Source organism: Lactuca saligna, chromosome 2, assembly GCF_052625555.1.
Source record: "Lactuca saligna cultivar CGN05327 chromosome 2, ASM5262555v1, whole genome shotgun sequence".
NCBI lineage: Eukaryota > Viridiplantae > Streptophyta > Magnoliopsida > Asterales > Asteraceae > Lactuca > Lactuca saligna.
The window spans coordinates 184,058,107-184,130,195 of NC_136418.1; the positions used below are offsets into that span (position 1 = coordinate 184,058,107).

General features: G+C 35.1%; 2 protein-coding genes, 1 non-coding gene and 1 pseudogene across 3 annotated transcripts; 2 read left to right on the forward strand and 2 right to left on the reverse strand.

Moving 5' to 3' along the window:
* Positions 1-14,323: 14,323 nt before the first annotated feature.
* On the reverse strand, positions 14,324-16,647 carry LOC145028488 (pectinesterase 2-like). The gene is made up of 2 exons (XM_078977183.1): positions 15,659-16,647; positions 14,324-15,272 (listed from the first exon to the last, which is right to left on the reverse strand). Exons 1-2 carry the CDS (start codon positions 16,569-16,571, stop codon positions 14,578-14,580), a joined length of 1,608 nt encoding a protein of 535 aa, XP_078833309.1. The 5' UTR covers positions 16,572-16,647; the 3' UTR covers positions 14,324-14,577.
* Positions 16,648-42,656: 26,009 nt separating this feature from the next.
* Positions 42,657-42,729, reverse strand: TRNAK-UUU (transfer RNA lysine (anticodon UUU)). The gene has a single exon. It is a non-coding gene; the product is annotated as a tRNA-Lys (tRNA).
* A 912-nt stretch (positions 42,730-43,641) lies between these two features.
* Positions 43,642-44,471, forward strand: LOC145028491 (pectinesterase inhibitor 7 pseudogene; annotated as a pseudogene).
* A 12,418-nt stretch (positions 44,472-56,889) lies between these two features.
* Positions 56,890-57,692, forward strand: LOC145028494 (pectinesterase inhibitor 4-like). Its single transcript, XM_078977189.1, has one exon. It carries the CDS (start codon positions 56,922-56,924, stop codon positions 57,495-57,497), a length of 576 nt encoding a protein of 191 aa, XP_078833315.1. The 5' UTR covers positions 56,890-56,921; the 3' UTR covers positions 57,498-57,692.
* Positions 57,693-72,089: the final 14,397 nt, after the last annotated feature.

Consider the following 72,089-nt stretch of genomic DNA (forward strand, 5'->3'; position numbering starts at 1 on the left):
TCACCATAAATCGTATGGAGATGTGCAAGTAGTCATTTTAAAGCTAAAAACTTGAACTATTTGCACCTTGTACAATTTTGAAAACAAAAATGTTTAAGATGCCCAAAACAGTCCGTGAATGGAGTTGAACTTTTTTGATGAAGGCCGTTAGAAAATTTTAGTTATGTTCTTGGTGTTTTAACTTGTATTCCCCCCCCCCCCCCCTGAAAACTTGAGAAAACATGAAAATGTAGGGGTATGAACTCACCTTGAGTGATTTCAGTGGATGGATGATGGAGAGAAGGGGTGCTCAACTCAAGAACACTTGAAGAATCACTTGAAGATTCGAAGCTCTAACGCTAATATGATGGAGTTTGTGTAAGATATTCATGATTTGAGTAGAATGAAGTGAAATAATTATAAGGAGGATTATACTTACTTAGAGTGGAACAACACTTGAAAATCAGCCTTGAATCTCGAAATTGGAGTGGAAAAAGTTTGAGAGAAAAGTGGTGTTTGATACTTAGTGAAATGAGGGCAAATGAGAGAAATGAGGAGAGAGGATGTTTGTTCCAGCTCTAAAAACGTGGGAATGAGTGTAAATTGAGTGTAAGGGACATTGAAGTGACCTAGGTAAGGTGGGGAGGTGTGGTTAGTCAAAGAGTGGGTGTGGGGTGGTTGCTTGTGACATTGGATAAGGCAAAGTCAACACTCCACCTTTAATAATTCACCCATTTGATTTTTATTATTTAGATAATGATTTTCATCAAAATATGTTTAAATTATGAATATTTAGAGTTTATTATGTTAAAATATAATTTCTGGAGAAAATCCCGCTTTAAAATCACGAAAAACGAGCTTAAAATGTTAAAAATATCAAAAATGGGCTAAAAGTGACCAAATTCCGAATTCTGGCCGAGGTTCGGCCTTCTGATGCTGAAACCGAGAGGAGGGAGGGTAGAAACCGAGAGGGGAGAAGAGAGAGAGCAGAGACCGAGAGGTGGGAAGAGAGAACAAAGAGGCGCGAGAAGACAGAGAGGAGAGAAAGAGACAGAAGCCGAGAGGTGAGAAGGCCGAGAGGCGAACAGAAGCAGAGAGGCGGGTAGAGAGACAGAGACCGAGAGTAGGCGAGGAGACAGAGAGGGAAGCAAGGGAACCGAGAGGCGGAGCAGGGAACTGAGAGGGGAGACCCAGAGCAGAGGCTCGGTCCTCGCGTGCCTCAGCCAACAGAGGCTCGGTTCTGGTCCTAAGAGGCCTCTCTTCTTGGTTTCGATTCCTAAAGCCTATTTTTCTCGTTTTCGCCCCGATTTGAGCCGTTTTTGACCCGGTTAAGGGTCGGAATTGTTGGGTTTTAGCCATAAGAACTTTCCTATGTGCGCATGCAAAACCCTATTGCTTGGATCTAGGCTTTCTAATAAACATGCTTGTGAATCCAAGACTTCTAATGGCTAATTAGGTTAAACAACAACATTAATACAGATCTAGAATCATACCTTTGAGTTCCTTGTTGATCTTCTTGTCTTGGAGCTTCTAGAGTCACAATTGTCACTCCTCTAATGGTTTACAAACACCAATAGCAAGCAAGATGATTTAGGAGAGAGGAGAGGTTGTACACGAATTCCACATCCCAAGGGCCTATTTATACCTTTAGACTCCTTAAGGGTTTCACCCTAAACCCTAATTGGATAATCTTCACTTAAGGCTATCCAAATCCATTCCATAGATACCCTTATGGACTATTTTGAGCTATCCTAAAGCTCTTAGAAACCGTCCAAAGTCCATCCTAATGGATTTATAGTCCAAAGTCTAACTATCAAACAATTGACAGTTTATACCCTCTTATTTAATTAATCTCTTTAAGTCACCAAATTAATACCAATTAATTTATGACTTATATTAATCAAATAGCTAAATATTATTCCTTATAATATTTACTCTCTCTTAACAAATCATCCTTCAAGTTGCTATGGTGAAGGCAACCCAAAAGGACCATGCACCACCGAATATAGTTATAGCCTTAGACACTATTCCAACAGTCTCCCACTTGGATAAGTCTAGTAACTATACAAGTATAATACGGTTTGCAATCGTATCTCTCAAAGACGCTGTCAACTCTGATCTAATCAATCTTGTCCTTTAGATAAGGGATCGTACAGCCCTCTGTTAGATATCATGCTGACAATCCTATGGAATGGTTAGTCTAGCATTTAGATTTCTCGATCTTCGATTTATTTGACATAGAACTTAATCGAACACATCAATTCAGTTCTGACCGGGCCCGGCACATAAGTCAAATCAAATCATCGAGTGGCCAAGATATCTCTTCTACCCTCTTAGGATAAAATTTACAGATAAACTTCGACTTATATGCATTTACTTATTCATTAACCAACTATACACAACAATGCATTTTATAACATCAAGTTACTGATGCGTTTTCGCATTATCAATGCACAATCAATTAACAAATAATAAACCATATATCTAGGTTTTAAGACCATATGATATTATCGTCTTGCGATCACCTTTTATATCGTATTCCATAAGGTGATTCCAGCAAGCGCGGGTTTATTCCAATGCTCAAAACCAGTTCGTAAGCACTCATGAACGTTGCAGCAACTCTTGCTATGTCTAACACCATTTAGACACACTACACACCAATTCACGACAATCTTCATTCATATCTACTCCCAACATATGAACGATTGTGGACCATTTGAATAATTCGATTATTCCTAATAAACTCAATTATTCTGGAACTCAAAACATGCAAAATGAAACAATAGTTAAACAACTAACATGTGATAGTAACTTTACTCATAAATAAAACTTCTTTATTTAATCATCAAATGTTAATTACATTTATCTATTATACGTTTCTAATACAATCTAATATATGCTAATATCATCCTTCAGCCCAATACTCCTAGCATGCTGTAAGTGCTTAACCCTACTCAGTCCCTTCGTAAGCGGATCTGCTGGGTTATCTTCTGATGATATCCTCTTCACTACGAGTTGTCCTTCTTCTACACGATGTCTAATGAAGTGATATTTTCTGTCGATATGTCGAGATCTACCATGATCCCTCGGTTCCTTGGTCAAGGCAACCGCACCTTCGTTATCACAGAAAATCTCCATAGGCTCCTTTATGGCCGGCACAACTCCAAGATCACCGATGAAGTTCTTCAGCCATATTGCCTCCTTCGATGCTTCGCTCGCTGCGATGTACTCTGATTCGCACGTTGAATCAGCTACGGTTTCCTGCTTGGAACTTTTCCATGTCACTGCTCCTCCATTTAGGGTAAAGACCCAGCCCGACTGCGAACGATAGTTGTCCCTGTCGGTTTGAAAGCTGGCGTCACTATACCCTCGCACCTTCAAGTCATCACTCCCTCCAAGGACTAAGAACCATTCTTTCGTTCTCCGAAGGTACTTAAGGATGTTCTTCACCGCAATCCAATGTGCTGTGCTAGGATTCCCTTGATATCTGCTAACCATGCTCAAAGCGAAGGCTACATCAGGGCGAGTACAAGTCATAGCGTACATGATTGAGCCAACTGCGGAAGCGTATGGTACTCGGCTCATTTCTGCTATCTCGGCTTCGGTACTCGGACTTTGAGTCTTACTCAACTTGGCATTTCCTTGTATCGGTAGTTCTCCCTTCTTTGAGTTTTCCATACTAAAACGTTTTAGTACCTTCTCCAAGTAAGTATTCTGACTAAGTCCAATTAGTCTCTTACTTCTATCTCTTACTATCCTTATTCCCAAAATGTAAGAAGCCTCTCCGAGGTCCTTCATAGCGAAGCACTTCCCGAGCCAGGACTTAACCTCCTGCAGAGTCGGGATGTCGTTTCCTATGAGTAATATGTCATCGACATATAGAACGAGGAAGCTTACTACACTCCCACTGGCTTTGGCATATACACAAGATTCGTCTTCGCTTCGTACAAATCCAAACTCTTTGACTTTCTCATCGAAGCAAAGATTCCATCTGCGAGACGCTTGCTTAAGTCCATAAATGGACTTCTCAAGCTTACACACTCTATTCGGATGCTTCGGATCCACAAACCCCTCTGGCTGAGCCATGTAAACATCCTCAGCCAACTTTCCGTTAAGGAAAGCGGTCTTGACATCCATTTGCCAAATCTCATAATCATGAAATGCGGCAATTGCTAGCATCACTCTAATAGATTTAATCTTCGCAACTGGCGAGAAGGTCTCATCATAGTCAACTCCGGGAGTTTGAGTAAAGCCCTTCGCAACCAATCGCGCTTTGTATGTGTGTACGTTCCCATCCACGTCGGTCTTCTTCTTGAAGATCCACTTGCACCCTACGGTCTTACGTTCGGGCACGTAATCAACCAAATTCCAAACTTGGTTATCGTACATGGATTGGATCTCGCTATCCATCGCCTCTTTCCATTTCGCAGACTCCGGGCCTGCCATGGCTTCCTTATAGCTATTAGGTTCATCAAGATTTACTAGTGTACCATCACTAATATACGTGTCCCCTTCGGTAGTAATATGAAAACCATAAAACTGGGGTTGAACTCTAAATCTATCGGAACATCTAAGAGGTAAGGATTCGTCAATCGGTTCAACCGGAGTTTCCTCCTCGGGTTGAACGCCAGCGGTAGAGGTTCCTTCATCTATCGATTCTTGAATCTCTTCAAGTTCGATTTGCCTCCCACTGTCTCCTTGGCTTATGAGTTCTCGCTCTCGGAAAACTCCTCTCCTCGCAACAAAGATAACATTATCTTTCGGTCTATAGAAGAGATATCCAAAGGAAGTTTGCGGGTAGCCGATGAAAATACATCGCTCACTTCGAGGTTCAAGCTTGTCGTGAGTATCTCGTCTTACGAAAGCCTCGCAACCCCAAACCTTGATATGTGCCAACGAGGGAACTTTCCCCGTCCACATCTCGTGAGGTGTTTTGGCAACCTTCTTGGTAGGGACTCGGTTAAGGATATGGGCGGCAGTCTCTAAGGCATACCCCCAAAAGAAGATAGGTAGTGAAGCACGACTCATCATAGAGCGAACCATATCCAATAAGGTTCGATTACGCCTTTCTGCCACACCATTTAATTGCGGTGTCCTAGGAGGCGTCAATTGCGAAACTATTCCACACTCCTTGAGATAATCGTGGAATTCAAGACTTAGGTACTCTCCTCCTCGATCGGATCGAAGCATCTTGATTTTCCTGCCCAATTGATTCTCCACTTCATTCTTGAACTCTTTGAACTTTTCAAAGGTTTCTGACTTTTGCTTGATTAAATAGATATACCCATATCTACTATAATCATCGGTAAAGGTCACATAGAAGCGGTTCCCATCCTTCGTGGTTGATCTAAAAGGTCCACATACATCGGTATGTATTAGGTCTAATAGTCCCTCACCCCTTTCACAAGTACTCGTGAAGGGTGACTTAGTCATCTTTCCAAGTAAACAAGATTCACATGTGTCATCTTCCCTAAGGTCGAATGACTCCAACACTCCATCCTTTTGGAGTTGGGCTATGCGTTTCTTGTTGACATGTCCAAGACGACAATGCCACAAAGATGCTTTATCCATACTAGTGGAAGAATCAATATTCAAAACATCATTTCCTAAGTTATCAACAATCATAACAGTTTCATATATTCCATTACATGGTATAGCTTCAAAATAAAAGACACCATTTAGATAAGCCAAAATAGAACCATTCTCATTATTAAAAGAAAATCTAAAACCTTGTCTATATAAACCATGAAATGAAATGATGTTTCTAGCCATTTCTGGCGAATAGCAACAATTGTTCAAATTTAAAACTAAACTATTCTTAAGCACCAAAGAATACACTCCAATCTTGGTCACAGGCGACGATCTTCTGTTCCCCATGATTAGATTGATCCTTCCTTGCTCCACATCCCTACTTCCTTTTAGTCCCTGCACATTAGAACAAATGTGATAACCACAACCGGTGTCAAGAACCCAAGAAATAGCATGATTAGAATCGTTAGTTTTTATTGCATATATACCTGCGAAAGATGGCTTGATCTTTCCTTCCTTGATGGCTTGCAGGTAATCCGGGCAGCTTCTCTTCCAATGTCCTATCTTGTGGCAGTGGTGGCACTCTGCCTCCTTCGGGTTAGAGCAGGGCTTAGAGGGATCAACTTTTGTCCCACTAGAAGAGGAACCATCTCGGGCTTTCACCTTTCGATAGTTATTTGAAGAAGCTTTCCTCTTCTTTCCCTTCCCTTGACCAATAGCCAAGACAGGAGCAGCAGACGGATTGGGAGTTGGTGCAACAGACTTGTCCTTGAAATTGCTCTCAGCAACCCTCAAGAGACCTTGGAGCTTACTTAGAGTGACCTCCTCTTTGTTCATGTGGTAGGTCATCCTAAATTGATTATACATCGGAGGCAAAGAGTGAAGCACCATGTCGATCGCCAAGTCTTCGCCGAAGTCAACGTTTAACTTGCGAAGGCGGTCGACATACCTTTGCATCTTTTGCAAGTGCACGGTAAGAGATTCTCCATGACCCATCTTAGCGGAAATCATGTTGGTGAAGATCTCGTAACGCTCTTTTCTCGCGTTTTGGTGGTACCTCTCCAACAAGTCTTGATGCATCTCGTATGGATACATGTCCTCGTAGGACTTTTGGAACTCGGAGTTCATGGTGGCGATCATGATGCAATGTACTTTCGTCGCATCTCGCTCATGGGTTTCAAAGGCGGTGATTTCAGCGGGAGTAGCAATTTCAGGGTTGATTTTCTCGAGCTTCTCGTCGAGGACATACTCTTTATCCTCATAGCGAGCAATGGTGCGAATGTATCTTATCCATTCGCCAAAGTTCGTTCCATCGAAGGTGACCTTTTGGCAAAGGCTCATCAACGTGAAAGAACTAGCAGCAGCGTTGTTTGCGTTTGACATCTATAGAAAGGACAAAGATAGATTAGAACAAGAATCCCTAATTATCACCCAATAAGAAAAACTAGGGCTAGGATCCAACAATAACATTTACATACTAGAAAAGGGATGTCGTAATCCAACATGCAAATAAATTGAAGGTAAGTGAATGACGATTCACTAATTCTCCATCACAAAACTTAAACTTTTAGTCCTAAGTGGTTTTTGAGAATTCCTAGGTTCGGATGAGATTCATTGAACTATTCAATGGCATGTTTAAATCTCGATATGCCCCTCTTGTTTGTGACTGGGATGCCGAGGATCACAAAGCGGGTGTGAATTACCATGCAAATTTACATGGTGCCTTCATTGTTACGATCACCTATTCGATGTGCCGGTAAACCACACACGCTCCACCGAACTATGATAAACAATGAATCACCCTTTGCCACCTTCGCTTAGAACCAATTAGTGTGCCGGTAAACCACACACGCTCCACTAACATCTTAGCAAGGTGCAAAGTGTAATTTCATGGAATTGCATTAATTCACTTTTCCTAAAGTAACTAAGATTGGGAAATTTGAAAAAGATTTAGTTACTTCGTATTTCTTATTATACTTTTAATGAGAGGATGAGGTTGCCCTATCCTACCCGTTCGGCTAACGACCCTCCACCAATCAAGCAAGCGGTGGGTGTGAGTGTACACCCATTAAGCGCCATTTTATAGGCCGCAACCTTATACCCACCTTATAGATCGGCTTCGTGAATGAGGCCTACTAGCGGTAAGACTAGCATTTAGTTATATATATATATATTATTCTAATAACATCATATAAGTATAGGGTTGTATTTTAAACTTTTCAAAATCTAGGGTTTGAAATTTAAGTTGTCTAAATTAAAGCTTTTAATCACAAATTTAAATTTCAAAACTATAGGGTAGGTTTTAAACATTTAAAAACATGGAGGATCAAATAACAAATAATTTCAATTAACAATTAATATCTTAATTATCTTTATTTGATTTATCTTTGATTTCTTTGAGGATAATTACCAAAAACAATTAATTATTATCACATAAGTAAATTAAATATTTAATTAGTTGATAATTACCTTTAACTAGATCAAGATAACACTTATATTTATCAAGAAATCGGATTCATATTGATCTAATTAGTATATGGAAAGTTTGGATAAGATAAACACAAAGAAATCCCGAATCTGGTCTTTCCTGACGCTTGGACTCGCCGAGTACACAAATGGACTCGCCGAGTCAGGCCTACTCGCCGAGTCCACTTTGGAACTCGACGAGTCAGTGACTCAAAACCCAAAAAATCGAATTTTGCAGGTTTGTTTCAGTTATTCAAGCAACAATTTGTAGAAAACCAATCTAGGCTCTGATACCACTGTTGGGTTTTAGCCATAAGAACTTTCCTATGTGCGCATGCAAAACCCTATTGCTTGGATCTAGGCTTTCTAATAAACATGCTTGTGAATCCAAGACTTCTAATGGCTAATTAGGTTAAACAACAACATTAATACATATCTAGAATCATACCTTTGAGTTCCTTGTTGATCTTCTTGTCTTGGAGCTTCTAGAGTCACAATTGTCACTCCTCTAATGGTTTACAAACACCAATAGCAAGCAAGATGATTTAGGAGAGAGGAGAGGTTGTACACGAATTCCACATCCCAAGGGCCTATTTATACCTTTAGACTCCTTAAGGGTTTCACCCTAAACCCTAATTGGATAATCTTCACTTAAGGCTATCCAAATCCATTCCATAGATATCCTTATGGACTATTTTGAGCTATCCTAAAGCTCTTAGAAACCGTCCAAAGTCCATCCTAATGGATTTATAGTCCAAAGTCTAACTATCAAACAATTGACAGTTTATACCCTCTTATTTAATTAATCTCTTTAAGTCACCAAATTAATACCAATTAATTTATGACTTATATTAATCAAATAGCTAAATATTATTCCTTATAATATTTACTCTCTCTTAACAAATCATCCTTCAAGTTGCTATGGTGAAGGCAACCCAAAAGGACCATGCACCACCGAATATAGTTATAGCCTTAGACACTATTCCAACAAGAATGACCCGAATGATCCCAAAAAGTTACAAGAACTTTTGAGAGAGATTTGGGAGAGATTTCTCACACTTGGAGAGATTTGGGAGAGATTTGACATTCTTGGAGAGATTTCTCATACAAAGAGATATTTGCGAGAGTTTTCACATACTTAGAGGGATTTGGGAGAGATTTGACATTCTTGGAGATATTTCTAATACAGAGAGATATTTGAGAGAGATTTCGCATACTTGGAGAGATTTGGGAGAGATTTGACATTCTTGGAGAGATTTCTCATACAGAGAGTTATTAGAGAGAGATTTCACATACTTAGAGGGATTTGGGAGAGATTTGACATAGAGAGTAATAGAGTGAAAACGATTGAGAGAGGTTGCATGTGGGACAGTTGTGAGTGTCCGGCATCGCAATGCATGGTTCGTAAACCCTGTTAAGCCTTGTTTAAGGATCTTACACACTCCCGATGAGTATGCATCATTGTTTTATCGGTTTGGCTTGCCACTTACCGCAGTTTTTAGGTTAAAGAGATCTAGTTGTACGTACTTTTCGATTTATGATTTCTTATCAGAATAGCGAGTTGTTTAGTAAATACTGAACGTAAGTTCTAGTACACAAGGGTTAGTTGAGTTGACTTTTTGACTTTATTTGACTTTGAATTGACCAGAATTTGACGGTTGTCACAGATTCGGGTACAACTGTGATGCGTACTGTTGGCGTACCATCCTGGTAAGCGCAGCATACTGGAGTCTTGGGACTACGCGCAACGTACATTGGGTTACGCCCAGCGTACTACCAGATTAAGCACTTTCTCCATTAAGTGCATAATGCTAGTTTCCTTTATGTCCAAAAGCCAGATCTAAGTCTGTTAAGACGTCCTAAGGCACAAAGTTGGCAACTTTATGCCTTTGCATGCCTCATATACACCCAACACCTCCATTAAGACCTTTCCAAGGTCTTTAACCCAGGCATGAGGCCAAAACTCCCATCACGACTCCATTTTATGATACTACAGGACCAAGGGACCTCATATCTACCATTCCCATCTTCTAGAGTTGCTTAACTCACAAACGGAGGTCCAAAATCAACAAAAGGAACAAAACTAGAAACCCTAGCTAGATCTAGAGATTTAAGTGGAAAGGTGCAAGCTTTTTATCTCCAAAAGCTTTGCAAGATGACCAAGATGCAGATTCTTGAAGCACCAAACCATCCTAAGCTTGTTTGACCACGTCCTCTTCTTGAAAGAACTCTAAAATGGCCACAAAAAACCCACTCCTTAAGCTCAAAACCCTCGCACACAAAATCTTAGTTGAAGGTAGACGAAAATAGGCCAAAAAGGCTAATAGGGTTTGGTCCAAGAGGCTAAAAGATGTTTAAATAGGGGACAAGTCCGAGATTTAGGGTTTTAGCCCTCTGTTGCATACGCCCGGTGTACCCTTATGTACGCCTTGTGTACGTAAGGCTCCTCCGCGATCCTTCATGCAGAGTACGCTAAGCGTACTTATAAGTACGCTCAGCGTACTCAAGGGACCAATTATGACAAAATAGGAATTCTTTGAGGGTTTCAAGCCATACCTGATTTGGGGCGTTACACCTTAAAATGAAATTTTTACCTTCGTATTTTAGGATGTTACAATAATCTCACAATTCTTTTGTAGTTTCAACATTTTGATAGATATCAAACAGAGAATCAAACATACAATTGAGAATATGATCATTACAGATGTAGTCATCATTGTCCTACTTTGATCTTCTTGTTGTTGCCTCCAAAGTTTCATCTTCAGCAAATTCTGGCATGGGTATACTCAAGACATATACCACTTTGGCAGTAGTAATGAGAAAATGCATCTTCTTTTTCCATCTACAAAAAACGCGCCCTTCAAACTTGTTCAATTTGTCAAACTTGGATATCATGTCCTTCACATAATTGCCACTTTCCATGATCACAAGAATACTTCGATTTTTGTTCGAGATTTGGGTTTAAAAAGCACTTGGAAATTTCGAGATCGTGTTTTACACTTTCAAATAAAAGTATTTGGATGGTACTCCCAAATCCTCAATTGGATAATACTCAAAAGTTTAAGAGCAAGAAAAGGGAATGAAAGGGTATGTTTTTCGTCCGTACCCTTATTTTAACCAAAACACGCTTAAATATGTCTCATGTCTAAAACTATCACAAGACAGTTTCAACATTCATAACTGGCACAAAAAACTAGGCTTTTAACCACTGGATAAAAGTATAACCGAAAGGTGTCCCAAACCTGTCACAAACAGTCAAACCTGCTACAAAACGGTCGTTTTAACCATTAGATAAAACACAGAACCGATGGGTAAAACACCAAATTGCGTTTGTTCCAGTGTAAGCTTGTTCCTACACGTTCCAATCATCACAACTCATTGAAATCAATAGTGTCGTTCTAACATGTTCCGATTCCTCGGAAGTAAACAGTACCATTTCAATGAGTTCTAATTCATCAGAGCTTATCAGAGCTATTTCTATTACGAAATTCGAAAGTCAACTCCATTTTGAAATCCGTTTCAGTTCCGAAATCATATTCAATTCTGATATCATTTTCAGTTCCGAAATCATATTCAAATCCAAAATCATTTTTCTCTTACTTTAATTTTTGTATAAACTTAAACAAGTGTGCACTTCATACATTTCTTACTTGTATAATGTTCATCAATATTGATTTTAGTCAACGACTTAATCCATTACACTTAAATAGTGAAACAATTCACCAACAAATTGTATTAAACTAATGTCATTTATATAGTCGGACAATACAAAAATAATATAAAATTAATAGATGTTATTGAAATTTAATATCATTTTCGTAAAAAAGTTAAGAAAAATCATTTCAATTTCAATGCATATAATTAGAGATAAGGAAACGCTGAGAAAAGAACCATCGAGAGATGCTTGCCTAAATGACTGACGCTCGAAGGATCGAGTGGATGCCAGGATGAGAACAACCAATAAAGGGTCACAAAAATGTACATTAGGTTAGGATTAACGAAATATTTTGTTTTTTAACTATTAAAAGGTGGAAAAATCAATATAGTGCATTTAAAACTCCAAATATTTTATAGGGATAATGACTTGAAAGGGTAATGAACTTTCGACTTTTGTCACATTTAGTCACTAAACTTTTTTTCGTTATCTATTTGCCATTGAACTATTGAAATTGTTCACATTTTACCCTTATGACCGGCTGTTGCCGGTCATAAGGATAAAATGTGAACAATTTCAATAGTTCAATGGCAAATAGATAACGAAAAAAAGTTTAGTGACTAAATATGAACAAAATCGAAAATTCATTTCCTTCTAAAAAGTTCAATGACTAAATGTAAACAAACCCCCTCTTGTATTATGTATTTTTGTTTAATTGTAGCAACATTTGTTGATGAAGAAATCTATGAAATAAAAAAACAAAATGTAACATCCGGATTTCCAGGTATCATCATTTAAGTATTTTTCTTTTGAGTTAGGGATAATGACTTGAAAGGGTAATGAACTTTCGACTTTTGTCACATTTAGTCACTAAACTTTTTTTCGTTATCTATTTGCCATTGAACTATTGAAATTGTTCACATTTTACCCTTATAACCGGCTGCCGTTCATAAGGATAAAATGTGAACAATTTCAATAGTTCAATGGCAAATAGATAACGAAAAAAAGTTTAGTGACTAAATATGAACAAAATCGAAAATTCATTTCCTTCTAAAAAGTTCAATGACTAAATGTAAACAAACCCCCTCTTGTATTATGTATTTTTGTTTAATTGTAGCAACATTTGTTGATGAAGAAATCTATAAAATAAAAAAACAAAATGTAACATCCGGATTTCCAGGTATCATCATTTAAGTATTTTTCTTTTGAGTTAAGAAGAGAGACTCGACGAGTTGACGCCTCAACTCATCAAGTAAGGTCGCGACTGATGACTCGGATTAATGAATGGACTCGACGAGTCGGTGAGGCGACTCGACGAGTCCGTTCTGTTGGCAGAAACCCTAAATCTTTGGGCCCGAGCCATATTTAAAGGCACTTATGGCCTTCAATTGCGACTACTTTTCCCATAAGTGAGAACCCTAGAGAGCTTGAGTGTGTAGAGTGAGAGGAAGAGCTATCTTGAGCTTTTTGGTGTGATAGATTTGGACCCTTCGAGGTTCAGAGAGCCGAGAATATGAAGCTTTAGTATAGTAAACCTTAGGGTTCGAAGTTAGGAAGCATTTATGGGATTTTTATGGTATATATAGTTACTTTCATCTTATACATAGATATGGAGTATTTTATATAAATTACGTGTTATGTGTGCATATTATTTGAATACTTGTTTTCTATGGTGGATGAACGATTTTATACATGTTTTAAAAGATTTAAACGGTATATTTATTTTATATCTACAAATATGTTGCGGATGAAACATGGGTAGATGAAATAGTTGGTGCGTGATGAAATAAAATGATGAGAGATAGGTGATGATAGAAAGGTGGTGATAATTAGGTAAATAGATGATGATGAATATGTGATGTAGGATGAAAGGAGATACCATAACCTTAACCAGCAATGTGGTGATGTAGTCATCTACCAGAGTATAGATGGCGACTACGGACTATTCTAGACAACCCAGTGGAAACACCAGCAGACACATAACCTGTAGGTGATGAATTACGAGTTCAGGCGATGTTGTAACTACGTATTCATGCGATGATACTCGAACCCCTTATTATGAATTACGAGTTCAGATAATGTTGTAACTACATATTCATGGGATGTCACAAATTTCGCATGCCAAACCAATGGTCATAATTCATATCAGTGAGAATGGTTCAATTTTTTGTAAAACCAAAATCAGATTGGAAATTTTGATTTTTTATTTTGGAAAATGTCAAACCATTAGTTTTTTATTTCGGTTTTGGTTTTTTGTTTTTTTTTTCAAATATATTTTCAGGGTTTTGTTTTTTTTATTATTTTTTTTATTTCATAGATTTCTTCATCAACAAATGTTGCTACAATTTAACAAAAATAAATAATTTGCTAAAACATAATACAAGAGGAGGTTTGTTCACATTTAGTCATTGAACTTTTTAGAAGGAAATGAACTTTCAATTTTGCTCATATTTAGTTACTAAACTTTTTTTCGTTATCTATTTGCCATTGAACTATTGAAATTGTTCACATTTTACTCTTATGACCGGCAACAACCGGTAATAAGGGTAAAATGTGAACAATTTCAATAGTTCAATGGCAAATAGATAACGAAAAAAAGTTTAGTAACTAAATGTGACAAAAATCGAAAGTTCGTTTCCCTTTCAAGTCATTATCCCTATTTTATATGCCTAATTTTGCTAATTTCAAACGGACTAAAACTATTAAAACTGTTTATTACCAAATACATCATGAATCGGGACTCTAAAAATTGCGCCCGGCCCCAAAAGATATTACAACATACAAAGCCCATTAAAACCATTTGGGCTTAGACTAGCCAGCTAAAACACTTAAATGAAAAAGAAAATCAGCAAATTTATGGATAAATACGAGTTGTATCAATTCCAATATCAATCCAAAAAATGTACACAAATAATTAATAAATAATAACACAACGAAACCGATTTTTCTCATAATCCTGGAGTGAAGGGTACACCGGTTGCCGGCAGCCATGACCGGCCGGCAATAAGCCTCTCCACCGTGTACTGCGATGCAACACTCGCACTTGTTATAACAGAGTATCCACGCCATTTCACACGGTTTCTTGTGGAAGAACCCGGGCCAAAACATTGATATTCACCATAAACCAATGTACTCTGCGCGAAATTAGTCTTATCCCATGGCGACCACCCTACTGGATCGATATGACTATCAAGGAAAGTTTTCATATAAACTGTCCTCGAATATTCTTGCCATGGGCGACCCAGATATGTCTTGACTGTGCGCACCACAGGCTTTAAGTCTGGAGCAGCCATAATACGAGAATTATGAATCGAAATTCCTGTGTTTTGGAAGGGATCACCACGACCTTGGGCTGTTATAATGTTTGCTTGTCCTTTCAGTGGTCTTCTTGCTAATATCATACAGTTTTGGAAGACCACAGCAGCGTTTCCAAATATGAAATCAATGGTGCCATAAATGTAGCAAGTCTTGTAGAACTGTCTTTGTGCAAGGACAAACAGAGTGTCTTGATAACCTTCGAAGCTGCAAGCGTAGTATACAGACAGATCAGACGATGATCGGAGTGCCACCGCCTGGCTTTTTGCAGGGCCGGCTGTGTTCCTAAATGTTATGCCACGGGCAATGAATCCGGTGCCATCCACTCCTGAATTTCAAATCCGAATTATAAATACATAAGTGAAATCGATCAAATTAACCACATATACTATAAATGGCTTCTATCTCACACCTCTAGAATGTGTTATGTGTGTGTGTGTGTGTGAAAGCTAGCTAGCAGTATATCAGTATCTTCTTACGTACACATGGTATTGATGATAAGTAAACTGCATGATGAAGAGATTGCATGCAGTAACGTACTTACGTACGCTGCATATTTTATATGCTTTCACACATAAATCGTCTACTTTACTTAACTTAGATCATAGCATTACGTGTAAACGTAGATAACTTGTGTTGACTATAACGTATATATAACAAGAAAGATTTATGATTGAGTAAATGACCGGAAAAGAGAAGAAGAATTGATCTTACCGACGGTTGCAGAGCTATAAGTTGTGAAACCGCCGCCGACACTCCGAGAACCAGTGATAATGGTGTATCTAGCTCCATCACCAAGGAACATGATATTATTTAGATCGTTTCCAATCTCGATGTTCTCCTTATAAACTCCTCTCCTTATGTAGATGATATATCTTTTGTTCCGACGATTATAACCTGCTGCATATTTAAGAGCTGATTGAATGGTTCGGAACTTACTCCCACGGGCTTGAGACACGACTAAATTAGCCTTTGTGCGAAGTGAACCTGTCTGTAACAATTTTCGGTCGCCGGGTGTAACCCAAGTCGGAAAATCATTATCAAGCTCCCGATCATCATCGCTCGCTGACTTTTGCTTCAAGAAAAACTGGTTTATTGCCAAACTATTGCTTATCATCTCAGTAAGGTTATGCGATTTGAGTGGGGAGACAAAGTTTGTCAAATTGAAGTCTTGAGAACCCGAAAAACAAGTTTCGAGATTCGTGAGGGCAGCACTGAGCCATGTTTGAGCATCAAAGTCTGAGCTCTGGTTATGTTTGAAGCTAATTAGGGTTTGATTGAGTTGGAGAATGGTTTGATTAACAAGCTTGTTGCAATCGAGCCACACCGCCTTCTTTCTTTTGCTCTTGCATTTATTCCTGAGGTCGTTACTGCAACTTTGAGCTTCTTGAGCTTTCTGCAAAGCGACCTCCAAAACCAACATCCTGAAGTCTTTCCTGTGCCTTGGGGTATGATGAGTCCCAGTGCTCAAAAAATACTTACATTGTTGTGGATGAGGAGTTGTGTCGCACCAATAGTTAATATCGCTATCCAACTCTCCGTCTTCTTGTAAACACCAAGAAACCGAAGTACAGACGAAAAGTACATACAAGATAAATGGCAAAAAGAGTTTACTAATTTTGGCCATTATAGATGACGGTTAATTAGCTAGGGTTTTGTGTATGTAAAACGAGAAATGGGTTATCTGATCTGAAGGGTTTCAAAACGACGTGATGGAGTTTGGATTTATATTGTGATGATGATGATTATAAAATATGTGGAAAAGTGTGATGAAAGTTTAGTGAAAGTTGACATTGAGAAACCCTAGAAATGTGTTGAGTTTATTATGAGATCCTTGTTATACGGATCGAGGTGCCATTTTTCGTCGAGAGAGAATCGTGGGTTTATATCATTAATGGTGTTAAGTCATTAAATATGTCATCATTGTAACATGTAACTTCCGATGCATGGTTGTCGTCCTCGTCTTCGTCGGTGACGATTAAAATTTGAAAAAAAATTTAATAAGAATTTGGAAAGTATCATGTTTAAATTTTAATATTAATTTTGAAAGTTCAAGCTAAAAATAATTCAAGTAAAAGACGCCCACCAAAGTGTGTTTGTTATGTTTACTTTTTTGTAAATTCATTTAATTCCGAAAATATTGGTATTAATGTATTAAAATAAAGTTTTTAACATATTTAACACATTAATTAACTTTTAATTTTAGTATGTAGTATCTAAAAAATTGGATAAACCTGATTTGACGTATGAAGGTACATGTGGAAATTATCCGGCGCCCGTTCATGTAAAACTGAAGGAACGACAACGGTGGTCGATGGCAGCTACCGTACAGAAGATGGTTTCTTGTAGTTACGGATATAAATTCTCTAAAACCATAATTCACCCTTAATTTCGTAATTTCCAAGCAACTTAACTAATTAATTAATCCTCTTTTTCAAACACCATATTATCAGGAATATCCACCTCTTCCTACCATGTGATTTTTTCACTTTTTTCTTTATTACTTCCTTTAAACAAATTAATTATCTGCTCAAGTTGACACGATGTCCTGATTTTAATCTACTAATATTAAATAATTTCCCAAAAGAAAAACATTTGTAATTTCATTTTTGTGATGATTTTTTTTATGAAAAATTGCATAAAATCGATGTCTTTATATTTTTTTACGATTTTGACACCTTATCATTTCAATTAATTCATTATCTTTTTATTTTTTTTCAATTAAGAATGGTTACCTCCCCATAACCCTTTATGGGGAAAGCCTTAACCAAGTCAACAACTCTCATAAAATTCTTTTCAAATCATCATCATTCAATTAAACAGGTTCCCCACACCTCTAACGTGGAAAAAATGAACATAGTTAGGATTTGTTTATTGGTTATGGCCTATGGTAGATTCAAGAAAGATTCAATCTTAGGGTAGATACAACATTCAACCTTTGGTGGTAATGGAGAAAGGAACACCATTAGATGAAAACCCTCATAGAGGAAGCAAGAGAGTCAAATGATATGTCCGATAGGTCTCATTTTATGCATTTTTTAGGTAGTTTTTATTAGCATTTAGTATTATATTTTATATATTTGTATGTCATTAGTTTAAATAATGTTCATCTTATGTTATTCGTTAGAATTATCACACTGCTCATGTTTTTATGTTGTTTTTCAGATAATTCGCGTGGAGCAGTATTTTAGGAGCAGCTTTAGATGCATTTAATGGTGCATTGGAGTTAATTGGAGCCTAGAAATGAAGAAGGATGTTGAGAAATGCTTGGAAGCTATTTTGATCAAGAAAAAGTTGACAGAATTGATTCTATCAAGATAGATTGCCACATTCTAAATTCTAACGAATGTTATAGGCAGCTTGACCTCGTGTCAGTATTAATTTTGACCATATCTCATGACTCGTAGCTACGATTGACGAGATTCAAAGTATTATGGAAACTAGACAAAATTTCGGACCACTTTCATTTTTGTGAAAAAAAAGAAACTCAAAAATGTGGTTCTGGAACCCAAAAATACAATCGTATTTTCACTTCGAAGTTGTAGAAAGTTCAAAAATAGAAGTGACATTTCTGAAAAGTTTGGCAAAAATGCAATCATATTTTTACATAATGCTGATTGTACTTTTGCAATAATGCGATCGCATTTTTGCAATAATGTGATTGCATTTTTCGTGATTCTCCTCCGGAAGTTTCTAACTTTCATATAAATATCACCCCTTTGATTATATTGAACCCCAACAAATTCCTGAAGCTTCAGACGACGAAAAAGACGATTTATGAAGCGATTTCTCTCTGATTTTAGTGATTTCTAAGGATCCAAAGACTGTTGATCGTGTTCTACATTTAGTTTAGCAAGATTAATCAAATTGTATGTCTTTTTATTAGTTTTAATCAGATTTTAAACATATCTGGCTAAAACCCTAGTCTTCAGTTCTATATAGACTAATACTTTTCATGTGATCAGTTGTCAGATTTGGTTTTCATTGTGTGTTTCTATCTTGTTAGCTTGATCACCTAGATAGGGTTTAATCATTCTAGTTAATTAGTTAATAGAATTTGTAATTGTTATTGTCAATTGGTAATAAGTAACAAGTATTTGACTGGTTCCGTGTTAGGATGTAAACTCTGATATAAACTGAAATTTCATATGTTTACGCTTCCAAGATTGTGAGAAGTATTGGCTATTGATGACAATTTTACATAGATCTTAATGTAACTTTTCTGATCTTAATCAATAGCTTGTTTAATTAGACAGTAAAATTTAGGGTTAACTAAAGAGATTGTTTTGGTTAATTTAACTAGGTAAAAGGGATTATACTAGAGCTTGTTTGTTTTTCTTAGTACCAACTTAGATAGAACGCATTTTGAATAACTAGATCTAAGCTAATTGTATGAATAAAAAAATCACAGCAGAAATGAATTCATTTTTATTAATGATTTCGTTTAGTTTATTTCAATGCAAATTTAGTTTAGTTTTAAATTAAAATCCCTCTTTTTATTATTTATTATTAAATGACTAGTATGTGCCTTACGCAAAGAGACATTGACCCTTAGGTTGTGTCTCTGAGGATTCGACCCTGCTTTCATGTGCTATCCTTTAGTGCAACCACGTAATGAAAATATTATCTGGTTAAATCGTGTGCGACAACAGTTTTAACAATGTCCATGGATGGAAGGTATGTTTGTCATTACTTGACCTGTTTTTGAAATTGGTTACTGGTATGTTTGTATTAACTTACTTCATTGTGATGATTTGTATTTGATTTGGTTTATGGATGTAGGCATGATTTTGATTTTTTAGACAGTGAGTGAGAAAAGCAAACCATTCGTGAAGGTTACCCCATGATGTTTTTCTTTATGTTTTCTGCCATATCCTTGTACCTAAAAACCCACAAAATGTTGATGACGAATAATTAAGGATGATAGATTATCATATTATGAAAGGGATATAGATGATGAAATTGTTGAAGGTGATACTCAATTTGGTTTACATGACCCTATAGTTTCTTGGAAGAACCTGAAACCATATCTTATGGAAAGGTATGGTAGTAAAGATGAATTATGTTTATATCTCATAAGTTTCCACTGGTTTTCCAATTAAGGTGGTAAATTCATGTGTTGACAGGCTTCAAACCAAATATGGTTTGTAACGACCCAAAAATCAAAGGTAAAATTTCATTTTTCATTATAGTCAAAACACATATATCTTTTAAATCCAAGCTTTCTAAAAACATTGCTAATTAAAAACATTTATCAGAGTTCATCCAAAAACCAAATATTGCTGAAAACACGAGTGTGTGCGTCGCGATCAAGTCGGGCCCTACTTTTCCAAACCGTTGATACCTGAAACCATAAACAAAATTGTAAGCATGAAGCTTAGTGAGTTCCCCAGAGCATACCCCACACAATCACATAAACCATATCAATTGCATAACCATGCATATACACATAAAAGGATGCCATGGAACCCCCCCCCCCCCCCCCCCAACGTCTTATACACATAATCACATAAATAATATCAACTACACAAGCCATGTATGTAAACATATAGGGAAGCTGTGGAAACCCTCCAAGGTCTTACTCTGGGTGCCATAGGAACCCCCTCATGGTCTTAGCCCCCTGCCTTGGGAACCCCCACATGGTCTTCACCAACAACCAATCAAACCATACATTCAAACATATAAGCTAAACATGCAAACATATAAGGATGCCCTGGAAACCCTCCAGGTCTTACACTGGGTGCCACTGGAACCCCCACATGGTCATAACCCATACCATGGGACCCCCACCTGGTCTTAACTACCTATCATGGGTGTTGGATTAGTGTCTAAATCCATAACTGTTTTGGTATGTACTTGACCCGATTATGAGCATGGTCCTTTTGGGTTGCCTTCACCATAGCAATATGTAGGATGTTTTAAGGAGAGAAAGGTTTAAATATGATTTATTAATATATTATGAGAATAATATATTAAAGGAGAAATCATATTGTTTAATTAATATTGGTCAAGAATTAATTAAGAATTAATTTTGTGGTTAAAAGAGATTAATTAAACTTAGGGGACTGAAGTTGTAATTACAAGATAATTATAATTGGGCTATGGATCACCTAATAATATATAGGTTGAACGAATTCTATGGGAAGCCCATTAGAAATCATCCAAGGGATATGTTTAAGGAGTCCATGGGCTGCTTAGGGCCTAAGCAGTCAGATTAGGGTTTCCTAGTTGTAAACCCTAATAGCCTACATGTATAAAAGGGACCCTTAAGCCCCAAAAACGTGAACAACACTTCCATTAGGGTTTCCAGCCGTTTTTGGTGCCTCTTTTTCCTTCTCCTCTTCATCCAAGTTGCATATGGTGTTTGTGACTCCATTAGAGGTACTACACTTGTGGTACTTGCTTTCAAGAGCTAAGGAAATTCAAGGAACTAGTTGTTATTGCTATATAACAACAAAAGGTATGTATTCTAGCTTTATATATGAATTTCGAAAATTATAGTAGCATGCCAGGTTTCTTTTTGTGTTCATAAAGTTGTATAACTAATAGTGAAAACATAGATCCAATACTAGGGTTGCATGCACACATAGGATTGTTTGTATAAGACCCATCAGTGGTATCAGAGCCATTGGTTTTTGTTTTCAATTAGCTTTTATTCAAATTTGTGAACTTGACATATTAGGGTTTATGGCTAATAAACCCTAAAGGCTAGGTAATTTTTGCAATTAGGGTTGCAAAACCCTAGATGGCGATTTTTGCTAGGGTTTCCCAAATCCTTTCCTTAGCCTCCAAGATTTTGAAATCTAGGGTTATCCAACCCTTGGATTTCGAAATTACCTCCTTCCCCAAGGTTAGATCCTAATTTTTAGGGATTTGGATAATCCCATATCTTGTAATTATCTTTTAATTGTTAAATATGGTAATTAAAGATCTTGAATTATCCCATCCCTTATTTTCGAGATTTAGAGAGGGATTCAAGGGATTAGGATATCTTTGATGTATAATTGGTAATTATCCTCATGATCTAGATAATCCCTTGTGATTTAATAATTTAAATTAATTGTTTAATTTATGGTAATTATTAAATCAAGAGTTTTAATATTTAAAATTTTAATTTAAATGTCTTAAATTCGAAAATTTTAAGTGAGATTAAAACCTAATTGTTTTGAAGAGTTTCAAAACTTGCCCTCAAGTTTTGGAATTTAAATTGTTGATTAAAAGTTAATTTTGAAAGTCTAAATTTCAAAACCCTGATTTTGAAAAGTTCAAATTAAACCCTTATGGTTTTATTAAATTAATTAAGTGTATAATTAAAAGAGATTTAATAAATCCATAATGATTTTGGTTAGTTAAAAGTATAATTTAAACCACCTAGTATTTTAAAAGTGTAAAATACACCCTTATACTATATATAACATTAAAAGTTTAATATTATATATGTATAACTAAAAATTCAGTCTTACCGTTAGTAGGCCTCATTCACGAAACTAGTCTATAAGGGGTGTTTAAGGAAATTGCCTATAAAATGGCGATTGAATGGGTATCCACTCTTACCCACCGCACTCTTGACTAGTGGAGGGTCGTTAGTCGAACGGGTAGGATAGGATAGAAACCTTCCATTATAAGTATAATGAAGTACAAAGTAACTAAATGCTTTTTCAAATTCCCAAATCATAGTTACTTTAGACAAAATGTGAAATTGTATGCTAACCCATGGAATTACACTTCGTACCCTTGTCAAACGTTAGTGGAGCGTGTGTGGTTAACCGGCACACTAATTTGGGGATGACATTGGTGGCAAAGGGTGGCTCGATGCTTATCATAGATCAATGGAGCATGTGTGGCTGACCGGCACATTGATTAGGTGATAGTAGCATTGGGTGCACCACGTGATTCGTATGGTTATTTACACCTTGTTTGTGATCCTCGGCATCCCAGTCACGAATAGTAGGGCATAATCGAGATTAAACATGCCATTGAAGAGTTCAATGAGTCTCAAAAGATCTAGGAGTTTCAATTCATTTAAAACTTAAACTTCTTTTTCATTTTTCATGGTGGAAATTGGTAAATCATCATTTACCTACCTTCAAATATTCTGCAACTAGATTACGGCATCCCTCTTCTAGGTTGTAGAGTATTGTGTTGGATCCTAGCTTGATGTTTCATTTGGGTGTTGCATCAAGAATTCTAATCAACTTAACTTGAATTTTCTCCCATTTTGTAGATGTCTGAATCTTACAATGGTCTTCCCAAATCCTTTGGAACAAGCTTTCCAAATGAAGATGACGTTCCGAGATACAATCAAGGAAATGAGAGTCATGCTTCACTTCCTCCACCTCCTCCAATTATTCTCCCTGACCCACAAGTTTAAAGGCTTGAAAAGTTCAAGCTCACTCAAGCCCTTTTGGCAAGTAAACACGAAGATGGGAAACCTGTGTGTGCGCACGTCTTAGAGATGAAGTCATACATTGATAGGTTAAACATGTTGGGTGTCGAGATTTCAAGTGAGTTGGCTGTTGACTGGGTTCTTCAGTCACTTCCTGAATCATATAGTGAGTTCGTTAGAGAGTACTATATGATGGACCACGACGTGACCCTAATTGATCTCACCTATTTGCTTATAGCTGCTGAATCAGCAATGATTTGGCGTGCTGGTCAAGCAAATTTGTCTAGTGAATCAAACTCCCAAACTTCAATGGACACTGGCAACATTGGAAGTCCAGAAAGAACTAAGTCTGTGATTGTCCGATGTGTTGTGCCAAAGGAGTCTATTTGCTTTTATTGCCAAGAGAAGGGGTATTAGAGACGAAGCTGCCCTAATTACCTGAGAGATCTAAGAGATGAGAGAGTCAAGACCTATGACTCTGCTTCAGGTAAAATACATTAACTAACTCTTTTAAGTTCCTATTCTAGATTCTTAATACATGATGTGATAATATTACATTTTGATGTTTTGTAGGATCGAAGAAAAAAGAGGAAGCTTGAGAAAAGAAGTGAGCTGAATCTGATCATGAAGAAATGGATTTCGATCGCATTACTTGAAGAATGGATTCTTGAGCTACAACTTGGAGTTAGAATAGATTGTTAACATAGTTTTTCAGTTGAATTGCATTGTAAGGACAAGTTTTTTCCGCAATAAAATAAATTTTGATTATGTCTTATTTATTTATCCTTACAATGAAATATATGAAAAATTGATGTTCATGTACTTCTATTATTAGCAAAATGGATTTGATTCTTAATTATGGAAATGTCAAAAGTGTACCAAATAGGGAGACTTTCTCATCGCCCAAGTTTCAATTGGACAGAAACTTGGAATCATGCAATGTGTATTGTATGATGAATGGAAAACTTTCACATTTGGGAAACTTAGACTAATTCTTTGGCAAAGTGTCAGTTGAAGGACTAGGAGATCAAGTACACTAGGTTGTGCGTTGATCAAGTCCACCACAAGAGTGACAAAGATATTCGTCATGATTTACTAAAGTTTAGTAAATGTGATTATACTTATAAGATTAAGTGTAATTCTGAGATTGATTGAAAGAGTTTCAATGAATAGTAGAACGAATAAAGAAGAATCGAGTAGGCAGAAAGATAAAAGTTTCTCTTTTCTAGGAAGAAGGGAGAGTACCTTTTATTGTGTTTTATGATAAGTCTTAAAGATTAAGAACCATGTCTCAATAGATCCTCTAAGTGAGTCTTAGTGCAATTGCATGTCTAAGAAGAGGAATCAAGTATTGTAGAAATGGTTAAATCAAGAAGTCAATCACACTTCGTTCCAATATCAAGTCTTAAAGTCAAGATTGTGACATTGAGTGAAAAGTTTTAAGTAGGTTTATAACACTCATCAAATATGGAACTTGGAAAAGTTTTCTTATTCTTGTACATTTGAGATTGGTAAGTTGTGATGTCTTGGATAAGACAAAGACCAACTAGGACCAACTTGTGAAGTGTTCTTGTCTTGATAATAACTGCACTGACTCTTGAATATTTGATTATCAAGAAATGTTTCTTGACAAAGAGAATCATATATGTCAAGAGGTCAGTGGGAGTTTTAATGTTTTGAAAAAGTTTCAAGAACAAATCAAATAAACCTTATCGATCATCACTAGCGCACGAGTTGAGGTTTACAACCTATCGTGTTGACACTATTTTGATTATGTGCCAATCCAATCGAGTTAATTATGCATGTGAGTTCTATGAATTCTCATTTGAATGCATAAAAAGCAAGGACCTTGATCAATGAAAGTACATTGATAAGAAAGGGTGAGCTGCTTAACTACTTGGAAGACGTGGTGGGCAGCTGTGCTACCATAAGGCAAGAAATCAAGATTAAGAAAGGTCAGTCCATATGAGTTTGAATTTGTCATAAACTTTGGTTTTAACAAATTCACATGGATAGGAACAAATACACCATTTAAATCTAAGTGTCATAAGATTTCCTCCTTCATGAAAATGATTGTGAGGAAATGCTTTCACTGAGAAAGATTTTAAGAAGATAGTGATTGTAAAATTGCATTCTCGAATTCGATCATGGTTACGGTATCCCTTTCCATAATTTGAATTGTGAGGTTTGGCAATTAGTCTTAATTGTTAAGACACATATGAACTATCTAAGGCAAAGGTGTATAAGTTCAAGAAGCCTTGATAAAAGATTATCAAAGCGCTAAGTATTAGAAACATGGACTTAAGAAATTCAATAGTTATTGTCTTTCTGAAAGTTAAGATGTTTATGAATACATGTCGAAGCTAGTGGGAGCATAAGTGTTATGTTTTATAGTAATCATCATGATAGTGGGAGCATAAAAGTTATGATTGTATGATTATTATGGAAAGTATTGCAAGTTAGCAATATTAATTATAGAAAAACAAAGATTCAATTTGCAAAGTTGCATGGGTTGAAAAGTTGTTTTGCTATAATTAAGGGAGAGAATATTATACTCCGTTTCAAAATCTAAAGCTTAGATTAAGAAATTTTAATATTTTCAGTCAAAGGATACATTGTGTGTTCTTAAAACGATTATGATTACGGCATCCCTCTTCATAGTTCGAATTATGAGAACATGACACATAAAATATTATGGCAAAAGATTGGTAAAGTATCATATCTTTATGTAAGACATTATGCATCGTGTCCCATACGCTTTGGGTATAGGATCGATTGCAAATGCTATAGTATTTTACCATTCTAAAATTTTCCAAATGTCTAGCGCATTTAGAGGGAAAAAGGGACTAGAATTGGTTTTGACTAAAATAATTAAACAACTATCAAAGGACAATCCAAAGTTCGACGAGAATTGGTCGCTTGTGAGTAGTTGGAAGTATAGTATTGGAAAATATGGAAATGTTTCCATATTGGATGGACCATATCGACATCATTACAAATAGAAAAGATTCTATTAAGAATGGGTTGTCATGAGGAAAATATGGAAGCGTGTTCATATTAGGAAGTAAATATTGAAAATCTTTGTCTAGATTAGAAACTTTTATGCAAAAGGATGTTCAAAGGAATGTACTTTGAGTGAGAGACATCATATCTAAGGACTTGTCTTGTAACAATCTCCGATAGAAGACTTTGTAATATCATTGGCAATAGTGCAGTGACATTATGAAGGGATCGTTGCATAAAGTGTTAAGATCTAGCATATTCTATAAGTAACGAGAATTTGATATTCTTACACTTATGAAAATGGATTTGGAGTTGTGAAATGAGAATGATTGGAAATGTGTTCAATTGATCTATTTCACAAAGCATGGACCATAGGAAACACGGTGTGCATGCTTAGAGCATGGGACAATTGTTGTTGTAATTCAAGCAATGAGTTGATTATCCGAAACATAAAATGATAAATAATGAGTAATCAATATGGTGGATAAATAGAAGGGTTTTATTTACTCTCACAAGTTTGGGGCCATATAGGATTAAGTATTGTTGTTATGTTTCAATTTGCATGTTTTGACTTCCAGAATAACTAGGTTATTCAAACATTCACAGTTGGTCATACGTTGGGAGTAGGTATGAATAAAGACTGTCATGAATTTGTCTGTAGATTGTCTGAAGTGTTTAGACATGGCACAAGTTTGCTGCAGAGTTCATGAGTGCTTTGATAAGATTAAAGTATTGGATTAAACCCACGCTCACTTGGATCACTTCACGGTTTTATCACGAGTGATTAGTGAGACGATAATATTGTATATTCTTGAAACCGAGACGTGTGAGTTGTTATTTGTTGGTCAGTTACACATTGATAATAAGTAAACGCACCAGTAACTTGGTGTTATAAAACTTATTGTTGTGTGTGATTCGATCAGTAAATGCAAGCGAGCATTTGAGTCGAAGTTTATCCATTCCTTTTACCCAAAGTGGGATAAAAGCGATATATGTGGGCCTCTCGATGATTTAGTGATGACACCTAAGCGCTTGGCCAAGCCGGGACTAAGTTGATGTGTTCAATTGTAGTCTGTTATCAGTCGTCATGAATCGGAAGTCGGGAAATAGTATAGAGAGAATGATTGAAATTCATGTCTTTTGTCTATACGATATCTTGAGAATGGAGGAATATATAATCCCTTATCTAGAGGACACGCTATCTGATAAGATCAGAGTTGATAGCGGCTTTTGAAAGCTACAATTGCTGATCAGGTTCTGAAGTCATACGGAAAATAGTTATTAGACTTATCCAAGTGGGAGACTGTTGGATTAGTGTCTAAGTCCATAACTGTTTTGGTATGTACTTGACCCGATTATGAGCATGGTCCTTTTGGGTTGCCTTCACCATAGCAATATGTAGGATGATTTAAGGAGAGAAAGGTTTAAATATGATTTATTAATATATTATGAGAATAATATATTAAAGGAGAAATCATATTGTTTGATTAATATTGGTCAAGAATTAATTAAGAATTAATTTTGTGGTTAAAAGAGATTAATTAAACTTAGGGGACTGAAGTTGTAATTATAAGATAATTATAATTGGGCTATGGATCACCTAATAATATATAGGTTGAACGAATTCTATGGGAAGCCCAATAGAAATCGTCCAAGGGATATGTTTAAGGAGTCCATGGGCTGCTTAGGGCCTAAGCAGTCAGATTAGGGTTTCCTAGTTGTAAACCCTAATAGCCTACATGTATAAAAGGGACCCTTAAGCCCCAAAAACGTGAACAACACTTCCATTAGGGTTTCCAGCCGTTTTTGGTGCCTCTTTTTCCTTCTCCTCTTCATCCAAGTTGCATATGGTGTTTGTGACTCCATTAGAGGTACTACACTTGTGGTACTTGCTTTCAAGAGCTAAGGAAATTCAAGGAACTAGTTGTTATTGCTATATAACAACAAAAGGTATGTATTCTAGCTTGATATATGAATTTCGAAAATTATAGTAGCATGCCAGGTTTCTTTTTGTATTCATAAAGTTGTATAACTAATAGTGAAAACATAGATCCAATACTAGGGTTGCATGCACACATAGGATTGTTTGTATAAGACCCATCAATGGGAACCCCCACATGGTCTTCAATAACTGTCATAGGAACCCCCGCATGGTCTCAAATAATCAACAGAAATGTCATACAAACCATATAAGCCATACATACAACTTATAAATGTGTAATGGAAACCCTCCATGGTCTTACATCGGATGCCATGGGAACCCCCTCATGGTCTTAGCTCACTGTCATGGGAAACCCCACATGATCTTAGCCTGGAATGCCATGCGAAACCCTACATGGCCTTATATCCAACTGCTTTGGGAACCACAGGGGGTCTTCCATGCAAGTATCACAAAGATAAATAGCATACCAAATACCACACAATCAACTAGCATACCACAAATAACTAATTCTCATGGGAACCCCCGCATGATCTTCATATAATACACAATGTATCCATAACACAACCGCAATAATCATCACAACTAGATAAATGGGACGACCTTGGTGCCTTCGACCCATTGGTATGGTGAGGAGACTCACCTCACACTACTGAAGTCCTATGGATAAAACTCTAGTTGTTGGTTGACAGATTCCCGAATTGTCGACATCAAAACGACACCAAATTAATAATTGGGTTCCAATACATAACCATAAGTCCATTCTTAGGGTAAAAGACTACTTTACCCCAACCTAGCTTGATCCACAGCTCAAACTCACACTCCAAAGCCTACAAGTCAAACAATGGACCAAAGCCCAACATATGGCCTAATTTTTCAAATTGGGTCCAAACCTCTACAGGGTCCTACCTTAAGGCCCAACCATTTATTCTACGCCAAACACTTGGCATTTCAATGGCCCAATATCTCATAATCATCAAGTCCTAATTATGGGCCTATTTTCCAAATTAGGCCCAAACCCCTTACATGGGTCTTACCCTAAAGTCTATCCAAATATTGATGGCTTTTTAGCACTACAACAATCCTATGGTGTACATGCAATCCTAATTGCTTTGGATCTAGGTTTTTCTCTATTGAACATGCAAATAAAAACTCCAAAGTAATAACCCTAAGACTTGCATACAATTTCATTATTGACACATAAATTAGGGTTTAGATGTTACCTCTCTTGTTATGTAGCAATAACAAGTTCACCTTGAATATCCTTAACATTTGAAATCTTAGTGCCCCAAGTGTTCCACCTCTAATGGCGTCATAAACACTCTTGCAAAGGATGTCGTAGACAGGTAAGGAAATTTCGTCTAAGGTATACTAAGGAAGCATAGATTTGAACTCCTATGTATAGGGTATATTTATAGCTGTGGTTGTTAGGGTTTTTAGGTGGAAACCCTAATACCTTGCTTAGGCACCAAGCAACCCATGATCTCCTACTCTAGAGGCCTTAGACGAAATTCTATAGGGCTTCCTATAGATTTCATCCACCCTATCTAAAAGGAGTCCATTAGCCCAGTTTTGCAACTATCAATGATTTACAAAACTATTCCCTCAATTATTAATCGGTTCCTTTAATCCCAAAATCAATACTAGATTAATTTCTTATTAACTACTAATTAATAATATGATTTCCAAATAATATATTAATAAAAGCATTCTAAGTAGCAATTTATTATTCATATAATAAATCATACTCTCTCACACTCACTTTCTCTCTCTCTCTCTCTCTCTCTCTCTCTCTCTCCTTGTCATCCTATCAAGTTGCATGAGTGAAGGCAACCCAAAAGGACCATGCTCATAATCAAATCAAGTACATACCAAATATAGTTATGGGCTTAGACACCTAATCCAACAGTCTCCCACTTGATAAGTCTAATAACGATAATTGCAAGAACGACTTCAGAATCTGATCAGCAATCATAGCTTTCAAAAACCGTTGTCAAACTTTAATCTTATCAGTAACGTGTCCTTTAGATAAGGGATCAAATATTCTCCCATTCTACAAGATATCGTATGGACATGAGGCATGGATTATAATCATTCTCTCTTGGACACCAGAAGTGCAAAGGAAATATGAAATTGAAATCATAGTTGTTCATGAAAACCAAATTCGGTATCGGAATTTCAAGGCAATCGGAATTGGAACTCTAAATCAAAAACTTGTCTTCAGAATTTATCAAGGAAATCGCAATCGGAATTGGATCAAATTAACTCGTTCAGTTTGGAAACTAAAACTAGAAGTTTTAATCGGAATTGGCAAATTGGAATTGTGATCCAATGCTTCAAATATCATAACTTCAATCTTGATCGGAATTGATTCAGTCTTAAAAAGTGCTTCTATCATCGGAATTTTGGCCATTACAAATTAAAATCGGAATTTCTATTTAATCACCATCTGATTTTGACTTTAAGAAGTCAAAGTCGCGTGTTCTTCATATCAAAAGAAGAAGAAGGGTTAAATTTTCAACTCAGATCCCTATACTTTCAAAATTTAGCAGTTTATACCCCACATCCCAATATTTCACAATTTCTTAGATTTTACCACTTTTACCCCTTCTTACCAAAATATTTTCATTTCTTATTCTTTTCTTTGGTCTTATTCTTTTCAAATCCCTTCTAATAAATTGTTTCTTACTCTATTCTTTTTCTTTAAAATTTTAAAAACTGAAAATTACCAAATAATTTTTTCTATTTTTTTTGTTTTTATTTTCTGAAAATTCTGAAAATTCAAAAAGAATTTATTTCATCATTTGTTCAAATTTGACGGGTTTTGAAGATCTTTTTTTGGCAAACTCGCTCCTTATGACAGAGTAGGTTATAAAACTTGCTCTATGAGATAACGTAGGTTGTTGGTGATTCTTCTTAACTTTCCGAATTCTCTCCATTGTATTTGTTGAAGATTCAAAGCGGAGTGTTGATTACTCAACTGGGAGTTCAAATTTGGAAGATGATATTTATTTCTCTCACTTTGAAGACCCCCTGTACTGACGAGTCTTAAAATTTAGGGGAGAAATGCCAAGAAGATTGGAAATCGTGATCTTCATTAGTTTCAACATCTAGGGGGAGGTTGTTTAGTATTTGAGATATTGAAACCGATTTTGCATTTTTGGTTATTTACGGAAGCCTTTTTAGGGATTATATTTTTGGTAAATGTTTTATGTTCCCTATAAATAATCATTAGGTTAGCTTTTGATGTAAGCTTTTTCATGAAAAGGGTTTTTTATTGTACGTTCATATCCATATCAATATACACAAAACCTTTGACATATTACTTGCATATTATGGTGATTGTTTCATGATTGTTCTTCAGATTCCGCATTTGTCATCTCGTCTTTATTCTCAACAATAACTTACGCACATGTCTTCATTCATTAAGATCTGAGCTCAATTTCTTGTATCTAACACTTAACCAAATTAGGGTTCTTAAACATCATCTGTAAATCCAATCAATTATACATAGATTAGACATATAAAGCTTGAAATCATGTTTATAATCCTCACTACGCCATTATACTAAGAATTCATGTTGTAAATATTAAGTTTCTAACATTTCCTCCAAATTCCACCATGGAAGTTCAAACAAGCTTGATAAAAGGAAGAATATGATACATTGGTTCATGTTGTAATCTTTAATTATTGTGTCTCCTTGACACTCCTTTGAGTTTGGCCTTAACATCATGTTTGAAGCACTCCGCAATTGTCGTCTAGAGCTCTAAAAAAAGCGAGGAAGTGAAATGAGTAGTATTAGACTAACTCGAGTTGTCATGATTTCTTCGTCCGAACTCCAAATGAGTTCATTCATTTTTCTAATGCTTCCTTTATGTCATAAGTTCATACAATGGCCAATAAACCTTTATTCTAAGCATTTGAATTACACTTTCCACACTCAAGAATCTTATTATATAAGTTGAATATATATATATATATATATATATATATAAGTTGAATATATATATATATATATATGTGTGTGTGTGTGTGTGTATGTTTTAAATTTGTGTTCCCAATACCATTATATGTTTAGGACTATACACAAACAATATTGTATTATGTAACTCATACATCATGGTTCATTTAAAATTTTATTTCAACTTCATCATATTTTGCACACTACTACAACTTACTTTGTTTCTTTTGTCAAATATAGCAACTTACTTTGCAACTTCTTTACATTCATAGAGATGTAACAAACTTTTCGCACCAATTCACTTATTGTAAATATTATAACATATATCAATATAGTTTCAACCATAATATAACGTATAATGCATACCCAATCCTAATTCTCACTTTTTGTCCCACTTTGAGCAACTATAAGCACATAGATTGTCCTTTTCATCGTTTTTTTTTTTGTATAAGTATGGTTGTAAACATACAAATTTCATAATAAGTTATACTCTAGATTGTTTAAACAAAAATAACACTTTACATCGTCATTAACTCATTTATGGTAAAACCATGGTTTTGTCCTTATTTTACACATCATAAGTGCCTTGCTCTTCCAATTAGCACAAACACTTGTCATCTATTACATTAACATATGTTAACATCCTAAACTAAAATTTTAGGATGTTACAATCACGGTGAAAATGGAGCCTCGGTCCACAGAACCACCTACTAAATATAACCTTCATTACTTTGCTTACACTTAGACAATCTACAGTCGGATTCATGACAATCTTACCTCATTACTTACTTCCAACGTATTATTGATTGTGGATGTTTGAATAACCTAGTTATTCGTGAAGTAAAACATGCGAAGTGAAACACAAGAATAACCTAATCCAGTATGGTCTGAAACTTTTGAATATAAATAAAACACTTATTATTTAATCACCATATTAGTTAGACCTTACTCAATGTATACTATTTCAATCAATCAACTCAATACTTGAATTAAAACAATAGTCATCCATGCTCCAAGCATGCATACTATGTTTATCTATGGTCCTTCCTTTGTGAAATAGATCAATTGAAAACATTTCCAAGTATGCTCATTTCACAATTTCCTAATACTTATTATAAGTGTAAGAATACCAAATTCTTGCCACCACTGGAATCTTTTAGATCTATACTTACATGTAATGATACTTTTGTAATGTCAAGGCACCAAAGTCACAGAGACTTTGCTAACGATATCACAAAACATTCCATTGGAGATTTCTTACAAAACAATTCCATGAAGCGAAGTGTCAAATTCAAAGTGCAATCCTTTGAACATCCTTCTTGCATAAAAGTTTCTAATCCTACACATAGATTATTAATATCTAACTCCCATTATGGAAACATTTCCATAATTTCCATATGACAATGTAGTTTTTTAATAGATTCCTATCTATTCATAATCATGTCAATATTGTCCATCCATTACTATACTTCCAAATGTCTACAAGCAACCAATCTTCGATAAACCTTAGATTGTCCTTGACAGTCGTTTAATAACTTTAGTCATATCAAGTTCTGGTCCTTTTTCCCTCTTAATGCACTAGGCATTTGGAAAAATCAAAACAGGCGAATATTATAGCATATGCAATCGATCATTTACCTTAAGCATATGGCATACGATTCATAATGTCTTACATAAATACATGATACTAGACTAGTTTCTTGCTATAATATTTCCATATATAGAATTTATTATGTTGAAACATTTCAACATGACATTCATATATGTTCATGACTAAGTTTTAAAATTTCAATCTAAACTTGTAGATTCGAAATGAAGTATAAATGCCCTCTTCCTTAAGTCTTACCATAGCGACATAATTTCCAAATTTTGCAACTTTGCAAATTGTAACTTGTTTCCTATAAATAGCATTGCTAAGTTGCAACACTTAACATAATAATTACGCTCCCACTAGTATAACAATTATGTTCTTCCCCGCATAACAATCATGCCCCCACTAGCTTTGACATGTACACAGAAATCAGTTGGACATCTAGAAATCAATACCTATTTAATTTCTTACCAAAGTTCATATTTCTGATACGTGTCGCTTCAATAAGACTTTATCTAAGCTTCTCCAGCTCATACACAATTCATTAGATAGCTCACATGTGTGTCGAAATTCGTCGAGAACTTATAGCAATAAGTCATGAGTGTTCAAACTATTTACCATTTCTCACAATTTGAACTATGAAAAGGGATGATGTAATCATACTTGAATTTGAGAACGCAATCATCACAATGGCTAACTATAATTCTTTAAAATATACTAGTGAAAGCGTTTCTTCACAGTCATTTTCATGAAGTAGAGAGAAGCCTCTTACCACTTAGATTTTATGATGTATGCGTTCCTATCCATATGAACTGGTCATTTCCAACCACTATCATAAGACAAGGTTCATGAAAAAATTCAAACTCATATGGACTGAACTTACTTATTCTCAATTTCCTGCCATCTGGTAGCGCAAGGGCCTACTATTGCTTCCAAGTTATTTAGCAGCTTAGCTACACTGATCAATATACTTTCACTAATCAAGGTGCTTTGCCTTATGCAATCAAATGAGAACTTATAGAACTTACATGCATAGTCAACTTAAATGGAATGGCACAGAAACAAGAATATGTCAACACAATAGGTAATCAACCTCAAGTCGTGTGCTAGTGATTACTAATAGGTTTATTCTTGATTAGCTCTTGAAACTATTCAAGATCATTAAGACTCCCACTGACTTCTTGACATACAAGATTCTTTGTCAAGCAACATTCCTTGACAAACAAATATTCAAGAGTTAATGTGGGTTCTTGGTCTTTATCTTATCTAAGACGTCACAACTACCAATTTCAAATGTGCAAGAGCAAGAAAACAATTTTCTACTCCATGTTTCATAAGGCATTATAAACCTACTTAAGATATGTCACTTAAGGCACAATCTTGGAGTATAACTCTAAGACTCGATTTTGGAACAAAGTATAACTCATCTTCTTGATTTAACCATTTCAACAATTCTCGATTCCTCTTCTTAGCCATACAAATGCACTAAGGTGTCCTTAGAGGATCAATTGGGATCTGGTTCGATAATCATTAAGATTATCATAAAACATGATACCAGAGTACTCTCCTTTCCTTTTGGATTGGAGAAACTTTTATCTTTCTGCCTAATTAATTCTTCTTATTCGTTCTGCTATACATTGAAACATTTTCAATGTATTAGAATTACACTTAAACTTGTAAGCATAACCATATTTACTGAACTTACAGTAAATCATGACGATTAGACTTTATCAACCTTTGTGGTGGATCTGACCAGTCCACATCTATATGTACTAGATCCTTTAGTCTTTCACTTGACTCACATACGTATGTAAACAAGCAATTTGGTCATAATTTCCCAAAGATCAAGATTCTGATATACAATACAAGTCACATGATTCCAAGTTTCTATCCAACTGAAACATGGGTGATGAGGATCCTTCCTAATTTAGTAAATTTTGACACTACCACACACGATATAACAAAGAATCAAATTCATTTCCAACATTACTAGTAATATATAAACACCAATTTTCTCTAATGCCATTGCAAGGATATCATAAAATAAAACAAAATCAAAATTTTTCTTTATTTATAAAAATGTGGAAAACTTGTCCTTACAATGCAAATTCATATGAAAACTATGTTTCTAAATATTCCTATGAAATCTATCATAACTCCTAAGCAACAGCTCAAAAATCTGATCATCAAACCAAGCACTCAAAATCCATCTCTTCGCGACCAGACTCAACTCACTCTTCATTTAAGCCTCCTTTCTTTTCTTTGATCCTACAAAACATCAAAATGAAATCTTATCACATCATGCATTAAGAATCTATAAATAAGAACTTAATATAGTTATATAATGGACTTACATGAAGTAGAGTCATACATATTAACTTTACCATCCTTACGATCCTTCAGGTAGATACGACAGTTTCGCATCCAATGCCCCTTCTATTGGAAACATAAACAAACAGACTCTTCTGGAATGGTACATGGGACTATCTTAGACTCAGCCTTTCTCTTTACCATTTGGTCAAATGGTTTGACCATGGCCAATCCCTTTCTATTGGGAAGAGAAAACCCTTTTGGACTTCCAATGTCGCCATTATCAATGTCCATGGAAGTTTGGGAGGTAGATCATCCATTTAAATTTGCTTTACCAGTGTGCCAAATCATTGATGACTCAGCAACAATTAGCAAATATACCAGATCAATAAGGGTCATGTGGTGATCTGCCATATAGTAGTCTTTAACAAACTAACTATACGACCCGAGAAGTGATTGAAGAACCAAGTCAACAACCAACTTCCTCATGAAAACGACACCCAACATCCCTATTCTATCAATGTGTGACTTCATCTCCAATATGTGTGCACACACAGACCTTCCATCTTGGTGTTTTCTTGCCATTAGGGCTTGAGTGACCTTGAACTTTTCAAGTGGATGAAATTATGTGTTAGGGAGAATTACTGGAGGATGTGGAGGAAGAGAAGTATGATTTCCAATTCCACCTTTGCACGAAGAAAGGGTTGATCTTCCACCTTGATCGACATGTGGAACATCATCTTCGAATGGAAAGTTTTTTCCAAAAGGATGAGGAAGACCATAGTTGTCAAAACTAGACATCTACAAAAGGGGAGAAATTCAAGTTAGTTGATTAAGTCCTTAATATAACACCCAAATGAAATATTAAGGCTAGGACATAACACAATAATTCACAATTTGGAAGAGGGATGCCGTAATCCAATTGCAAATTATTTAAAGGCAGGTAAATGACGATTTACCAATTCCACCACGAAAACAAAATTTTAAACGAATTAAATTTTTAAATGAGATTCCTAGATATTTTGAGATTTATTGAACTTTTCAATGCATTGTTTAATCTTGATTATGCCCTTCAAGTTCGTGACTAGGATACCGAGGATCACAAACAACGTGTGAATAACCATGAAAATTAGTTTGGTGCTATCGATGTCATTTATAATCTAATCAATGTGTCGGTTAACCACACACGCTCCATTAATCAATGATAATTTACAAGCTACCCATTGTCATCCTTCATTAGTCCCATATTAGTGTGCCGGTTAACCATACACGCTCCACTAATGACCAATAAGGTGCAATGTGAAATTTCATGGGTTAGCATCAAATTTATATTTTTTTGAAGTAACTAAGATTGAGAATTTATAAAAGGTTTAGTTACTTCATAATTCATTATACTTTTAATGAGTGTTTGTATCCTATCCTACCCGTTCGTCTAACGACCCTCCACTAGTCAAGAGTGCGGTGGGTAAGAGTGGATACCCAATGGCGGTCATTTTACAGTCCGCTTTCTTAAACATCCCTTATAGATCAGCTTCGTGAATAAGGCCTATTAACGGTAAGACTGACCTTTTTACGTATACATATATAATATATTAGACTTTTAATTTTATATAGTGTAAGGGTGTATTTTAAACTTTTAAAATACTAAGTGGTTTAATCATTTAAATAAATTAAACTTTTAATTTAATTAAACTTAAACCTATCTAAGGAATTATTAATTGTTCTTTAATCAGTGTTTTTTTATTTAATTTTTATTTTGAATATAAAATAATTTATGTTAATTGTCATCGTACAATGAGTGAGATGGAAAACGGGCAACAAGCAGTGCCGAAACCGGTATCGGAATTTCAGGGCAATCGGAATCGGAACTCGAAATCGAAAACTTGTCTTCAGAATTTATCAAGGAAATCATAATCAGAAATAGATCAAATCATCTCATTCGGTTCAGAAACTAAAAACAAAAGTTTCAATCGGAATTGGAAAATTGGAATTATGATCCAACACTTCAAATATCGGAACTTCAATCTTGATCGGGATTGGTTCAGTCTTCAGAAGTGCTTCTATCATCGGAATTTTGGCCATTACAAATCAAAATCGAAGTTTCTTTATAATCTCCATCTGATTTTGACTTTAAGAAGTCAAAGTTGCGTGTTCTTCAGATCAAATGAAGAAGAAGGGTTAAATTTTCAACTCATGTCCCTATACTTTTAGAATTTAGCAGTTTCTACCCCACATCCCAATATTTCACAATTTCTTGGATTTTACCACTTTTACCCCTTCTTACCAAAATATTTTCATTTCTTATTCTTTTCTTTAGTCTTATTCTTTTCAAATCCCTTCTAATAAATTGTTTCTTACTCTATTCTTTCTGTCTAAAAATTTAAAAATCAAAAAATACAAAATAATTTTTGTTATTTTTTTGTTTCTATTTTCTGCAAATTATGAAAATCCAAAAAGAATTTATTTCATCATTTGTTCAAATCTTACGGGTTTTGAATAACTATTTTTGCAAACTCGCTCATTATGACAGAGTAGGTTATAAGCAGACTTGCTCTATGAGATAGTGTAGGTTGTTGGCGATTCTTCTTAACTTTCCAGATTCTCTCCATGGTATTTGTTGAAGATTCAAATGACAGTGTTGATTATTCAAGGGGGAGTTTTTATTTGGAAGATGATATTTATTTCTCTCACTTTGAAGACCCACTGTACTGATGAGTCTCACAATTTAGGGGGAGAAATGCCAAGAAGATTGGAAATCGTGATCTTCATTATTTTCAACATCTTGGGGGAGATTTTTGAGTATTTGAGATATTGAAATCGATTTGACATTTTTGGTTATCTAGGGAAGCCTTTTTAGGGTTTTATATTTTTGGCAAATGTTTTATATTCCCTATAAATAATCATTGGGTTAGATTTTGATGTAATTTTTTTCCTGAAAAGGGTTTTTCTTGTACGTTCATATCCATATCAATATACACAAAACCTTTGACATATTACTTGCATATTATGGTGATTGTTTCATGATTGTTCTTCAGATTCCGCATTCGTCATCTCGTCTTTATTCTCAACAATAACTTATGCACATGTCTTCATTCATTAAGATCTGAGCTCAATTTCTTGTATCTAACACTTCACCAAATTAGGGTTCTTAAACATCATCTGTAAATCCAATCAATTATACATAGATTAGACATATAAAGCTTGAAATCATGTTTATAATCCTCACTACGCCATTATACTAAGAATTCATGCTGTAAATATTAAGTTTCTAACATTTCCTCCAAATTCCACCATGGAAGTTCAAACAAGCTTGATAAAAGGAAGAATATGATACATTGGTTCATGTTGTAATCTTTAATTATTGTTTCTCCTTGACACTCCTTTGAGTTTGGCCTTAACGTCATGTTTGAAGCACTCCGTAATTGTCGTCTAGAGCTCTAAAAAAAGTGAGGAAGTGAAATGAGTAGTATTAGACTGACTAGAGTATTTTATCCTAGGTTTCTTAGAAATCGGCCATGGGACAAAGCATGGTACAACTTCCTTTCACAACATTTAAGTGATATACCATTTTCGAGTTGTCATGATTTCTTCGTCCGAACTCCAAATGAGTTCATTCATTTTTCTAATGCTTCTTTTTTGTCAATATTTCATACAATGGTCAATAAACCTTTATTCTATGCATTAGAATCGGACTTTCCATGGTAACACTCAAGAATCTTATTATATAAGTTGAATACAAGTGTGTGTGTACACACACACACACACACACACACATATATATATATATATATATGTTTTAAATTTTTGTTCCCAATACCATTATATGTATTGGGCTATACATAAACAATATTGTATTATGTAACTCATACATTATGGTTCGTTTATAATTTTATTTCAACTTCATCATATTTTGCACACTACTACAACTTACTTTGTTTCTTTTGTCAAATATAGCAACTTACTTTGCTACTCCTTTACATTCATACCGATGTAACAAACTTTTCGCACCAATTCACTTATAGTAAATATTGTAACAGATATCAATATAGTTTAAACCATAATATTACGTATAATGCATACCCTACACCAGTTCTCACTTTTTGTCCCACTTTGAGCAACTATAAGCACATACATTTTCCTTTTCATCGTTTTTTTTTTTTTTTTTGTATAAGTATGTTGTAAACATAAATATTTCATAATTAGTTATACTCTGACTTGTCTAAACACAAATAACACTTTACATCGCATTAACTCATTTCTGGTAAAACCATGGTTTTGTCCTTATTTTACACATCATAGGTGCCTTGGTCTTCCAATTAGCACAAACACTTGTCATCTATTACATTAACATATCTTAACATCCTAAGCTAAAATTTTAGGATGTTACAATGACACTGAAAATGGAGCCCCAGTCCACAGAACCACCTACTAAACAGAACATTCATTACTTTGCTTACAACATTCCAGGATTATGAACCACTTGAGCCTTTGGAAGTCATTCCACTATTGTGTGTTTCTCCGATAAGATTAGAAGAACAAGAAGAAGAAGAGTGATTGAATCTTAACATTTAGGTTAGGTTATACCTAATTGTGGGCCAACGTAAATTACATTTGGAAACCACATACCCATTTTTCCAAGTCAACAAACGAGAAACCATGTGACTTGAAGCAAACTAATTAAGTGCTCGTGCTTGCAAAAAATTGAAAAGATGATGACTTAATTGAAACAAAAAATGCGATATATATATATATATATATATATATATATATATATATATATATATATATATATATATATATATATATATATAACTTTGTGCAATTTGTCATTTCTTAACTTCACATGCATGGTGCATATGGCGTATTGGTTACATACCCTAATTGACATTCAATAAATCTTTGCACTATGAGATGTATTTGTAGCACATTACCCATATGCATGGTACATTTATGTTACATTATTATGTGTTTTAGATGTTTATACTTATAGTGTAATATTTGGGGTTTATCATTTATGTAACATTTTCAAGAAAAGGGTTTTTATTTTATATAATACATATTTGTACAATTATATTATGATTGTCTAACCAATTTGTTATTTCATCAAACTTTCTAGTTGTACTTATTATTTTGGCGCGTCTCATGTGGTGGATCTTAGAGCATGCTAAGTAGAGGTGTTGGGGAGATTTGAAATTGCTTTGAGATTAGACACTTTAGTCTTCATTATGCCTACTATTTTATTTTATGTTTTTTACTTATAGTTTCACACGAGAGTTGGGTTGTATTTAACATGCTACAATTAGCTGATAAGCTAGTTTATTTTTCGATATTTTTAAAGTTGTCATGTTTAACAAGCAAAAAAGTAACTTATTAGCTAGCTTATAAGTTATCTTTTTAAAAATCTACTTAGACTATTTTTTAGGAGCTTTTTAAATTTTTTCCAAATATACCCCTTAGTTAATAATAAAAACACATTGTTTTAAATGTCCTTTTATGTCATTTTATATATTTCTATTAGTTTTTCCAAATGTTATTTTTTATCAGGTAGCAAGTAGTTTTTTGTTTAATAGCTAGTTTTTTAGCTATCAGCTAGCTTTTCCGCTAATAGATAGCTTAAATAGTATGTCAAACATAGCATTGATATCTCATTGAGTTTTAAATAACATCTATTATTGAGAAGTTTCAAAAATCTCGGAATTTTCCGTTATACAGTTTGAATATCTGTTGAATATAAAACATACATGTTTTTTAAAAACCAAATTTGAAGACGTCAATGAATGCTATAATTTTAATCATCCAGCTTAGCAACAATAGTTGTGATGATCATCCGATAACAATAAGGTTCGAATACATCCAACTGAGTATCATACTAATAAGAAAGAAGTATAACCGACAAAAACATCAAATTAACATGTATTTTCAGTTTTTTGGGACTTACGCCAAAAAAAATCCGTATCTTTTATGAAAATATAGGTAAAACCTATGGAATTTTATACCAAATTCATATTATTTAACCATGTTAACTTTTGACCTACATACATGCTAGATCCATAATTATGATATGTTGAGGTGTTGCGAGGTATGATATAATAATGATATCAGACATATAAATTGGATTATATAAAAAAAATACACTCTACACTAAATTTACCTTGGTTATACGTACAACATTCATACTTTTATTTATATAACAATTTGTAAAAAAGATCTACATGTAAAAGAATACAGTTAACATTTTACAACCAAATATGAAGATATATGATGGCCTGGGCTTGTTTCTACATTTAATTCGGATTGGTCCAGACTTCAGAGTCCAGAGTATTGTCCTTTGATTTGTTTGGGGCTGTAATAATTGAAAACCAGATTGATATGTATCGGGCTCTTCTAAACTAATTTAGATCGGATGAACTGGGCTTGTTTACCTTGTAAAATTAGTTGATTTTTTTACTTCCATTTTTCTCATCGTATCTATCTAATTTTAGTTTTTCAATTAAAAAAAATGATGAAAACGCAATAAATAAACGCCATCCGTGGGACTCGAACCCACGACCACGTGGTTAAAAGCCACGCGCTCTACCAACTGAGCTAGAACGGCAATACATTTTCACTTACTGAAACATCATATATTTACTGATACTATTGATATATATTTTTATTTTCAGTTCATTTATTTTATAGCATGACTTTCACAACCCTCGTAATTAAATTAAAAATCACATAAAGTAAATGATTAAAGTATCTCTATGCATTTTACAAAAACTCGGTCAAGCTAATCTAAATGTGAAAAAATCGACGACCAAATAAGCAATTGACAATTTTACAATGTAAGTACTATAATTAAGTACCCGATTATTTCATTACATTTGGATCCTCTAAAGAGTCATGGATGTTGTTACAACACTTTCTTGCAATCAGTACTCTTCCAGTCTTAATCATCTTGATCACTTAAGTCTCAACTTTGCAGATTATTATTTAGAAAAATCGACCCCCAAATGGCATGCTTTTATCTTTTATTATCGTTTGTGTGAACAATAGAAGGAAAATTATACGTGACTGTCTTTATTCAATGCATATATGCTGTAAGGTACACTGTCTTTCTCGCAAAAAATAAATAAATAAATAGAAATCTCCGTGGTATGGTAGGTCCTAAAAGTGCAAACTGTGATCCTGACCATAATGAAGAAATTCCATTTCCATTTCATTTACATTTGTTTTCAAGTAAATTACTGTATTGTGCTTGAGTTGTGCATTTATATAAGGTTTATAGAAATTTGGTAATCATTATTTTCGAAGATGATCTTTATTTTCCCAAGTTTGTTCTATTCGATTTTTATGTTGTTTTCCCTTAGTACAAAGATAAACGAACCACAGAATGACAAGAGGATGCGTAATCCCCATTCCATTGATAAGGTATTTTATCATCTCCTGTTGTCTTTACCAATTATTTTTGACAACCAGTTCACGTGTAGAACAGTAGTACCCTTTTTAACTTTATATACACTCTCTTATAGTTATAGCTCCACACACACACACACACACTGCACAAAGAAACCACACCCACAGAAAAAAATGCAACCTTTCACATGTTTCATGGCATCCCTTTTAGTTTTAGCCACCGTCTCCGCGACTCCAAGACTCAGATTAGAAACCGATTCCGACACCGATTTCATCAAGGCGTCATGTGAAGCCACAAGGTACGCCGACTTGTGCTTCAAAACCCTGTCCCCGTTTGCGACCACTGTCCAATCGAGCCAAATGCAACTGGCGAATCTGGCGCTGAGTGTGAGCTTGAAGAGTGCTAAATCGACGTCGAAAGCCGTGAAGGAGCTGTTGAAAGGGCGGGATGTGAGTATGCAGGACGGGATGGCGGTGGAGGACTGTTTGGAGAATATGAGTGATTCGGTGGATGAGATGCGGAAATCGGTGGCGGAAATGAAGGGATTGGATGGGCCGGATTTTGAAGAGAAAATGGGGAACGTGAAGACGTGGGTAAGTGCTGCGTTGACAGATGAAAATACATGTATGGATGGATTTGAAGAAAATGTTGGGAAGATGAAGGAGACGATTAGAGGGTATATAGTAAATGTTGCAGAGTTAACAAGCAATGCTTTGGCTCTCATTAGTAATATTTCTTAGATCTTTATTGTAAAAGAAGAGAGTGGCACTGCTTTGTTGTAAAATATTTATTTTATTTATTAGGTTATAGTGAACTCTTTGTCAATTAAGCAGGATGACTGGGTGTGGTTTTACTTGAGTGAAAAAAAAAAAAAAAAAAAAATTGTTTTAAAGAGTGTTGAATGTTGATGTTATCAATAACAAAGGGGTTATTAGCCTTTATGGTATTGGGTCCTACCATCTCTAGAATTGATGTTGTCAGGTACTGTTTGGTACTTTTTGGTGGTAAAGTTTAAAATCATCTTAATACAGTATTAGTTTTGCAACAGTTGTGTAACATGTTTAAGTAAGCTACAATCTAAATATTTCAGTGAAAAGACCATATTGTATTGTAATGTAACAATCTGTCTCACAATCACATGTTCAAATAACAAATAAACAAGAATAAACACAAGTAAGAATCTAGATTAGTATTGTGATCTAATACAATATAAAACATATAGAACTTAGATGAGTATTGTGATCTAATACAATATAAAAGATACACAACACATATTAGAATATAAGACAAGTTTAATCACGAACTCGACAAAATGCAAAGGTCAAAGGGGCTGCGCCATGTTGCAGGGTAAAGGGGTAGAGCCTTGTCGTTGGTTCGTTCATATTAGTAGAAAAAATAATGGAAAACCATGTTTTGGAACATATCAGTAGAGAACGTGATAAATTTACTAAGGTTGATACCACAACCAAGTTGATTTCACAACAAAGTTGATTCCTTGCACTTATGATTTTGAAAATCCAATAAAACAAAGTTCCAAAAACTGATCTTTATCATAATACACATTGTGTAATTTAAAGAAACAATCTTCGGACTCTTAGTTCGTTTGGTTTTCTATTTCTGCATAAAACTTGAAAGTAATTTAATTGATTGTCTTTGATTTAATTTCATAACTCAGGTATAAAGTATTGAAATATTAATACGAAAAAAGACTTTATATAATCGGTCAAAAATCCATATTCAAATAAACATCAAAACTCCATATTCAAATTAACATATGCATTTTTAGGGAAAATACCAGTAATAGTAAAAAAATAGGGGGCATTTTCAAAATAGTCACAAAAAATTGGATTTCCGGGTATAGATATGGATTCTGCATAGCTCCGCGGAATCTACTATAGCTCCCCAGAATGGCAAAATCGTAAATAAATCATTAAATTTAAAAAAAAATAATAAATAAATAATAATAATAATAATAATAATAATAATAATAAACTAAAAATCCATTTCGCAGAGCTACCTCCGAAGAATAAACTCATTCTGCGGAGGTAGCTCCGAGGAATGGATCTTCAGATCTTTTTTTCCACATCGATTCTTCGGGGTTTATATTCATTCTCCAACTAATTATTTTCAAGAAAAGATTATCATACTATCATATTTTGTCATTCCGCAGAGCTACAGTAGATTCCACTGAGTTACCTCCGCAGAATCCATATCTATACCTAAAATTGTCCATTTTCATATAAATTTTGAAAATACCAATAGACTATTGCCGGTATTTAAGAGCATTTTTATTACTTCCAACATAGTCCTTTTAACTCCTTATCAAAACAAAGTTATAAAACTGAAGTACTGAACTAATTGTTTGGAAGATGGGCTTCAAAACAAGTACAACTCATAACAATCGATCCCACAAACCCAATAGTAAATGGGGACCAATTCTGATATAATACTTATATTTTGTATGGAGAGATAATCGATATATGTAATATTTATATTTTGTATGGATAATTAAACAAATGTAGAGAAGTATAAACGAAAAACACAATTTATCGGTATATATAGGTTCAGGTTCATTTAAAATAATTTTAATTTTGTGAGACCGTAAAACCAAATCTAAAAATAATTTTAAAATGGAATATTACACTGTATCGAATTCTAAAAAAATTATTTTGAATAACAAAAATAAATAAAAAAATCCAGTTTTTTTATTAAAAATACGTGAAATATTCTAATAGAATATCACACTGTACGAATTCTAAAAAAATAATTTTAAAATGCAAAATAAATGGAAAAATCTAAAAAAAAAATTAAATATTATTTTTGGAACTTGAAATAATTAAAAAAAAATAAAAAAAAAATCCCATTTTTTTTTAAATACGTGAAATAATCTAATAGAATATTATACTGTACATATTTTTAAAAATAATTTTAAAATGCAAAATAAATGGAAAAATCCAAAAAAAAAATTAATATTATTTTCGGAACTTGAATTAACTAAAAAAAATTAAAATAAAATAAAATAAAATAAAAAAATGTGTCTCACGGTCTCACAAAATTAGGTCGTCTCACACGAACCTAACCTTATATATATATATATATATATATATATATATATATATATATATATATATATATATATATATATATATATATATATATATATATAACCAATGATTCCCGAATGGTCGTTTCATAACGTATTATTTTTCGGGTGGTCAGACCCATCTCATTAGATCCGAAATGCTTATTCCAGAGCAGCCGTATATGTTCTGGATCGGGATTTTGAAATTCAAAATCTGGAATATAATTTGAGACGACAACTTCATTTCGGAAAGACGCATTCGGATTCCGACGTTCTGACGTGCAACACCCATCTCCGACACGCATCGACACCTATCTCCGACATTGAAGACAAGCACTACGACCCCGTTATTTTACGGGTATGCTCTTCGTTCTATTTGTTTGTTTAAGGTTCCTATTTTTCTACTGTTACTTAGGTGTTGTTTGTTTTTCTATAAAAACCTCTTCAACCCACTTATTGTTGCGTGGCGCAGCACACACGCAGCACTTTCCCTCTCGCAGCAGTTTGTTTTTTGAAAGACTTCAGACTACAAAACCTCTGCGCGTGTGCTGCGTGGCGCAACACTTGACTTGTCTCTTCTAACCTCTTCAGCTTTCATTTTTTCTAAGTGTTTTTTTAAGAATTTTTGTATAACTTTTTTTTTTAATTTCTTTTTTTTTTAAACTTTGATTTTCTTAAATTTTTATTTACGGATGTGATACAATTTATTTTTATAATTTCCACAATTTTTTTAATTTGTTTTTTTTTTTAATTTTTTTACCGTCTTATTAATAATATTTTCAATTTCAGTTACATTTTTTTTAACGTGTGTAATTTTTTACGAACTTTGTAGACAACATTTGCAATATTTTCTTAAATTTTTTATTATTTTCTTTTTTAATGCTTTTTTTAAATTAGTTTTTTTTTTCTAGAATAAAACTATTAGCTTCTTTTATATTTTTTTATGTTTTTTTTTAAAAAAAGTTTTATATTTTTGTTTTTTACATGTTATTGTTATTATTATTTCAATGTTTTAAGACTAGAATTATTAAATTTCAATGTTGAGAATTATTTCAGTTTATAAAATTAGTTTATTTAAATTTTAGTTTACCGCAGCAGTCTGCAGATGTTAAAAACCAAACATGCTTCTTATTATAGGCTGCAGCCGTTTGTTCCACCTCTTCTGCTACAGAGGATTGCAGAGGTGGTTTGCAGACTTCATGAATTTTCGTTTCGAAAAAACAAACAGCACATTACTATTGTGGATGTAGTAGACCACCTCCGGAATGAATTGAAAGCATTCCGGAGTTTAAATTAAAGATGTCATTGTTATAGGACCAACTGAAAAGTAGTTTAAATGTTTAGTTATTGTTGATTTACATAGAAATTTCGTGTTCCGTATCTTAAAATTTCCTTCCGGAAGCCTCCGAAACGCGAAAAACCATTCCGGAACACGATAAACTTGTTTGAAACATGAAGAACAGGTCAGGAACTGATCCAGAATATTGGTCATTTCCATTTTATAATGAAGTGCTAACACCTTTTTATTTGTGCAGCACGACATAATTGTTGATGTGTCAATTACACTCTCGTGTAAGCCCAAAATCGACGGGGAAATTCTTACGGCATTTAGAAACAGACCCGAATGTGAGACTATGTTCTGAAATACATGTTTGGGGAGGTGGTTAGATATTCCTAATGTAGATGAGTATCCTTTACTTCTACATTACCTCGTTTGCCATAAAGTTTTCACCAACCCCCGAGGCCAAGTAGAGGAAATGGTTTTTGAGATTGGAGGTTACGAGTTGTCTTTCGGGAAGAAAGAATTTTGTCTCACCACCGCCTTCCGGTTTAGTGACTATTTTCCTGCTTCTGCATCCGGTGCCACCTTCCATTCTCGTGCCTTTCCTATGGTCCCGAAGAATTTCTCGGTCAAATTATAGCATGTTACGGATGTGTTTAAATATCCACTTAATGAGTTACCAAACGAGGATGTATTCCGTGTATGTCTTCTATACCTGTTAGAGAAGGGTTTCAATGGGCGTTTGGCTAAACAGTCTATTACAGAAGAGTATTTCGTTTTGCTATCCAACCTTGATGAATTCAATAGGTATAATGTCATCTATTTTATAATTATTGATTAATTAAATTATATATCATTACTAATATTTTTAGAAATTTAAGTGTTAACCAATTTTTTATGTGGCAGATATCTATGGGGAGGATAGTTTGGGATCAATTGTACAAACAACTATATATTGTATTCAATAAGGTTGAGAAGCTTATACATCCAGAAGAACTAAAAGAGAATGGACTTCACTACACCCTATAAGGATTTTTATATGCTTTTAAGGTCTATTCTTTAATGCCTCAACATTTTGTTCTCATCCATACCCAACAGCCCCATCTCATACCATACTCTAAAGGTAACAACAACCCATTACTATTACCGAGTATACTCATCTGGTCTGACTGTAACATTCGAGATTATTGGTATGTTCCTTTTTAACCCTTAATGTAAATTTCTCTCATTTTAGTCCCTAGCTCAGTACACGGGTCGTACTCTATAAGTATGTTAAGCGTACTGGCTCGTTGGTTGGATCCGTGAATGCACCCACGTACGTTGGGCATACGTGGGAGTATGCAGGGCATACGTAATGCAAGGATAAACCCTAATTTTTAGGGTTTGTGCCCTATTTAAACAACTTATAACACCCTTGGACCTCCTTATGAACAACCTCCATCTCTCTATACCCTAAGATTGAAACCCTAATTGTCATTTGTGAAATTTGAGCTTGGAAGTGAGTTTTGGTGGAGTTTTTGGTTAAGTGGAGGAAGAAGAACACTTGGAAGTTGCTTGGGAGTGGCTTGAGCTTGTGGATCCAAAGTCGTCTTCATATTTGCAAGCTACTTGAGGTAAAAAGATCTCAATTTGATGGTTCCTTATGCTAGATCCAACTTAGGGTGTTATTTGTGCATTTTGGGTCCTTTAAGCCATATTTGAGATTATGCTCTACTCCAGAAGCCATGGATGTTAGATCTTATAACTTTTAAGGTCCCATTGTCTATAAAAATGCAACATTTATGAGTTATATTGGTCCATGCATGTGTTATGATCCTTAATATGGTTATTTTTGAGTTTTAGGTCCCATTAACTCATGCATGCACTACAAATAAAATGACATTTACTCAATATAACCATACTCTATTACATCAAGATACATTATTATGATACATTGTATTACAACACACTTATGTACTCTATTCCAATATTATTCATATATGCCCAAGTATGGTCAATCTACAAAGCTTTCATCCGGTCCCAAGCACGACTGAATTTGACAAACACCATATCATTCAACCTAGATTGTTCCAATCTATTCCATTTGTTCGTGTGAAGCTACAAGAAGAAAAAAAAAAGTAAGAATTATAAAACATGGAATTTTAGCAATAATATCTAAAAAATAGTTTTTAAGCTGAACATAATAGATTTTCAGTATGAAAAATACAACAATAATAAAAAAATAAATTAAAAAAAAAAATTAGTATAAAAAAAAAACAGAATTTCAGTAAAAAGAGATAAAAATAAAAACTTATGTGTTCAAAACTAATAAATCATACAAAATTCTTAGAAATGCTTGAGTGAGTGAGTAAAGGTCATCCCTCTACTTCCGATTTGACCAATATGTGCATGGAAACTTGAATTATCGTATTGCGCCTGCCAAAAAATATTAAAACAATAAACTAAAAATTATAAACTTCATGAAAGTTTGTAGAGATTATCCATTTATCCACGTAATTTTACTTTTACCTTACTAACAGTTATCGTGTGTGTTTACTGAACTAATAAACTAAAAATTAATACTAACAAATATTACCCTAACTTCATTGGTTAAAATATGTTATGGTAAGATTCTCCGAAAAACTAATGAAAAGAAAACATAAAAAAGCTTAAATATTGGATTTCTTCATATGTGTGATGAATGAAAAACATCAGCACACCATACATCCTATATACACTCTTATCCTATTACTATGACTTTTCCTTTAGCAACTTAAACATAATATCAAATTTTGTATGAAAACTGAAACCAAGATTTCAAATTGGGTTTTCTTGTGAACTCATAAATTATTAATGCTAATTAAATATTTCATTAATGTAACTTACAACTTTAAACGCTACATAATAATAAAATAAAAATTAAATGAATTACAATTGAAATAATATAAACATAAAATAAAACAATTTTTTTTAATAACTTATTAAAAATCTAAAATATCTAATGTTTGTCGCAGATAGTTGAATTATGTAAATATGTTTCACCAAATCCAAACAAAGGTCATGATATTTTTGCCATTTGCATAATTCTAGACATTAGCTTTGTTTGAACGTCAATTTCTTCTTATTCAAAAGACGGTTGAATGTCGGTTTCATCATAGGTATCAATCATATGATCTTATTTTCTAAAATTAGACTACGTAAGTCGCTCCTAAGAAATGAAATATATCCTTAAATGCACAAGACGAACTAGAAAAAATGAGCTCTTATTGTTATTATAAGTTTTTATTTTCAAATAAAAATATATAATAAAAAAATCGGGAGTTATACAGCTGTCTACTTTGTCCTCCCTCCCCCTCAACTCCCCCATGCGTAATATGATTGAAAGACCCCAACTTTCATATTTATGAAAGACTCAAACTTTCATACTATTTCAAAAGATTTCTTAAGTTACTTCCTCAAAATATGGTACATGCATATTTATGAAACAATATTTTATATTGATAAAGTGATTACAAAGGATTGATACAAACCGACTAAGTTTTATTACAATTTCATGTCTACCCAGGAATCTACTATTCATATACATACATGAACATTAAAAATACAGAGAAATACTATTAACTATTCTAAATCTTTCAGCAGTATAAAGCTATATTGGAATACTCATCACCTGCAATTGTTAAATATTGAGAGGAATAAGCGATAATGCTTAGTGAATTCAATAGATAGATACAATATAATCTTATGCCTTACATATACCAATATGACAGAAGCAGAAGGGAACAAGAAGACATATGTGAAATCATGTGACAAGCGTTCATATCAATCAAAGACTTTATTCAAAGATATATATACTTTTCAATGAGACATAACGATTTCAATACTTGATATGCATCAATAAAGCTTTGGCCCAATTGGCACAGAAGACATATAATTTCTGATTAACATTTTGGTAGATTTCAGGCTTATAGCCCTGTCTAACCATTTGCCAATACCATTGAATAGAGTTAATTCTCTTACAGAGTCATACTGTACATGGTCAGAGGCTACATACCATTCCTATCAAACCTTATGCCAATGCCATAGAATAGAAGTCATTCTCTTATGGAGACATGCTCTACATGGCCAGAGGCTACGTACCAGTACCAATGTGAATCTAAGTCCTTTCACTGATCACATGGTCAAAGGTATTATAATTGCTATAAACATAGCGAATAAAATAACACGGGAGAATAACTCAGAATAATAACACTGATAAGCACATAACACATATAACACATAACATACAATTGTTCATATATATTGAACTCACCTTAAGTTAACCAGGGGTTAAAATAGTAATTTGGACAGCATTTCAGCTTTAAATATGTCTTTCAATGTTGAAAACCGGGAGCTTAATTGAAAACCGGGCTCTGCGAAGGTAGGGGCTTCAAAACCGAAAAGATAAAATTTTCAGGCTTCTCGGGGGTCTCGGGACATGTTTCGAGTGCTAAAATTGATACCGGGGCTTCGGGAAAAGTCAAAATAGTGAAAATATGGAAAAATGGGCCAAAAATGGAAATTTTCCAATTCTAGCCGGGAGGGTTCGCACCCTCTTATTTATAAGGGCGAGGTTCGGATCATGTGGTTGAGAAGCGAGCACGTGGCTGCTGGAGCGAAGGCCACGAAGCGAGAGGAGGGGAGAAGACGTGGTACCTACGAGCTTCGGACCAATCAGGCGAGGCCACGTCTCGGTGACGCGACTTAAGCGAAGCTCGGACGTGGCACTGGGTGCGAAGCGGGTAGGCGAGACGTGTCTCGGGTCGGAGTGGCCACTGATGCGAGATGTATCCCCTTCCTGCTGGACCTCGGCCTCGGCGAATCTGCTTGCGGCACTTGCTGAGTTCGGATTTGGCCACGTCTCCGGTGACGTTGCTGCTTCGTGCGAAGGTGACGTGGCCGGTACTGTTCATGCGAGTTTTTTCGGGCCACGAACTTCTAAAATCCATAACTTTTGCATACGAGCTCCGTTTTTGACGTTCTTTATATGCACGCGTAGCTAAAATTACGCTCTACAACTTTTGTTTAGACTTCATCGGCTAATTTTGACTTTAATTTTAATATTATTATTTTTAACAGACCGGGACAGGAAAATCCGTTAAAAATTCATAACTTCTTCATCCGACATCCGTTTTCGTCAGACTTTTTACCGTTGTACTACATATGACGAGACCTTCGATTCTCGTTTAGGATGTATCAGTAAAATTTCGCTCGTTCTAAAATTCGAGTTTTTAGCTGTCTACTACTAAGTTGAAACTTCGAAAAATCATAACATCCTTATACGAAGTCAGATTTTGGCGTTCTTTTTAGCGAATTTCTCGGTTTAACGAATACTACGACTTTCATTTAGATTTCTAAGGCTAAAAAGTAGTTTATCAAAAACTCACTTTTTACGTCATTCGGCGCTGTGCCGGTTTTGTCGCGGATCTTCGATTGGTCATAACTTCTTCGTTATAACTCGGATTTTGATGAGGTTTTCGCCTACAAGTTTCTAATGAGATAATTTACAACATCAAATAATAAAATTTTACTTATTTCAAATTTTATATTTTCGCTAAATTTCACTATTTGGTTATTAATTGGAATCTTATAAGACTTCCAATATTTTATGAGTGATTCTAAACATAGTTTTACTTCTTTCTAGTAAAAACTAGCTGTTAGAACTCAATACTCAATTTTATTCACTTTTAATAATAACAATACATAATTTCAGAATGTGTATGTTACAATGATACACACATACATATATTGATTTTTATGTTTTTACCGTCGATTCTCATGTTGAATTTTGCATCATCTGCCAACATTGTTCGAGGACACCAAATGCTCATTATATATTTCTCCAAATTGGCAAATCATTAACTATCTGTATCCATACTTATACGCTCATTCAAAACCGTTACCTGAACATGTTGTCACTAAATATGGTATTCTCGACAAAGTATGATTGCATGCACCATCACAATCTATGTTTAAAGTACATTCATAACCGGTCTAAACATATTTTGGGTCCGGTAAGAGAGAAAACTAAAAGATCCCTTAAAGACATAATCATAACCATACAATTCATAAAAGCCTACTAACTTAAAGAAAAAAAAAATCATTGTAGCTTTTAAGATACAAAGTAATTAATAATAGTATAAGATTAAAAAAAAAAACATTGATTCACTCGATGTGTAATGTGTTTTCTATCCGATTGGTGAGGAGTCTGAATCCAAGGAAGTCATTTTTTTTTGTTCTAAAAAAATTTGCATCAAGATCAATCTTATCTAGCATATTTTTATTTATACATAAAATAATAAAATCATTCAATATTTATTATGGCATCGATATCCTTATGTAATTTTTTAACAACCTTAACTTTGAAAAAGTTTTTTATGGATGCTATAGTGACAAAAATGGTTAATGAACTTCTATATGCGATAAGATTCTAACCTATAAGACTTAGGAATTAAGAAGACATCATAATCAAATTATCATAATCAAATTATCCGCTCTATCATTGCTTGAATGCTTCATATGCCGTCCGTTACGGTTCCTTGATTTATTTTCCCTATTTTGATTGCATTTGTCTGCCTTCTTTATGAATAACGATAATCATATGTATGATATTGCTTCTTTGTGATTTCACTAATGTATCAACTTTGGACTTTTGAATTTGGACCCTTCTTATTTCCTAGAAAATGATTATATATTAATATTCATAGCCCAAAATAATTGTGGTGTCCTACGAACAATTAGTCATAGACGGTCTCCCCTATTGGCGATCATTCGGGCCGAGCCTAATAAATTTTCTTGTTTTGGAGGCAAACTTTCAGCTTCATTGGGTAAAAATTGGGTTTTGGTTGTTATGATTATTGTCAAAATAATTGTTTCGGCATTACCTTATGAGGATAGAGATAGAATCCATAAGAGAACTGATTCGTACACAACACTTTTTTTTCATACACAACAATTTGTGCTTTAAAGTGTTGTATTGTACAACTCTATAATGCATAAATTGTTGTGTACGGTAAAAAACTGTTGTGTACGAATCACTTCCCAATCCATAAATTCAATTGTTACATTTTTATAAACAAATTTATACAAATCTACTTTGAAGTAGTTGTCTAAAAATCCGTTTGAGTTGGTTATGGTTTTAGAGGCTAGGATAGGATTTAGGAGGTGAGTAGTGGTAATAGGTCTCTGATGCATTCGTTCCATTAGATGCGGCATTTGTCAAGCAGCAATCTACGACGGAGTCACGTGAGACAATTGTGTATCCAGACCGGTTTGACTTCCTTCCTTCTTTCCAGAATCTAACAGATCACGTCTATCCACGTTACTCTGTTTCGTAGGCTACCCACATGCACCCTATCATTCCCTTCTTTTTTTTTCAAATTATCGCTTTCGTATTCATACGCTTTCCACATGGAATCACAACTCACAAAATCCAAAATTTATTATTGGAATAAACATTTGATATAATAACTCGTATGATATTTATATAAATAATGAGAAGTTGAACGGAAAACTTCGTAACCATGTTAATAAAAGATAATAAATTTGGATACGTTATACTTTTTATATTATTTTTTATATTTTTGTTTTATTATTTGGATATGTTATACTTTTTATATTATAGTTTATCAACATTATTGTACGTTATACTGTTAAGTTGATTTAAGGTTGTTAGAAGCTTTCTATCCTTGATGACATAAGCTTTTTTAAATGTCATTTTAACCGTTTATTATTTTACAAATATATTATTATTTGCATAAAATATTAAAAGCTTTCTCCCCTTGATGACATAAGCTTTTTTAAATGTCAGTTTAACCGTTTAAAATTTTCTAATAAGTGGTTATTGCACTAGTTTATTTTTCATTACTTGTTTTAGAGATCAAGGAGGTTTCCATGTGAGCTAATTCCTTGCGGGTTACTCACCCACGGAAAAATCATTTTTGTCCGATTATTGCCTACTAAAATCTCTAACTACTTAATTTAAGAAAAGAAAAAAAAAATACTGAAGATATATCACCTAAGCTAAACTTATTGGTATAAAATATATATTACGAATTGAACATAATAATAATTTTAATTATCTAGTTGTTATGTTCATGTAATATATAAAATTTATAAACCATATTATTAATAAATCCATTATTCATTATTTACACAATTACACATCTTTAAAAAGAGCTCACTAGTATTTTCTTGTTATTTCTTGATACATTTGTAAATCTAATCTTTAAAATTGCAAGCAATAAATTGTACTTTTGTAAATTATATGAATATGATTTAATCTGAAATGGAAAAAACGTGACAACCATGCATCTATTTTTCTTTTTTACATTGTACCATGGATATGTACTTACGCGTCCTAAACTTTTGTTAATAATCATGATTTTTTTTTTCATGATTAAATTTATAAACATAACTAAAACTAAAAGTAAAATAACAGAAACCAAATGTCTAACTCGTAAGATGAAAAATGCTAAATTAAAGAGAATTTGTCAATTAAAATTTCAAAGATAATTCTTCAAATAAATAAAATTCAAGTTTAAAGATATATCATGCTACCGACATGTCATAATGTGAACACTATCAAAGTAACAATCAAATGTCATTCTTTACACTTTTGTGAGCCATTTGCATTATTTAAATTTTAGTACCTCCGATTTCACTACAATAACACATCAGCCCTTCAATGTCATTTACAATTACAAGCTTTAAGCCTTTTATATATCCACTTTCTTTACACAATTTTGTAATGTTTAGATATAAATATCCTTTTGATTTTATTTAGATGCCAAATAAAGTTTATCTAACGACGGATGTCAAATGGCGTGTTGGGCCGATAAAGACATTACTTTTTTTACGGCTATTACATGTATATAAATATAACTGAATGACCTAGTAATTTAATTTAAAAAATGATTAGATAATTATTAATTTTATAAAATAAAATAAAAATTGTCTATAAATTGTTGAGCAATTTCTTGGTTCCTTCCCATCACCCAAACCCTAATCATGGAACCCAAATTCCTCATGATATTGATCACAGCACTTTTATTAGCTCAAACTTCATCTGCCGCTGTTGCTCCACAAAACACATATTCTACATTCGTCAAAACCTCATGCAGTTCCGCCACTTACCCCGCCGTCTGCATGAAAACCCTCCTCCCCTATGCCTCCGCCGTCAAGACTAACCCATTTAAACTGGTTAACGTCGCCCTCTCCACCACCCTCAAATCCGCCAACGCCACCCTCTCCACCGTTTCCCGGTTATCCAAAAACAAACAGATCACCAAGTGGGAGGCCGCAGTCCTTAAAGATTGCGTCGGAGACATTAAAGACAGCATTAGTGAAATCAAAGACACCCTCAAGGCGATCTCTGGTCTTCCTAAATCTGCCGATAAGCGTTTTGTGATCTCTAATGCTCAGACGTGGGCCAGCGCCGCCATCACCAATGAGAATTCATGCCTTGACGGGTTTTCCGACAGGAAAGTCAATCCGGCCATTAAAAAGAAGATAAGAAACAGCATTGTAAGTCTTACAAGGGTTAGCAGCAATGCTTTGTATCTTATCAACCACCTTACGGTTTGAAATCTTTAATTCAAAAACACCCTACTAGGTTTTGCTTCTTGTTTTTGCATCAATAAGATTAATATCTAGTTTTTGATAGCTAGATTTGATGTTTGTAAATTACGTAATTTAATCTCTACGATCTACGTAACTCCGTTGCTTTGTGTTCTGGTTACTCTTTATTATTTATGTGAATTAATTGATTAGTTAAAAGTAGATTTGCGTTAATGAATTTGAGGTTTTATTGGATCTCGTGTTTAATATAGAAATATATATTGATAATGCGATGAATGCATCAGATTCAGCTTACTGGATTTGATCTAATCTAATTGAAGCCTCCCTCACATTATAGTTTGAGAAATAATGCAACACGGAATGACTGAATGTGATGATCTCTTAATCTCTTATGAGTTATGACCAAATGGAAAAGAAACATGTACGTTTAATTTACTGTGTGTGAACGCCCCATAGTTTTTCTTTTTTTTGGAAACGGAAAATATATTAAAAAAGGAAAAAAGAAAAACAAGCACTCGCAAGCAAGAAGTTAAAACGATGCAGGAATACAAGTAGAGGTAGAAAAGTAAAGATAATAAGTATTAGACAAAGAAACATAACTACGAAACAAAGTGAGAGAAAGGTGAAATACACCAATCGGTCCACGCTCCGCATCCAAAATTGCTTCTATACTTATACCGGACATAGGATGATGAAATGATGTTGTCCGCGGTTATTATCGGTGGTGCAACAACTTTCTTAAAAATTTTGTCATTCCTGGCCAACCAAATATTCCACAGAAGACAATAGAACACCAAGTTTAAAATCTCTTTTTTTCTAGGGCAGTTTCCCCAAATAACTGCATAATCAATGAATTCTTTAACATTCAAGAATCTTCTCCTTTGTATTCCACATTATTAAAGGATCCAATCTTGTACCTCCCGAGTATAATCACAAGTAATGACCAGATGATCTGTTGATTCATTCTTTTTGTTGCATAAAGGGAAAGTAATATTTGTAGTGTTAACACCCCTGATCATCAAAACATCAGCCACAGAGATTCTAGCCAATGAAGCTCCCCAAATAAAGCATCTTACTTTCAAAGGTATTAGTTTTGACCAACAAATGGATATACCTTTATACATAATCAAATTAGATTCCAGCAACCTCCTCATGACATTGACGATGTATTCCCCATTAGGGTTCCGAGTGAATTCAAAACCATATTTGGAAGATTTCACAACTGTCAACATTCCAATATCCTTGTACAATTGTAGAAGTTCATTAGTCTCGATATCGCGTATCGGCTCAAACTTCCTCATCCATGAGAAGCCATTGCTAGATAGTCGGTCCTCCAGAGCACAACATTTTACTGTTTCTAACGAGTACAAATTAGGGATTTTTTTTTTAAAAGAAGTATCGCCACACCAACTGTCTTTCCAGAACAAAATTTTGACACCAAAACCTGGAATAAGCTTAAATATCTCATTCACATCAATATTTAGGTTCAAGATGGATTTTACAGCTTTGGAGATGTTGCACCAGACGCCATTTGTGGATTTCCTTGCAATATAAGAGGCTGGTTTATTACGCAAATTGTGAATGTTATCAATAACCATCTTCCACAAACTGTCTTTTTCATTCATCATCCTCCACCACCACTTGACTAGGAGAGTTGTATTTTGTGCAAGTAAGGAGCCGATTCCAAGACCTCCGTCAGATATTGGTGTGATGAATTTTGATCATTCCACCCAATGAATTTTCTTTTTGGGTTCACCACAGTTCCCCCAAAGAAATTTGTGTCTGATCATTTCAAGCTTATCAATGATCCCTTGGGGAGCTTTGAATAAAGACATGTAGTAGGTCGGAAGGGAACCAAGGACAGATTTGATGAGAGTGAGACGACCACCAAACGATAAAGATTTTGTTATCCAAACCGATAATTTGGAGCTAAATTTATCAATAATCGACTTCCAGTTCTTTTTCAATTCCATATTAGCTCCAACGGGGACACCCAAATAATTGAAAGGGAAAGAACCCTCCAAGCAGCCAAGAATACGTGCAGTTGCTTGTAATTCAACATTAGAAACTCCAACTCCGAATATACGAGATTTGTAAAAGTTCACTTTTAGACCAGATGATATGTGAAAGCAATTAAGGATACGGGACAAAGTCCTGATGCTAACACAATCCCATTCCCCAACGAAAATAGCGTCATCAGCATAAAATAGATGTGAAATAGAAAGACCCCCTCTCGGTAGTTGGACCCCATGAACAAGAGACTTCTCACAGGCACTCTTGATTGCGATGTTCAGACATTCCATTGCTAAAATGAAGAGAAACGGTGGTAATTGTTTTAATTCGTAACTCATAAGAAAAATGGCACTAAGAAAGTCAATCTTAGAACACTTATAATATTTTGGGTGCACCATGGTTTAAATACGATTTAAATAGGGACTTACTGTATGGAATTCTACACCCCAAAGACTAACTCCCATTAGTACAAAGGCATGATTTTGGCTCTATGAAGGCAAGATTGTGGATATCAACATTTAATGTAATTCTCGGTTGTATTGTTGTTGTTGATCACTTGTTGTTGTAGTTACTATGTGGGAACGTAGTTGACTACTCCAAAAGAAATGCAAAATATTGTATTTTGTTAAACACCAATGGTTGCTAATGACCTTTAAAGCAACAGACTGAATTTGTCCCTAATGATGTATAATAACAGTTATTTGTTGTTAAAAAAAAAGATGTATAATGACAGATTTCACTAATCCTCCTTTTTCTAGTAGTGTAAAAATCATAGTCGTAAGTAACATTTTATACTCTTATAATGTTTAATATCATCAATCCATTAAAGTGGGTCAAACTTTTTTATTATATTACAGCTTAGGATTCAAAAATAATTACATAACATTATTTATTATACATTTTAGAGTAAATTAGACTACTAGAAAAACATAAATAGTGTTGTTTTCCAAAATAGAATACGGGATAGCATCATGTATTATATTTGTAGCACCCATATTTTTTATTTTTCCAAATTTATTATGATTGTACAAGTATTGTAAAATCGATCACTGTAAAATCATGTTTTATAAAAATTCTCATTGTTTTATGAGAGTTTACAACTAATTGTTGGTACAACAATACTATCAACAACCATAGTAAAAGAGAAGTGATCAAACCACATGAAGGCGTTGTAAGCATCTCTTTAAGCTTTACTTTGGTACTTGATTACATAGCATATTTAATAATAACACGTAAGTCAATAAGACTTCTGAGCTACATGGGTTTTAACTCAACAATACAATCCAATTATGTTTTTAATATACATATTGGCAACCTTTTAACATTAAACCATGTCATAACAAACAAATATAGGGAAATCTACACCCCTACAGTATAACCTTATAGATTAAACTATATACATTGGGATTTTATATCCCAAGACATACCCCTACAGATAAGACTAAGCCATGAGGACTTTATACCCCAAAACATAAACTTATACATATGGGGGATCTATACACCTTATTAGTACCTAACCAAATCGTTGATATCCTTAGGAATATAAATTATTATGAGGCTGACGAGGAATCACTACCTCTTGTTACTAGGACCTACAAACCTTGTAAGAATTTGTGATTGTAGCCTATCACTAGGATACTTATAATTATAGCCTGTCACTAGGTCCTGTTATATAAATACATTTATTGATAACTACTATCTACAAGATATACTATCTCGATAATTGTCATGTATCTCAAGTTGTGATCTCCAACACTCACTTTGTAGTATATCACACCACTAGCACATATAATGCATTCCAATACTCATTCACTGATATCTTTCTAATAAGCTCATTTTAACCTATACAAATAATAACATCAATTGTTCCAATAGTTGGTGTAAACCATATGGTGTGCTAAAATTTTCATAACAGAACTAAAAGTAATGCCATGTAAACAATAAACATAATGTATGCTAGAGTTTTCATACTAAACTACTAACCATACTAGTTAAATCTCAAACTTGAGAACATAATTATTCAAGTGATAAAACACTTAATATCAAACATTTAACATAGAAAACTTGTTTTGATATGAACTTATAAATATCCATATATACTCATTTAACTAGTTAATGAAACCTAACTACTGTTTTGGCCTCTAGTATGTGTTGTTTAGTAACTCAACCGCTGGTCCAATCCTATTTGGACATTGTACCAAGTTCCTCAAGAGTTGTCCCAAATTACTAGGAGTTAATCTCGGTAACCACTTGTCACCATGCAAATCAAACTCTACATCATAATTGTTACACAACTTAACAATATGACGTTAGCCTAGTCTTAGTTGTTCAACTATTCTGTATACTACGGTTAACAACCCTCATTTTCCAAATCAAGAATCCTATAACGAAGTTATTTGTCAACATTACCATTGAGTTCATAATAACACCATATCATGACACTAGTAAGTACTTCAGGTTCTCACAACCCAACATGATTAACGCTACGTAAACACAATTACGTACTACCAAGTTAGAGGATATTTTATACCATTTAACAATTGTAACCACGTAAACTGACCTCAAGATCTCTCTCTCTCTCTCTCTAAGCCATAACCATCCCTCACTGATTCTAGATTTAATTCCCAAAAAGAACCCATCGGAGAAGCCCTTGAACTAGCTATACTAAGTTGGAAATCTAAATTCGCATTGTGACCCACATGTCAAGTTCCAAACCTACTTCATGTCAACATGTGTCAAAACCAAGCCATGTATCATCATACATGTTGCACTTTTAAAAAGTTATCATACTTTTTGCTAGCTACTCCATATTATTTCCACGTGTCACGTCCTTTTCCCATGAGTCCCATGGCTCACCTTTACCAACACACCGGTTCCATAATGTCAGACATCGTGTCTGAAGCTTAGCTTTTATGATGACCTGACTTTTGACCATTTGTGTCATGTCCATATATACTTAAACACATTGTGTTCCTTTTGTTTTCCACATTCAATCTAAAGTTAGTTGATATTTTTCAAAAGAGAAACCTACTTTAACATTGACATCTAAAATTCAATTCTACACCCTGATGTAACTTGGGTAACCGTCATGAGGCTGATCGAGTTATAATCCAAGAAATATGCTTTAATGATAAACAAGATCGTTATAGATTCCAAAAAAAATATTGTTATAGATTCCATATGACTTGCGTCCCAGGATCAGCCACCGAAAACTAAGTTAGTATCGATAGGAGATATGGGTCGGATCCTTCAAGCAGAAAGAAACCCATTATATATATGTATGATGTGTGTAAGAGAGATTTCGAGTCTACCTCGGGATGTATATTGAGAGGTATATATAGTAGGGAGTACCTTCTACCTTGGAGAGACCGAATGGCTAAACCGAACCTTGTTAGCCAAAAGGTTGAACCATGTTGGCTGAATAGACCGAATTGACCCATGTTGGTCGAATAGCCGAACTGAACCATCATGAGGAGTATATTACCGTGTTATCCACAAAAGATGGTTTCCCGTGAATTTTATAACGTTAATTCCTCTAAGTGAGTCGTTATAACCATACTTGATGGTGACAATTTCGCCTGTCATGACGTCTATTAGACACCGACTTGTTTAAGGTACGGTTGATCACCCTAGACTGGCCTAGTCTAACTGTAGCGAATGACTCAAGTGTGGGCATCACCCCGTATATATCTATACACAAACTCACGCTCTCACTCTGGGAGAATCTGGTTATAACTACATGCTACGTTTGTACACTCATTTGGTGCCAAACGAAACGTCTCACTAGATCCTTAATCAAATTTACGCGAAAGAGAAAACATATAAGGTATATTCCAGGCCCAATAAACATGTAAATGAACACTAAGGCCCACTAAGCTTGTAAATTATTTCCTGGCTCAACAAGAATGAGCATATATAAATTTCATGGGCCCAGTATACATGAAAAATGACAACTAATGCCCATTTAACATGTGTATTATTTACAGACTCAATAAAGACGAGAATGCCAAAGTTAATCTGTGGTTTGTTACGTTGGTTGTTTAAGCTAAGTTGTTTACCAAAATGACATGAAAAGCCCACCTTTTTGTAAAAAGACATTTTTGGTCCTAAAACCAAAAATTTACAATTAGGCCCATTTTTGGTAAAAATGACATTTTGGGTCCTTTAAGGACAAAATTTGCATTTAAGGCTAGTTTTTGTAAAAATAATACTTTTAACTCCCCTTTTGGTCAAAACTATTATTTTTGGGCTTGATTTTTATGAAAATGTGCATTCTTAGCCCATTTATAAATAATTTTATCTTTTTGGCCCAAGTTCTAACAAATTCACATTTTTAGTATGTCTTAGCAAAAATTTACATTTTTGGCAGAACTATGTTGAAATTGACACTTAAGCCAACAAAAGCTCAAAAAGTTACAATTTTGGCCAAAGGCCGTGAGAAGCCTAAATAAAGCCCAATTGTGAAAAAATTTACATTTATAGTCATTGTAGGGTCCCAAATGCCATAAATATCTATATTTAGCAAAATATTCCTTTTTGAACCCCTAAAAACCGTGAGTTATATAAAAGTACCGCATTTTTTGTTATTTTGTCACTTTCGACCCTCTTATGCAATTTTCTTAGTTTTAAGGAACATTGATATATTTAAAAACCATTTCTTTGCATAGTTGAAATGAGTGTTATGTTCTACAAATAGCATCATATTTTAGTAGATCTTCAAGTTCATGGAGTTTATAACACATAATCACATATATATCATGAAAAACACGCAAAATCATGTATACACACATAGATCTACAGAAAACAACTTGTATTCTCCCCCCAAAACATAGTAAAAACCAAAAATAAGGGCTATGAACTCACTTTGCTTTGGAGATTTCGGTTGTTGATGAAGAAATGGAAAGATCTAAGCCCTTAGCAAGCTTTCTTGAGTAGATTTCGAACCTAAGGTTGACCTAGAGCATGGATCATGAAATGATGTGGGTTGAGAAGAGATTTCTAGAGTAACTTGATTCAAAAGTTATAGAGTTTCACCATAACTTAACAAGGATGTATTAGCTTTGATGGAGAGTCCTTGATGTACCCTTAAAACTCACGAGAATTTGGAGGAAGAAGGAGAGGAGTTCTTGTGCAAGAGAGTGTTTGAAGTAACTAGAATTGAGAGTGAAGGTGGTGGTGGGAGTCCATGGTCATGAATAAGAAGGATAGGGGGGAGTGATCAGACTTCCCTAGATGCATGAGATTTTATAGATGTATGGTGGGTATTAAGCATGGATATTCACCATGCAAATGGTGAGGTGTCCTCCCCACAATTTTCCTCATTTTATTTCCTTTTTTGTTTTTGAGTGTGGGCCGTGAATGAGGAAGGATGGGGTTTACAGCCCAAATACATTAAAGAGATGGGTTTACGACCCATCATTGTTCAAAAGAGTGGTTCACGGCCCATTGAGTTCTTCTTATGGGTTTACGACCCAAAATGATGAAGGAATGGGGTTTATGAACCCATTTACAACCCATTAAGGCCCATGATGACAGGGTGAGACATTTTAGGCCTAATAAGGTCCATGAGAAGTCTTATGACCTAAAATGATATTATTTCATGTATATGGGTCTATTTAAGGTCCAAATAAGGTTCCTCGACCCAAGATAGTCAAATTGAGAGTTTACTGGCCCATTAGGCCCAACATGAGGATCCTAGTCCATTATGAGTTTGAACCGGGTGGTTAGGGTTTCAAGCCCATAAATGAGTATATGAGATGTATTAAGTTAAGTTTGGACTTCACTCTGTAGTTTTGATTCAACTGGATGTTTTTGATTGAGCATAGAATATGATATCCACTTAGCCTACAAATCTTACAAGAGTTGATGGTTACATGAAAACAGAATTTCCTAGCTAAAAATGCTAGTTGTGACAAAAGTTGTCTCATTTATGTGAACATGTTGGCACGTTCTCAAAGTAACGAATAGTTTGACAATGCTCATGCAAGATTAAAGCAAAATGAACTCATTTTGAGGGTCACATAACTGTAGAAAAAAAAAAACGTTTCAAAACAACAACATTGACAGTTCTCCTCGGGACTTTATTATCATAGTTATAATAATTTATTATATTAGTTTTTTGTGCCTCTATGTTGTGAAAAATTGTATGAATACATGTCATGGACGTAAATGAATCATATCAATTGAGATATATTTTCCTATTGATACAATGACTCATAATATTTATATTTATCAACATCAAAGTCAGCAAACAAAAACCTTAATATATATCAATTATAATATAAGAAATATTCATTAAGCTTATTGGATCTATCAATATGTGAAAGCTATATGAATCAATAAATATCTTGATTAGACCTGATAATATGTATATTCATATCGTATTTACGTGTCAAACACAAATTTTACACGATACGAATACACACATAAAAATATGTTTTATCTTACTTTTTAATATGTACTCGTATCGTATCATGTCTCTTACGAATTCATGTATTCGTGTGTCTCAAATTGTCAGGTTTAATCTCGATAATTGTGAAAACGAAAACTAATCAGATAAAAAAGCTCTTACAAAATAAGTTAAAAAGCGGACTCTCATCCTAATGTAAATAATAAAGACTGAACCGCTAAAGGCCTAAAGCTATGGTGAAAATTGGGCTAAAGATCCTTTTTAGGTGGGCCATATAAATGATTGAAAAAGGGCTTCTTTATTTATCTGCTAGTGTCTAACTTATTTTAATTCAGTATAAAACACAAAAAGAAAAATTATTTATACCATGTCGACACTTCATAGTTCAATGGCTTTTATAATTTTGTTTGTGAAGCGATATACAAAACCAAAAATTACTTTATAACCCATAAAATATACTTAACTGTGCATAATTAATAATATTTATTCAAATATTTAATATTGATATAATACTCTCTATTTAAACAATAAATAACTCAAAAAATAATTATTTAAATAATTTAGATTTTACAATCTAACCGTACCAATATGTGTTCTATTTTATGTTATTAATATACCGTAAATGTAGTAATAATCAAAATAAAATATAGACAAAACTTCATAAATGGTACATGTGATTTCATAAAATTTGAAGATTCGTCCTTAATTTTAAAAAACCTCATGGATGATCCCTGTGGTTTCAAAACTTTTAATATTTAGTCCTTCTGGCTCACTTTGTTACCATTTAGCTGTTAACTCTTTTTTTAATATTACATTGATGGGGCAATTTTTTCCTTTCACTTGTAACCTTCACTCTTTAAAAGAAAGATTACATGCCCGATTTTTGGGCAAGATTTATTTGTGATCGTCTTCTCTCTTCTCCTTTCCAATATTGGTCGACCACTGCACCCTTTACAAGATCAATCACTTTGCATCCAAAGATGGTGACTTGCAGATGTGAGAATGAAGCAATGAAGATCATTTCATGGACGGATCGTAACCCTAGAAGGCAATTTTGGAACTATACAAGATGTGGTTCCTTCAATGGTCTGACCCTCGTCTGTGCTATTAGGCACTGATGGTAATTCCAAGTTTGATAGATCAATGAATCGATTGGAAGAAAGGGTTGTCATTGCAAGTGCAGTTGTATGGAACTACCAAGTGATGTTGTTTTGTTCATGGATGTTCTTTTTCTAGTTTTATTTTAACATGTAAGTTTCTTGGGAAATTTTGAATGGTAATTGATTTTGGGTTTTTGGTTTCTAACTGGTGCAGTGGTTTTTAGGGTTTAAATCGCATAGTGGGTTTTTGCTTTTAGTTTATGTAGAGGGTATAGAGAGTGAGAGAGTAAGAAAGTAGCAACCAAAACCGACTGTGTAACACCCATAAAATTGAAGCCAATTTAAAACTTTTTAATACATTTAAAAACCATTAAATTATTATATTTTGGTTTCAAAATAGTTTAAACATCAAAGTATCCCCATAATCAAATCATAAAACCCATGAAAATGAGGAGTTGTACGATCACGCCTTTGCCTTCCTGCGGTCATCTGCTGCACCTGAAACAATAATCAATAAATGTAAACTCGAAGGTTTAGTGAGTTACCCCCAAAATACCGATACACATACAGTCCAATAACACATGAACAAATAACATATCATAACAACTGAACAGCATGCAATGGGTCCACAACTTTACAAGCTGGATTACCCCCTGGGCCATCAGTACGAGTCTGGAATGCCTACCGAGCCCTCAGCTCATATCTGGAATGCCATCGAGCCATCAGTACGAGTTTGGAATGCCTACCAGGCCCTCAACTCGTATCTGGAATGCTCCCGAGTCCTCAGTATGAGTCTGGAATCCCTACCGGGCCCTCAGCTCATATCTGGAATACTCTAGGGTTTGTTGGCTTCCGCACGGAGTAGTACAACCTCAACCCATCCCACATAACATGTCGGCATGTAATAGATAAATACACATATAGGAAATCAGACAATATCACAGGTAGTCCTACAGACCTAACAAACTAGCATATCAATTGGCATACATCACTAGCATGCAATACTAACTCATGATCAAAATCTAACACTGCTAGGATAATCCATCCAATGGGTCGGCCTTGGTACCTTTGACCCCTTAGTATAGTGAGGATAACTTACATGGCACTGTTGAAGTCCCGCAGATACAACTCCAGCTGCTGGTTGATAGATTCCCACACTGTCAACATCAAACAATACCCAATGAATAATTGGGTTACAAGCCTAAGGTTCAACTCACACAATAAAAGCCCAATAGCCAAATGATGGGCCAAAGCCTAACATATGGCCCAACTTTCCAAATTAGGCCTAGTCCTCTACATGGTCTTTCCTTAAGGCCCATCCAATTATCCGAATCCAATTCCCATGGCCCAATATCACATGATCATAAAGGCCCATTTATGGCCCAATTTTCTAAATTGGTCCCAAGACTCTCACATGGGCCTTATCTTAAAACCCATATAATTATTCAGTCCATTTGCTTATTCTTGGAAGTCCATTAATAGTCCAATTACCAAAGCCCACTAGGAAGGCCCCAACTCAAGGCCCAAGTGAAATTAGGGTTTCACATAAAATGACAGTTAGGGTTAAGTGTTCCTACTTAACCCATTAATGGCTTAATCCATTAAGGACTTAATCCATTAAGTCTATTATTACCTTAGATTAATTTACTAATGATTGTAATTTAATATTTTAAGTTAATAATTAATTAATAGCTTAGGTTTATTAAATAATTCCTATGTGATCCCGATAAATCCCAAAATTAGAGTTTCATGGCATTAGGGTTTTCCAAACGCTAACTTGGGCTTCCACTCAAATATTAGCCTCTTGGTCACTTTGGGCCTTATTGGGCTCATTGAGATTTTATTAAGTCAATTAGGGCTTTATTGGGCCCCAATAAGCCCACTAGAGTTTCATTAAGCCCATTAGGGTTTCAAGCAACCCAATGAATCAATACCACAATGCGAAGCACACCGCCACCCGATACGGCTGCCGGTGGCGGCAGGAGATGGCAGCCACCACCCTAGGGTGGTGGTTTTGATTTTCTTTCCATTATCCCATTTGTTACAATTACAATACCATCCAAAAACACACACACGCACATACTAATAACACACACACCTAAAATACACAAAAACACACGCAACCACCTTAAGGCGGCCACACGGCGGCAGATGGTGGTAGCCACCACCCTATAGTGGTGGTTGTGGTGGTTTCTTCAGATCTCCGAAAACCTCATCCCATCACAGTACATGGACACACATATCATGCCAGGGAAAATAAATCCAACACCCACTAAGGTGGGTGGCAAAGGCAGTAGCACAAGAAGCTAGCAGCGGCGGATGGCGTTGAACGAAACAACGGGCAACAGCAGCGTAATCGGTGGCAACAACGCCCGTCAGGTGTTCATCCGACGGTGACAAGAGGTACCCGCCTCGATGGCCCTTCGGTTCTAGCATAGATGGGGGTGATGTAACAGTGGAGGATCGAACCACACGTTGGTGTTCGGGTTCTTGGCTTCTCCGCGGCGACTCACAGATTCAGATTCACCGTGAGACTCTTCATCATTGATGAATGAAGAAGGAGAAAAGAAGGCAATGGCAGCAAGTGTAACGACCCGATTTTTACGTCCGAAAATTTCATTTTAAAATATTACTTTAGAAAACATTAATAAATAAAAACATTGTTTGATCACACCATAGCACATCGTAACCAAGTTCTAAAAGGTCAAACCATACATCCCATCAAAATATCAGAGTACAATCCCAGTAAATCTCGTAAATGCGGAAACCGAAGAGTGTGTGTATGACGTGCCGCTACCGCGCCGGCTCCTTCCCCTTCGATGCAGAGGTACCTGAAAACAAAACTGTAATCGTAAGCACAAAGCTTAGTGAGTTCCCCCAACGTACCACATACCATACAAACACATAACATATGTACTGCCAGGCTATTCTGGGGTGCCTGACTACCCGGTACGGCCATTCTGGGGTGCCGACCTACCCATACGGCCATTCTAGGGTGCCGTCTTACCCGTGTCAAGCCATTCTGGGGTGCTGACTACCCATTGGTCCTAACAACCGATCCTCGGGGACTGGTCCCCTCCCGCTACCTCTATCGCATAACATAACAAACCAACATACAAGCATACCATCACATACAGTCAGATAATTTTGGGGTGTCTGACTACCCAGCGGTCCTAACGACCGAACTCTACTACTATTGCATATAACGTATCATGACAGCATATAACATAACAGGTAATAGCAAACCTAGATGATTTCACAAAGACAATCATCTATCATACGTCTCCTACTGGTGGGCCGGCATTGTGGCCTTAGACCCACCGCTACTGGAAGGTAACTCACCTCAAAGTAGCTGCTGAACTGATCGGGAACTAACTGACTGCTGCTGCTCCGGGAGTCCTCCGGCTGCAATTCCCATAACATACTCAATCAAACACTGCTAACTGTCCTTTAGGTAAAATGACCATTTTACCCCCGGTCTAGCTCTAAGCCAATGCTAGAGTCAACTTTCAGTTAACCCGACTCGCCGAGTGGATCTCCACTCGCCGAGTCCCTAGCAAACTATTGTCTTGGGTCCCTGGTTCTACTCGTCGAGTTGGGCTATGACTCGACGAGTTCATCTTCTAACTGTCATTCAACTCCTTCATCCTACTCGCCGAGTTGTATGAACAACTCGTCGAGTTCATCTTCATCCGAAGAACACTTTATGCTAAGACTCGCCGAGTTGTATGAACAACTCGCCGAGTCTGTTCTTGATCTATGAAGATTGCCTTGGACTCGCCGAGTCAGGGCATTGACTCGCCGAGTCCTAACATGGGTGAGTTCAGCTCCCAACTCACCGAGTCACCCCCTGTGACTCACGGTTCAACTCGATACATCATGAAGGGACCAAATCGGTGACTCGCGACCAGACTCGCCGAGTCGCCGCCATGCATCCACCAAATACACCGATTTACTCGATTTCAGTCCATGCCATTCATAGATCTGGACTTCTAGGACACAAATCACACGTAAAGTTTCCAACTTTACGTGTGGATATTCACTAATGTGGATTTTAGGGTGCAAAATGCCTCAAAAGGGTAGATCTAGGATGAACAAGCCACATGGGGCCATAAAGCTAACAGATCTGAGCTCCTGGAGCTCAATCTTGCCTAGATCTAAAGGTTAATCCACTTATTACGAAACATTAAGCACAAACAAGCTTGAAGAATTGCTCAAGAGTGTCTCAAATGAAATCCTAAGCATAGAAACAGAGGAAAAACGAGATATACCTCAAGGAAAATGTTGAAATGACACAAAGATGGCTGATCTCCTTCTCCTCTTCTTGATCTACTCCTCTTTCTCCTCAAAACCTTCAAGAACACACCAAGAACACTTCAATCTCTCAAGGAAATAAGGGAAAACGATGTTGGGGGAGTTCTGGGGGTGAATGGGGACGAGTTGGGGCGGAATGAGGGTTTAAATAGGGTGCAAACCCTTGAAACTTAGGGTTTCATCCAGCAGCGGTGACTCGCCGAGTCCAGGATATGGACTCGCCGAGTCGCCCACTTAAACGTGTCCTGAGTCTCGTCCCTACTCGGCGAGTCGGACCTTATGACTCGCCGAGTCCAAGGCTAAAATAGGGCAATGCTCAAATAAAATTCACATACCGGAAACCAGGTGCTACAAATCTCCCCCACTTATTTTAGACTTCGTCCTCGAAGTCTGCTGCCCGGTCCTGAAACAGCTCGGGGTAATGCTCCATCATCTCGTCCATCGGTTCCCAAGTCCATTCCGAACCCTTGCGGTGCTGCCATTGCACCTTTACTAGTTCTACCCTCTTGTTTCTCAACGTCTTGGTCTTTCTGTCAAGTATTGCGACTGGGCGCTCAATGTAATTCAAGCTGTCATCAACCTGAATATCCTCCAACGGTACTACTGCTGAATCGTCCACCAGGCACTTCCGCAGCTGCGAAACATGGAAGGTGCTGTGGATCTGATTGAGCTCGGCTGGCAGATCCAGCCTATACGCCACCTTACCCACCCGGCCTGCAACCCTGAACGGCCCGATGAACCTTGGGCCCAACTTGCCCCGCT

What these genes read in the sequence shown, in the direction of transcription:
- LOC145028488 (XM_078977183.1), bottom strand. Translation starts at nt 16,571, where the DNA reads ATGGCCAAAATTAGTAAACTCTTTTTGCCATTTATCTTGTATGTACTT. An exon ending in TTATAGCTCTGCAACCGTCG is followed by an intron (nt 15,273 to 15,658) that starts GTAAGATCAATT and finishes TTTGAAATTCAG; the next exon opens with GAGTGGATGGCACCGGATTC.
- LOC145028494 (XM_078977189.1), top strand. Translation starts at nt 56,922, where the DNA reads ATGGAACCCAAATTCCTCATGATATTGATCACAGCACTTTTATTAGCT.